The sequence below is a fragment of the Carya illinoinensis genome, chromosome 9 (assembly GCF_018687715.1).
Source record: "Carya illinoinensis cultivar Pawnee chromosome 9, C.illinoinensisPawnee_v1, whole genome shotgun sequence".
NCBI lineage: Eukaryota > Viridiplantae > Streptophyta > Magnoliopsida > Fagales > Juglandaceae > Carya > Carya illinoinensis.
This window is the reverse complement of record NC_056760.1, coordinates 42518192-42587271: the sequence shown is the minus strand read 5'-3', so window position 1 is coordinate 42587271 and position 69080 is coordinate 42518192. Positions and strand designations below refer to the sequence as shown.

The window sequence follows — 69080 nt, the reverse complement described above, 5'->3', positions numbered from 1 at the left end:
CCTTCACGAGGAAGGAAAAACACATGTTTGGTTTCAAGACTTATAAGAATCTGGGAGAGTAACAACTTGGGATGCATTTGTTAAAGCTTTAACATTCAGATTTGGTCCAACCATTTATGATGATCCAACAAAACAACTGACTAAATTGAGATAGAATAGTAGTGTTGAAGATTACAAAGCTAATTTTGAAGCCTTGTCCAACAGGCTACGTGGGTTATCTGAATATTATAAGCTTAGTTGCTTTCTCAGTGGCCTTAGGGATGATATAAGGTTGACAGTTAAGATGTTTAATCCTACTGATCTAATCATAGCTTATAGACTTGCAAAAATTCAAAAAGAAAAGGTTTCTCTCCATAAAAAGCCCCCATATTGAACCCCACCCTACAATACATCAACCCAGCCCCATGAACCAGCCTACCTCAAATTTTTCCAACCTTCTCAAACCACAGATAACCACCAAAATCATCCCAAAGCCATAGTCCTAGTCCATAAAGTTAGCCAACATGAGATGAGAGAGCGCAGGGCTAAAGGCCTGTGATATTCTTGTGACTCCAAGTGGGCCCTAGGTCACAAGTGTTTAGCTCTAAAGTTGTATTTGATTGAGAAAATAGAGAAGAATCATGAAGTAATTGACATTAACATTAGTAAGGAAGAAGGCCAGCTTGGCAAACATCAAATCTCAGTTTTTGGTGAAAATCTAGAAATCAATTTTCATGCTATTATAGGGCCCTTTAACCATAAAACTATGTGAGTTGTGGGCAGGATTGGCAACCAACCAGTCACTATTCTCATCAATTCAGAAAGTACTCACAACTTTCTAGAGCTTTCTATGCTATCCAAAATTTCCTTATATGTGTTGACTGATGACAAAGTTAGGATGAAGGTTGCAAATGGGGACCAAGTTCAAAGTGAGGGCAGAATTAATGATGCACCAATGGTTGTCCATGACATGAAATTCACTGCTGACATGTACTTGCTAGTCCTAGCAGGTTGTGATGTCGTGCTTGGTGTGCAGTGGTTACAAGGGCTAACGTCGATGCTATGGAATTTCCATAACCTCACCATGCAGTTTACCTATCAGGACACAGTGATCATTTTAAAGAGCCTGAGAGGCAACACTTTAATGGAAGAAGGGGCATTTAATAGAGCCATTGCTCTGGAAAAAAAAAAAGGGTCCTCCTGTAGCTCATTGAACAGATTCCTCAAACTCAAACACTTACCATTACCCTTAAACCCATACAACATCTCCTTGACCTGTTCCCTGACATATTTGCCCTCCCTTCTGGCCTTCTCCCAACTAGATCTCACGACCATAGTATCACCTTACAACCTAGTACTTAACTTATTTTTATGAGACCCTATCACTACCCCTACTTCCAAAACGATGAAATAGAAAAAATCATAAATGAGTTTCTGGAATCAGGTGTTATTCGACCTAGTCAAAGCCCTTATTCCTCACCTATGCTGTTGGTGAGGAAGGCTGATGGCATGTGGTGTTTATGTGTTGACTAATATGCCGGCCAGTTTTTGCACATCATTAATACTTAGGGGGGAAGGCATATCCAAGACAGTGCTCACTTTTTCAGAATTGGCCTCAATTCCTCTATCTGAAACTACAAACCCCAAGAATTTTCCTGAGCTTATTTCGAAAGCGCACTTGGCAGGGTTTAGTTTCATTTTGTACCCTCGCAGCACCGCAAAGGCTTCTCGAAGGTTTTCCAGGTGTTGAGCCGGGGTTTTGCTTTTCACTAACAAGTCATCTACGTATACTTCCATATTCCTTTCAATTTGGGCCTTAAACATTTGGTTGACCAGATGCTAATAGGTAGCCCCTGCATTTTTCAAACCGAATGGCATGGCGGTGTAGCAGTATAATCCCCTTTTGGTGATGAACAACGTCTTTTCCTCATTGTCGGGGTACATGCAGATCTGGTTGTATCCTGAATAAGTGTCCATAAAGCTGAGTAGGTGGTGGCCGGCCGTCGAGTCTACAATGAGGTTGATGCGGGGGAGTGGGAAGCCATCCTTGGGGCATGTCTTGTTCTGATCCATGAAGTCCACACATATTTTCAACTAACCATTGTGCTTTTTGATTAGCACTACATTAGATAGCCAGTCTGGGTAGCGCACCTCTCGTATAAATTTTGTTGTCAGCAAGCGGTCTACTTCAAGTGCAATGGCAACATTCTTCTCTATGTTGAATCTCCTACGCTTCTGCCTTACTCCTTTGGCTTTGGGGTCCACGCTCAGATGGTGTTGCATGATGGTTGGATCGATTCCCAACATATCTTCATAAGTCCAAGCAAAGATGTCCTGATGTTCGATGAGCAATCGCTGCAACGCCTCTCTTATCTCGGCGTCAATCCTTATTTTGACCTTGACGGTCTCATTAACTCGATCCGGGTCAAGCATAATTAGTTCCAAGGGCTCATTTGCCTCTGCCTTCCTTAACGTGGACTTGTCTCTCGTGTCGTCCTTGGTAGGGGAGCAATAGGGGGCCGGCGGTGGGGTTTGGAACACCTCCTTGCTTGAAGGGGTAGCCTCAACCCCCCCTCTAGCACCTCCTTGCCTGGGGCCCGCTTCGTTTTGCCAGGTGGTCATCCCAATTTTCTATCGGGCTCTTCCCTTCACGAATTCTTGGTTGTCACCTCCATTTGCTATTCAATCACACCTCCAAGCCCTTCGAGAGTGGGCTCTTGCTAGCATGTGAAGGACATGTTCAACTGTAAAATCATTTCAAATCCAACAGACGGTGCTAAATGTTAATGACGTCTTTTGTATACCTTTGGGTCAGACTACTCGAGAGCTCGGGCCTTCACGTACCTGCACACATAAAGCCACTCCTAACTCTAGTAGCCCGATGGGTCACCGGATGGAGCCCCTAATGCTTAAGTCAGTTTCGTTTAGAGGAGAGCTCTCAGAGTATGGTAGTATTGTTCAGCTTACCACTCTATGGTGCTCGAGAGGGGGACTTATACATGTCCCCAAGGCAACTCCATCCCTTCTCTACTCCAGTGGCCTCTGCTAGAGCCCCATAAATGCGACTTGGCCTAAGGGGAGAAAGGTCAGATTGTACTATCCTATTGAGGTGGCGTGCTGCTCCTTTCTTGACGGTAGAGGTGTTGAGTGCCTCTTGGGTCTTGGCCCACCTGGCCTGTCGGCTTGACTCGAGTCCTCCTGAGTTTGGGATGCCTGTAGTTATGTGGCTCGGAGCTAGATGGGCTTAGGTTTGGCCTTGGGTCGGATGGCATCCCTACCCGGGTTGGGCCGAACTCCTAGGTTAAATTTTTCTCTAAGACCTGTCATTCCATCTTTTATACACAAGCTGCTGAATTTACTACATGGAAGTCCCCTGGGGGTCACTTGATCTTTGAAAAGACCCTCTATAGGGTTAACAGGGATTTTTACTGGCTTGGCTAGAAATCTTATGTGAGAAATTTCTTAAAAGGGTGTGATATTTACCAAATTGTCAAGGTGGATAACACACTTCCCATTGGGCTTCTCCAACCTCTCCCAGTTCCCTTAACACCATGGGCTGACATCACCATGAACTTTATTGAAGGCTTATCCACTCTGATGGTTTTAATGCCCTATGGGTAGTAGTCGACAGGTTCACAAAATATTCTCATTTTATACCTATTTCCCACCCATATACTGCTAAGCCTATGGCCCAACTCTTTCTCAAACACATTTTTAAACTTCATTGGATGCCCAACTCAATCACCTCAGACCGGGACCCAACTTTCACTAGCGAATTCTGGCAAGAACTCCTATCCTTACAAGGGGTTAAATTGGCATTCAGCGCAGCTTACCATCCTCAAACAGATGGACAAACTGAAGTTGTCAACAAATGGGTGGAAAACTACTTGAGATCCTATGTCTGTGATAGACCTAAGGAGTGGTCTAAGTGGGTGGCCTTAACAGAATTGTGCTACAACTTGAGCCAGCATGCCTCGAGTAAATTAACACATTTCCGGGCCCGGCTACACACCTCCTAAGCTAACAAGTTACACAGCAGGCATAGCAAGATCAGAGGAGGTTGAGATTACCTTGCACGATAGAGACCAACTTTGGGCCCTATTGAAACAAAACTTGGTCATATCTTAAGAAAGAATGAAGAGATATGCAAACAATGGCATAAAGGAACAACAGTTTCAAGTCAGCAATTGGGTTTAACTAAAGCTCCAACCTGACAGGAAATCTTCACTTCACCACCATCAAAGTTTGAAACTTTCACCTCATTTTCATGACCCTTTTCAGGTGGTTCAGAAAGTCGAAAAGGTGGCTTACTGTATTCACCTACTTCATTCGGCTCAACTTCATGATATCTTCCACGTCTCCCAACTGAAAAAGAAGTTAGGGCCCCAAGTCAGTATCATCCCCAACCACCCACCGACAAAAATGGCATCTTGAAATTGGAACCAAAGGAAATACTTACCTGCAGATTGAAGAAAGTTCAGAACTTTGCAGTCGTCGAGCTCTTGGTTTGTTGGACTGGTCAGACTCAAGATGAAGCTTCCTGGGAGCCCTACACCCAACTATGCATTGATTACCCATACCTTGTGGGCAAGGTATTTTGATGAGGGGGAGAGTTGTTACACTCCGACATTGCAAGGGACAGAACAAAGCTGTGAAGTGTTGAGATGGAGATGTTGGCATCCTTAGGGATCTTCCTGAAGGCATCCTTGTTGGGTTTAAGACTTGGACAAGCATGGGCTTAAGTAATGGACATGGGCCGTAAGTAAGAGCTGGAACTATTAGAAGATGAAGTGAATGCGTATGGGCTTCGAATGGGCCATGGGCCTGATCCAAGATTTACTTTATGCTGCTTTATTTCTTTTTAGTCTGTAACTGAATGAACTGAGGGTTAATTCTAGCTTTACATAATACTAGTATATCTAGCGTAGTAGCCGTTGATAGAAATTCGCTTGAATAATCTATGTTTTGCATTTTTGGCATTATTTCCAACTAAAGAGCTCGCTGAAAATTATGTCTTTCCTTGTCGTGGCTAGTAGTATTATGAGAGTATTCACATCCGATTTCCTATAGTTTTCTCTAAATTTTAGCTTGAAACCACACTTCCTATAATTTTCTCCTAAATTTTACTCATCTTTAAAAAATTTCATACGTCTCATTCCCAATTTTATTAAAATAATCTTTTTCTATTATTTCTTTATTATTATTTTTAGTATTTTATTTCTACATCTTTTACTATATAAAATATATATATAAAAAAATTGATTTAGGGTATGAATAGTGACTCCTTATACTCTCCAAATATGGGAAGTATAGGGAGTCATTATTTACATCTTAAACCTATACTTTAAAATAGAGAATCGGATGAAGTGCTTATTTTGTCAAAAAGTTAAGTTGATTCTCTAAAATTTAGAGATTAAGAAAGTATAAGGAATCGGATGAGAATACTCTTACGAGGCTTATAAATGGTCTTAAATTTGGGCATTTCTTATATGATTTTAGAAGAGATTCATTGGTGGTTATTGAAGCCATCAGTTTGCAGGGTTCTAATGTATAAACTCCAGGCTCTTTGTGACGCCCCCAAATCCCCACGCCCGAACACGGGGAAATTGAGACGTCCGGATGGTGACAACCCGGGTCACCATCCCATCGACGGGTGCCAAGTGTGTGCAAAGGCAACAAATGTGCAAAAAGGAAACGCAGCGGATAACGAAAGTCATAACTAAGTACCAGAATTTTTCTTAACGTAATACAAGCTGTTTAAAACATACATAGATAAAATATTACAAAACACAAATACAGATTTAAACAAATATAAAGATAGCATCAGCAACCCGGCAGAGCCGCATCCTCGGGCTCAGCCTCCTCCTCTTCGTCCTCTAACTCTGCACCAAAAGCTACGGAACCACGAATGGTACCGCAGGTAAGTAAAACCCAAACACTACCAGATAAAAACACATAAAACTCAAACAAGATGCATGAACCATGCCCAATGCACAAAACCCATAAAACACCAGTTTTCCACACACGCCAAAAACCCGTTTGGCCCAAAAACACATCCTTTCCGAAAAATACGCCAAAAGTCACATTTGGCCGCCAAAAGTCCATTTGGCCCAATATCTCGCCAGAAGTCCATCCGGCCCACGCCAAAAGTCCCATTTGGCCTCATAAACCATTATCCAATTTTAACCGTATGCACCATGACCTCCCCTAGGGGTCATCCGCACACCCTGGCTCCAGTGTCACACCGCAGAGTACCACCACGCATGTGACACCTAACAAGCGATGCCCAGTTCCGCGCCCCGCGCGTGCGTAGCCAAGCATCCTCTAGCCCTCGCCAGCGAAGGGCCACGGAGTCGGTGAGTAGGGCGATGCCCGGTTCCACGCCCGGCGCGTTCGTAGCCAAGCATCCCCTAGCCCCACTCCCGTCATCGCTCTCGACAACTCAGGGGACATCACTCAGTTTATTCCGCTCCCGAGTGACCAGAGGAGCTCCACCGAGATAATAACCCATCCCGGCTTGGGCTCGTGATACACACGCACCCGCAATACACTTACGCCAATACACAGGCTTTTCACACAATTCCACAAACACACGTGCATGCACCATGCAATGCCATAACAATGCATAATAAAATAATCCAACAACATAAAACAATTAAACAGGCAACTCCGTCCTCCATCCATCCGACCCCCGAAACTCCTCGGACTCAGTCCGGAATCAACAACCAACAACAGTAAATAATTGAATGAGCAATATATATTAAAATCTGAAAGTAGGGTTTGAAAAATACTTACAGCGCTATACGGCAAATTTAGAAAACAAGCGGCGTTGCAAACGGCGCCGGAAAAGCAACGTCACAGTGAAAATTCACTGTGGCCGTGGGTTTGAAAAACCCACTTTTGAACGGGGACAAACTAGAACACGAGATTGATAGGGTATGGTCTAGGGATGGTTGTGAAGCTATTGGAAGTGATGAACGGCCGTGGGTGGCGGCGGAATGGCCGGATTACCCAAAACGGAAACTAAGCTCGTAGGAGCTGTTCCGGTGGTCGTTGGAGGCCGGAAATGGGTGGGTTAGGACGGCAAGGAGTCGGTGATGAAGTGGTGAAGAAGTGGTGGCCGGAGGTGGAGCGACGGCGGCGGATCGGAGCCAAAACCGTGCGGCTTTGTTGGGCTTTTTTCGGCCAAATGGTCGGCCGGTTGGGGGTGAGCTTGGGTGGGGTGGTGCACCGGAGGGAGAGGAAGAGAATGGGACCGGTGGGGGGTCGATTGGTGGCCGGACGGTGGCGGTCTGGTAGAGAGAAGGAGACGCCGGCGTAAGGGAGAGGGAGGAGAGAGAGAGAGAGAGAGCACGGGGGGGTCCGAACGAGCGGGAAGAAGAAAGAAAAAAAAGAAAAAGAAGAAAAAGACAAAAAAAAGGAAAAAGAAAAGAAGGAAAAAATAAAAAAAGAAAAAGAGAAAAAAGGAAAAAAAAATGATGTGAAAAGAAATGAGGTTCAATCCTCACTCCGGGAAAACGACACAAACCGCCGAAAAAGATTAAAACCACAAAACAACTAAAAGAAATAAAACACAACCTCAAATAAATTAAATTAAATTAAAAACCAATTTAAAACACAATAATATAAAATAAATAAACCAATATATTAATTAAATTAAAAACAACCCTTCAGTGAAAATACACGCAAAAGCGGGTCATCACATCCTCCCCCCCTTAAAAACAAATTTCGTCCTCGAAATTTGCAAGATCAAACACCAGCGCCTAAGATACAGGATACAACTCCCAACAAATTCACTGGTTATTATCTTCACACCATAAATTACTAATATCAACGACGTCTTTGCTTTACCTTCCAAACTTTCATTCCATTCCAACTTTGGTAACCTAATAGTCACTTCCAAAATTAACCATCAATAAACCAAATTGCACGACCAAAAGATTAATCTCCCATCAAAACTTCGAATCACTACTATTTCCTCAAAATCAACTCAAAGTTTGAACTTCTAGGAATCTCCAAAAATCATGCTTTCACGTGCACTCTGATAACTCACCAAAAAACATAAAGGCTATGTCCTCAAAAATTAATATCATGAAATACAATCTCAATCCACACCTAACCACAAGAAAACCTTTACCACATTTCCATAGAGAATCATATACTTCCAAAAACCACAAATCTCCACTCCTTCCTCGGGTGGCCATCGCTGCCCCAAACGAAAATCAAGATTCCATAGAAATATATCCATTGATTGATGGCAGAAACCAGTACTAAACAACCTCCAGGCCCCAATTTGAAAACACATAATATCATCCCAAAATACATGTCTCTTGTAAAGATAAGAAACATCTCCAAAAGGCCCAAGTCCTTCCCGGCCAACCAACGAGAGCGCCTATAACTTCTATCTGATATCCCATACTTCAGACTCATAACTTATATTTTGAATAACATCTAATCTTGCAATAACTAATTCACTATAAAATACCATTGACTTCACCTAAACATAATCGAAACACTATTGGTAACTCACCCACCTACTTGTACTCTCAAAAACTCTAGTTTTAACACAACTAATTCCTTCAATAGCACTTCACAAATAAATCTCAAGACAGGTCATACTGTTTAAATCTTCAATCCATCAAAACTATTAAACAACACTCGTGGATCCTACTGCTTTATTACCTCATACACCATACATGGTGACCTAACGATCTCTTTCAAGTTAAATAACCATATCCTCAATTCTCCCAACTGGATACTTGATCTCCAAAGAAAATATAGCCTCACCAATTTAAATTCCTATGACTTCAAGTCGCAATTAATTCTAAAGATAAACACAACAGTCGTTTCAAACTATCATTCCATTGAGTAACACGTTTCGACTGAACACTCCAATCGATTTACCATTATCACACGTCGATCTCATACGTCCTTAGCCGAAACCAATAGTCATTCCAACACACAAATAGCCCATTACTACTATTTCCATCATCTCGATTTATATCCGCCTAACAACATGAATCATTCCTATATTTGCTTAACTTACACCCTTAACATCAGCAATTAGCTATCGCTTAAAGCTTTATACTGAAAATGACCTTAAACCTACTAATAATCCATTCCTAAAAGTCTCCAGAACATGAGGTCTCAACTTCAGTCAAATTCAATACCAACAATTAAACTATTGTTTCCAAAACCTCGATGGATCTATTTCTTCCGAACCGATAAAAATCATATCCTAAAATCTATTACTATAACCTCGAGTTAACAATAATCATTTTCTAAACTAGCTCGATATCTTCAATCCTCATAGAAATACACGAACTAGATCATTACCACCAATCCTCAAAGAAATCTACCCTAGAAAAATTTTTCATATTAACAACTCAACTCTAATCAACCCCATTTTAATGATTACAAGCTAATCACTCACTAGAGTAGATCAAGCTACAGCACTAAGTCTGTAAAACTAAGAACTCAATTCTTATAATAAATCAGTCATTCAATTCTGCAATTCTAAAACCTTAAATCAAATAAGAATCATCTTCCGGAACTTCTAAGATCAAGGAAACTTACATCCTATAAAAGAAAAAAATCGACTCCCAAATCTTTCAAATTCTAAAACATTAATAGATAATAAATCATTTTCTGAAATTCTCAAGATTGGTGGTTTTAATCCAAATCATCCACCTTAAAAGCTTGTAAAATCTAAAGCCTCAATTGCCACCAAATTACTCATCCAAATCACGAAATCTAAAACTCGAAATTTAATTATTTCCTCCCAAAGCTTGTCGAACCTAACACCTTAATTACCATAAACTTATATTCCTAAAATCTATAAGGCCCCAAACTTTAAAACTTGTCGAAACTTCATAAAATCTAACATCGAAATTTGTTGAACTTACAACCTACTACATTAAAGACCATTTCATAAACTCCACGGAACCAAAGAACTCAATTATTCTACTTCCCTAAAAGATCACCCAGATCATGCCACTCTCTCTGAGCCTCGATAATACAAATAAACCACACAAGGCGTTCATCACTAAATATTAGATTAGACCCCTACCTGCCATGACTCCAGCATTTTGAGTCTCCGCAGCCTCGCCTCCCACGGTACCAAGAGTCACTGCGTACATTCGAGCCCGACCTAAAAGCCTCTGGTTAGCTCTACCACTGCGAAGAGCTCCACAGCTTTCTTGAACTTGACTAGAGCATTCACGAGCAAAATACCCCGTCTGACCACATTCAAAACATTTGTTACTATCTAGACGACACTTGCCTCCGTGAGCTCTATTACATATTCTACAAATTGGCACCCGTTCTCCCATACGTACACCTGAGGCCGCTTGCGGTCGAGTTCCGGTCCGCTGAACAAATTTTTGAGGCGAACCCGAGCTACTTCCTTCACCAGAAAAACTCCGCCTCTTATACCCTAGAGGGGAGCCCATACTCAGATTATTCTCTCGCTCTACCAGAGTGGCCACATCCACTAAGTCTTGAAAAGTGGATATCCGGTGGCAAACTACCATTTTGCATAAATCTGGTCGCAAACCTTACATAAAATTCCCTTCAAACACATCCTTAAAGTTCGTTGAACCTACACTCTCCTATACTATAGCCTCGTTACATAATTTCTACAAAACCTTGACCTCAATCATCTTAAGCGACTTAAAGCTAATACCTCTCCTCATTGCTACGTGAGTTCCCACCTTACAAAGATTGCCTAAACCATGACATTCCCTTCGGATCTCAACATCATACAAGCAAACCACATCGCTAAAAATTCAAACCTACTACACTAAATGTTCATGCCTAATAATAGTATCCTCGATTATACCGTCTTCCTGCCACAACACAACCTTTGACCCCTTTTAAGAAAACAAAAAAAAAAAATCATAAAACCAACAAAACAAAAACAGCACTACACAGCAAGAAACAAAAAAACCAGCATGCCAAAACATAACTAAATAAAATAAAACAAGCATACAAGCCCAAACAAATAAAACAAATAAAACAACTATACTTAACATAATTTTCAAAACACAACTTTAAAAACATTCTGGTACTACCTACGGGACATGTGGTTTTACCTAGAGCCAAACCGCTCTGATACCACCTGTGGCGCCCCCAAATCCCCATGCCCGAACACGGGGAAATTGAGACGTCCGGATGGTGACAACCCGGGTCACCATCCCATCGACGGGTGCCAAGTGTGTGCAAAGGCAACAAATGTGCAAAAAGGAAACGCAGCGGATAACGAAAGTCATAACTAAGTACCAGAATTTTTCTTAACGTAATACAAGCTGTTTAAAACATACATAGATAAAATATTACAAAACACAAATACAGATTTAAACAAATATAAAGATAGCATCAGCAACCTGGCGGAGCCGCATCCTCGGGCTCAGCCTCCTCCTCTTCGTCCTCTAACTCTGCACCAAAAGCTACGGAACCACGAATGGTACCGCAGGTAAGTAAAACCCAAACACTACCAGATAAAAACACATAAAACTCAAACAAGATGCATGAACCATGCCCAATGCACAAAGCCCATAAAACACCAGTTTTCCACACACGCCAAAAACCCCAAAAACACATCCTTTCCGAAAAACACGCCAAAAGTCACATTTGGCCGCCAAAAGTCCATTTGGCCCAATATCTCGCCAGAAGTCCATCCGGCTCAATATCTCGCCAGAAGTCCATCTGGCCCACGCCAAAAGTCCCATTTGGCCTCATAAACCATTATCCAATTTTAACCGTATGCACCATGACCTCCCCTAGGGGTCATCCGCACACCCTGGCTCCAGTGTCACACCGCAGAGTACCACCACGCATGTGACACTTAACAAGCAATGCCCAGTTCCGCGTCCCGCGCGTGCGTAGCCAAGCATCCTCTAGCCCTCGCCAGCGAAGGGCCACGGAGTCGGTGAGTAGGGCGATGCCTGGTTCCACGCCCGGCGCGTTCGTAGCCAAGCATCCCCTAGCCCCGCTCCCGTCATCGCTCTCGACAACTCAGGGGACATCACTCAGTTTATTCCGCTCCCGAGTGACCATAGGAGCTCCACCGAGATAATAACTCATCCCGGCTTGGGCTCGTGATACACACGCACCCGCAATACACTTACGCCAATACACAGGCTTTTCACACAATTCCACAAACACACGTGCATGCACCATGCAATGCCATAACAATGCATAATAAAATAATCCAACAAGATAAAACAATTAAACAGGCAACTCCGTCCTTCATTCATCCGACCCCCGAAACTCCTCGGACTCAGTCCGGAATCAACAACCAACAACAGTAAATAATTGAATGAGCAATATATATTAAAATCTGAAAGTAGGGTTTGGAAAATACTTACAGCGCTAGACGGCAAATTTAGAAAACAAGCGGCTTTGCAAACGGCGCCGGAAAAGCAACGTCACAGTGAAAATTCACTGTGGCCGTGGGTTTGAAAAACCCACTTTTGAACGGGGACAAACTAGAACACGAGATTGATAGGGTATGGTCTAGGGATGGTTGTGAAGCTATTGGAAGTGATGAACGGCCGTGGGTGGCGGCGGAATGGCCGGAAATGGCCGGATTACCCAAAACGGAAACTAAGCTCGTAGGAGCTGTTCCGGTGGTCGTTGGAGGCCGGAAATGGGTGGGTTAGGACGGCAAGGAGTCGGTGATGAAGTGGTGAAGAAGTGGTGGCCGGAGGTGGAGCGACGGCGGCGGATCGGAGCCAAAACCGTGCGGCTTTGTTGGGCTTTTTCCGGCCAAATGGCCGGCCGGTTGGGGGTGACCTTGGGTGGGGTGGTGCACCGGAGGGAGAGGAAGAGAATGGGACCGGTGGGGGGTCGATTGGTGGCCGGACGGCGGCGGTCTGGTAGAGAGAAGGAGACGCCGGCGTAAGGGAGAGGGAGGAGAGAGAGAGAGCACGGGGGGGTCCGAACGAGCGGGAAGAAGAAAGAAAAAAAAGAAAAAAAGAAAAAGAAGAAAAAGAAAAAAAAAAGGAAAAAGAAAAGAATGGAAAAAGAAAAAAGGAAAAAGAGAAAAAAGGAAAAAAAAAATAATGTGAAAAGAAATGAGGTCCAATCCTCACTCCGGGAAAACGACACAAACCGCCGAAAAAGATTAAAACCACAAAACAATTAAAAGAAATAAAACACAATCTCAAATAAATTAAATTAAATTAAAAACCAATTTAAAACACAATAATTTAAAATAAATAAACTAATATATTAATTAAATTAAAAACAACCCTTCAGTGAAAATACACGCAAAAGCGGGTCATCACACTTTTATTGTAAAAATCCAACTTCTCCGGCGGTTTATGGATTTTGAAGTGACTTATATTGGACGACAAGGAAATGAAGCAAGTCGTTTGTTTGCAATACATGCTAGAATGATAGATGATATTATACAAGAGTTTTGCTATATACAAGCACGGTCGCGTACTAATCTGTGTACCAATACTGATTTATTCATACTTAAAATTTAAATTAATATTGTTTTCAATAAAATCTATTTTATGACCAATCACATCATATTGGTGTATAGATTAGTGCATAATTATGCTTGTAACTATATTTTTCCATTATACAATAGTGACACCAATGTCCGAATTTTCTTTGTTTCTAAAATCTTGTTAGATGCTATTATGTAATTGGATCTATTTGTATGCGGTCTTTATTATGAATGAAGTATTTGCCGTTATTAAAAAAAGTATGAATTATATATATGAATATTTTTTCTATATAATATATATATTGGTATGTATTTCAAAAGAAATTTGCTACTCATCATCTTATACACGACACATTATATATATATTTTTAAATAAATTTTATTTTTTTAAATTAATTTTATTTTTTTAAATTAATTTTATTTTTTTAAATTAATTGAATATTTTTATTTATCATCTATACATTATATATTTGATAAGGAAAAAATAAAAATAAAATTAAAAAATTATATGTGATGTGTAATATTGAAATTATCAATAAAATCCTTCATTCCAAAATAATATACCAGTAGTCATCGATATCCAAATATTTTATTCTAGAATAAAGCTTGTATGCTGCCTATAGGTGACCGCTACAGTGTACTATTGGGTAAATTTCTTTTTTTACTTCGTGATTAAAGAAGTAATTTTAAATATATTAATATATTTTTTTATTTTTTTTTAAAATATTAAAATATATTAAAAGATATATTTTTAAAAAATAAAAAAATAATAAAAAAAAATATAAAAGCAACTAGCTATATAAACGAGCGGTCTGAGTATCACCGCTCTTCATTCTAATAATTAAATCGAAAATACCAAAAATTCAAATGCAAGGCCAACAAAATAAGAATTAAAGAAGTCTAGAATTTCTGATAAGTCGTCGTGGAAAAATAGAGTCGAGACGAACTTTCGCTCTCAAGAAATCGTCTGCATTGGTGGAGATATCTCTCCATTACGTTTGAAGAGATCAAGAGAGGGAGAGAGAACCGAATATCCGCCGTTTCCACCAACAATGGATGAGGTATTGAACAAGGTCGGCTCGTACTGGTTCAGCAAGAGGGCTAATAAGGAGATCAACTCCGTCGGTGATGACTTCAACGTGCGCTTGCCCCCCTCTCTCTCTCTCTCTCTGCTTTATCTCCTTTTATTTGCTAAATTTCGTTAGCATATTCGCCTGATGGAAAAGCTGTTTCTTTGTATCCTGAAGCTATCATTTGAATTAGGGTTTCTACGATTTCTGTTTAGGAGAATAGTTGTTAAATTTTGGATCATTTAATTGATATATTTACTTGGGCTCAGGAATTTTGGATCACTTAATTGATATATTTAATTGATATAATCCCAAATATTGGGAAGTAATTAAATTAGCGTAATTCGGAAACCAATGAGGTTTGTCTCATTCAAACGAACATATTTTCGGTTGTGTTTTAAAATGTCTATATAAAGAAAGAATAAATAAATATACTTTGGGATTATGCCGAATAGCTTGGAAGAAAAGAAAACGGGTTTAGTCGAGAACTTAAATCAGAGTGATATTTAAATTTACGCCCTTTTTTGTTGTGGTAAGTGCTGTTTTACATAGATTTACAATTATGCACATGTAGTTTGCGTGGATAGAAATTAGGGATTGGTTCATTTAATCCCATATCTTCAGAATTTGAGATGGTTAGAAACAAGAAGTTCTATTCTTCCATGTGAAACGTTTAGTTTTCTACTACTTAAAAAACTTTCACGTGGACGAATAGAACTTCTGCTTTTTTAATTATGAAGAAATTGCTGGACTTGATCATTGCTTGTTTAATTCACTGGATAAAATTGATAAATGGATCAGTTTGTGGCTATTTTAATAGCATAAGAAGTATTTAAGATAATGGAAGGTGAGTAAAGTATTCCAAACATGAGAAGGGGTAGTTAAGCTTCGATGAACCAAGTGGGAGCCTCTTTAAAATTTTATCAAGAAGCACGTGCACTTAAATCGAAGTTTCAGTTAAAGATCTTTTTCATTACCCTCCCTGTTCTTAAAATAAATTGGAGGAAATGATACTTTAATGCGATTGGGTTGAATTCAACTTAGGGCCTTACCCACACAAGGACTGATTTTATTTGCTTTTGTTTCATTATTTTAATGTATTCAGGTGTAATGCTAATATGCTTTTTGTTTTATTTTCCACTCTCTTTCTAGACTTCTAATTTACACATGTGGGAACAAAATTTACTTCCCGAAAGAAAAAAATATTGGGGCAGATGAAAATTAAAGGATATGAGTAAAGTGCAACTTTTTAAATCTCAGGTTAGTGACTCGAAGTTAAGAAATCACCTGGGGATAAAAACATACTCAACGGAAAATGTGCTTGCATGTATTAGTAATGCACGTAAAGATCCCTTATTTATCAAAAAAGAAAAATAATCCGGGTAAAGATATAACCATTCACATTTAGCGTCCAACCTTTTTACTACTGTCATTACTTGATTATTTTTTCATGTACTTCTTTCTGACATTTTTTCACACTGCAATCAGTCACTGTCAACCAGTATTGAAGGTGGAACCAAATGGCTGGTTAATAAAATCAAAGGTTTGTGTTTTCTATATATTGTTGTACACTTTCAATGATAGTGCTTTGCATATGAGAGAAGTTTTTAAATTGCTATTCCTTAAATACGCTTACTGAATTGCTTTAAAATTCATTAGTAGAAGAGTAGATATCCATGGCCACTTTGTATGATAATGAACTTTGGTGTTTAATTTGTCATTTACAACATTATCTATCGTCCCGTCCCAACTGCTTTTTGCAAGTGTTCGACTCCTAACTGACTCAAATTAGATCTGCTTACTTGGGAATTGTATCAATTTTAGAATGGAAAAGATGAGACAAGTGTGATTTGACATTGATGGAATTCAGTAGGCACGACTAGGAAATAAGATGATACATTCTTCACTTTTAGTAACAGAATCCGTCATTCTTAATGCATACTCCTTGTTTCTCATTAGTGTAGAGTCCCAACAATATTTTCAATGTTTGTCTATGCAGGAAAAATGCAAAAGCCATTGCCAGAGCTGCTAAAGGAGTATGATATGGCAGTAGGAATCTTCCCTCGTGATGCCACCAACTATGAGTTCAATGAAGAGACAAGAAAGCTTACAGTTTACATACCAGCAATTTGTGAGGTGGGCTACAGGGACTCATCTGTCTTGCGCTTCTCCACCACTATCACTGGCTATCTGGAGAAAGGAAAGCTAGTAGATATAGAGGGGATGAAGACAAAGGTGATGATATGGGTAAAAGTGACCTGTATCTCATCTGATGGATCGAAACTACATTTTACAGCTGGGATGAAGAAAACCAGGAGCAGAGAGGCATATGAGTTTCTTAGAGATGGTATAATTGTAGATAAGTTCTAAGGCAGGATGATTATGGGTTATTATGTTGATAACTTGTACTTTTTAGTGCCTGGACCTGCTTGCTTGCCTCCTCCATGATTGGGTACTGTAATGAGAAAGACCTGTTAAATGATCGAATCATATTCCCTATGGTGTTGAATAGTCGTTATCCGGTGGACTTATTTGTGTTTTGTAATGTTTGATGGTCGCAGTGAGTATGTGTCTCTTGAGCGTTTTGTATTTATGGGCTCATTCAGTGAGACAAGTTCGAAAGTGAATGGAGTCAGGTAATGAAGGGTGTAGTAGTTAATTTAAGCGGAGGATGTAGAGGGATGGATGATCGATTTATTCGCCCATAGGCTACAGGCTGACATCAATGTGAAATTTCTGTGACTGCCCATACTTCTGTGAGTACATCTAATGTTTCTGTTCTGCCAAAATATCTTGAAATCCATTTTCTTTTGGGCAATATATTTGAGACTCCGGTGTGTCTTCATAATATTTGTAGATGAATGCTACGTAGACTAGAAGGGTTGGGACTGAGGAGAGCTCTTGACAAGCCCCCAAAAGACCCTTAAATGGAAGAACAGAAATTAAGCACCTGAATGAAAAAAAATGAAAGAACAGTAATCTCGTGGGAAGTTGTGGTTCGCCAGCATTTGACAGTAGAGTCAATGTAAAAAAACAAAAAAATTGCACCAGCCGGGAATCGAACCCGGGTCTGTACCGTGGCAGGGTACTATTCTACCACTAGACCACTGGTGCTCAATGAACTGTTAGGCGCCTAAAAGCATATTCTAACTAGGAATCTTATAGTTCTGGACTTCAAAGATGCTAAAAACTAGGAATCAAAATGTTAATATATTTCAGCTTTTCTCCATGATAATTGTTTCTTCTAACTATGGTCTCTAGCTACAATATTACCCCCCACAGATTCAATGAAAAATTCTTTGCTGGTAGGACAAGGTTCTCCCAGCTCTGAAATCTGGAATGACCAAGCACAAAACTTCAATGTCATGAAAACTGTGCAAGAACAAAGCAGTATCAGGCAGTGGCATCATTTCAGCAATAGTTAAGAAGTAGCCAATCTTTTTATTGTTAAGTAGCCAAATACATGTGGGTATACAACCAGTATTCCCACCGTGACTGGCATTGTATGAAAATTACTCGACATGAGCACAACATTCTGCATCATCATGTATATAATATTATACATATGAACCCAACCCTTTTGGGTTAAATACCACCACCACTAAAATGGACGGTGGCTGGGTTTCAGAATATGATGATTATGTTCAACTCAAATGCTACTTGCTGCAGTTACAAATTAGAGCTGTTTCTTAATTCCAATTGGTGATCGCCTAAAAGAGCTGTCTGTAGATTCCATAGGTTTTGGCCCCTCAGTAGTTAACGGACGAGTTGCTGCCCCCGAGTCGTTGGAAAAATGTTTTTGATGCTTCATAAGTAGACCAGCAGATTGCAGCAGCAGGTGCATGGAACAGCATTCTGGGAATCCATCCTCTCATGAGCCCTCGATATCCTTCCTTTGACACAATGCTTTGAATTACATCCCCAATCGAACTACTAGAAAATCTGTCACATCCACAGACGCCCTGCGCAAACAGAAGGGTAACCTTGACATGCAATAATGGCAAGCTATACATGTAAAATCTTAGAAAGAAATGCTACTAAACCATCGGCCTCGATTTTTCATCTCCACAACACACACTAGAACCGGAAACGCTTGAGAAGTGGTAACAGAGAACACTTGAGCCACTAGGGTTTCAAGGAATGATTATAGAAGGCTGAAAAATCTCTTGGAAGTAAATAAATGGATTGATTATCTGCAGCTATTTCCACATGAAAAAATTGTTTATAAAATCTGATTTTTAATAATAGAACATGATCTTGTGACAGTATATGAATATAGAGGTGGCAATATGTTACACTATCCGTTAACCCAACACGAACACGACCTGATAATAGCGGATTAGGGTTTAGTCTTACTAAGTTCGGATCAAAACGGGTTGACCTGTTAAGATATAATTGCTTATTTAGCAAGTTGATAATAGATCAACCTGTTTTGACCTGTTATAACACGTTAAGAAAGTTAAAGTTATAATTATATCCTTATACCTAAAAGTAAAATTGTTAGAATTTTAATTTCGATATTTTTATTATTTGGATTGTAATTTTGGACTTGTAGTTAGTTTTATAATTTTTACAGATATTGTGATTTTAACATTTATATAAAATTATGTTAAATTTAATCAGGTCAAATGAGTTAATTTCAAATCTATTCAATCTATTTATATAAACAGTTTCGTTAATTTTAAGTCTATTCAATCTATTTATATAAATAGTTTGAAACAGGTCGTATTATGTCATGTTAACATATTTTGTAATATTCACTAATACGTCAAAAATAGTTGACATGACATTACCCATTTTATTAAGATTTTGACACAATAAACTCAACAGATCGAGTTAGAGTTAACCTATATAATATAATATACATATTTTGACACGACACGACACGAACCATTAACACGATTTTGACAGCCCACTAATCATTGCAATATACTGTAAGCAACATTAATGTTACTCCAGGTCCTAAGTGTAGTTCAAGTTTGATATGTTTGTACTGAAGTTGACATGTCATTCTTGTTGACGATTGAACTCAAACAGAATGAAACCTTGAACCTTAAAGAAATCAGTTAAGGGCATGAATCACGATGGATGGATGTCAAGTGAAAGTCGTTACCTGGCACTGCAGCTGAGTTTTCACAACATCAAGCGGAGTTGTCAAAGCCGCCGCCAGAGCTCCAGCAGCAGCTCCGGCGGTGGCATGAACCACCAACCTCTCATCCTCTGCATTCTCCGGAGAAATCTCCATCAAACCTCTCTTCGCAGCCTCGTAAGTCGAGAAATGAACAGCCGTAAACGGCGCATTCATCACTACCGTGGTTCGATACGACGCGTAGAAGGCTCCGATCCCTTCCTCCATTAAAACCCTCTTCACACAGTCCGCCACACCTTTGTAAGGACTACTTTTCAACTGCAACCTCTGCTTCACCATATCCATCGGTGTTATCACGGCATCGCTCGCTACCGTCGCGAATACCCCCGACACGGCGTGAGCAGCCGAGTTATTCGGATTCCCACCCGAAAAAGCCTCTTTGCAGAACTCATACACTGAAAAGTACACTGCGTGGGCCGGTCCTGCACCAAGCCCCATTGCTCCGATACCGCGGTAGAGCCCAGCAGTGCCCTCGATCCTCAAAATCGAGCCGAGTGCTTGCCGGACTCCCACCGGTTGAACCGCGCAAGACCCTGCACCAAGGGCCTGCATCCGGGTTTTCAGAGTATCAACCGGAAACATCGCCATGTGCTCAACCGAGCCGGCTATGGAACCGGCAATCATGAACTGCCAGAACTCGAGGCCGTCGTGGGTCGGCGGCGATACCGATATTGCAGTATGGAACTCGGGGGATTGCGGCACACCCCGGAATTGCGGGGAGGCATCTGTGGCCATGGAAATGGATCAGTGTGGAGAGAGTGGTAATGATGTTGGTGCTTATAAAAGAGAACGAATAATTGCGATCCAGGAATCGCTTTCAGGTTGAATAGAGATGGGTTGTCGCCATGCACGAATTATTTGCGGGAGAATTTTAGAGATAGGGAGTGCATGCATAGATGGAGCTTTCACTGCGTTTGATTTGTTTTTCTTTGCTATTTTCAGCAAAGAAACTGCAAAAATCTAAACAAAATAAAAACTGAGAGAGAGAGAGAATCGCAAGGAGTTTGGCCGTCGGCGTGTGGTACGACTCTCATCGATATAATTTTTTTAAATTTTTATATAAAATATAATAAATAATTTTAAATTTTAATTTATTTTTTAAAATTTTAAAATAATAATAATATTAAAAATAATATTTTAAAATTTTATTAAAAATAAAAAATTCTCATCTCATTATCCAAATCTATCTATTACAAAACTTTTATCTAATTATTATAATTTTATCAAATTTTATTTAATTTTTATCTCAATTACTCTCATTTTATCTTTTCTATAAAAACAAACAAGACATACTCTTCTTAAATTCAACTCATATCAACTTGGCCTAAAAAACAGTGAGAAAAGCAAATCACAAAAATATCCATTATCCATTTGTACTTGATCGTGGTCAGTTGATGGTACATTTCTAGCATTTACATCTCGGGATTGAACTGAATTATATAATCTACAAAGTGGACCTATAGATCTCAAGTTCTAAACTCCCCATTGATATCATATCATGCACGACTAACTTGTCTGTATGACTCGAGAAATCATATTTGAGAGTCGATCGTGCTCTCCGTACGTTGGCTTACATATAGAAGAAATCGTCTTATATTTGAACTCATGTGGTCGTGGATTTGAATCTCATAGACGGTGTCACTGTTAAAAATATGTTTCACACCACTAACAGTATAGATGACTTGCAACAAGATGAGAGGGCGGCCAGAAGTGCTAAGTGGAATTTCAATGTCTAAATTAAAGAGGAATAGTCTCGATATAAGTATATAGATAAATCTAGTCAATATATTATCTTAAGTGTAATCTATTAGCGCATGATAAGAGGGATAACAACTAATTTTCAAAATTTATCTTAAAGACTCCTTGTAAAGTGGAGTGACCACCTCTCTAACTAGTAAGAGGTGTTATCTATTTTTATTATCTAGAATACATATCAATAAGTCCACTCCTTGAGCTCGTAGTTCAGCCCCTAACATCTCGGACTTGCATCCTTTAATATATTTTAAAGAAATGATATTTACAATCGTGGTTGTGCAAGCAACGCGCAGTTTTTTTGAAAAAAGTGAATTAATACGGGACCAACATGAAAAAAAAAACAAACTAACTTTTTAATTATAGACCTCACTCTTTTTTAAAATGATTGCGTAATGTTTACACATTTCATGACTATACATAGTATTACTCTATGAGCTTATTTGCCCTAAATATGCCTTCTAGATCTATTCACAGTCAAAGATTTGTTTACCATGTTATAACAATATTGGAAATTAATGTGGTAAAGAATAAATGGCGATTTAAATAATCGGAGGATTGTGTCTTAGTGTCTATGGCCTGGTGTCCAATGAAACGAAGGCCGTGTGGTATCCACAAGCCCCATACCGCGCATGCGGTCTTAGAAGATAATGTTGTCACAGTCTGAGCTGATCGTTAGTTCAATACGAAGCAATAATATCTGAAATGAGTTGAGAAGGGCCGCATCCTCGACATCATGTGGTCATGAACGACGCATGGCATCCACAAGCTATCCCCAAAAGCAAGCGCAAGTTTCCAAATCGTAGAAAGGGAGGCTTTGCTTATCAGCAAGTAGTTGACAATGAACTGCACTACTGTCCTTACACATAAATCAATAAAAAAATGAAGGGTTCTCCACCACCCTTTGGGTTTTGATCATATCCGACAAATTAATCAAACTTATGAGGCCATGTGTAGATTCCTTGCGTAATTGGTTTCGCTTAGCCTACTGATATTTCTTCTTCTTCTTCACTTTACCATTTGATGGTGCACCTAGTCCGGCCAAGGTCACCCATGGCAGGCAGCCAGCCTCTTTGCCTGCTTTTTGCACCCAAATCATTAGTCGCTGCTGCACTACATGTTATGCATCTGGAAAATATATCATGACCAGGAGAAGTACTACTTGATCAAGGAGGAAGATTGTGAAAATTCCTACATATTCACTTTTCAAAGTAGCTTACTGCATGCTGATGCATGGCTTCCTACTTCGAACAACATCTCATGAATATCGTACAGAAGCAAGAGAAAGAAGATGCTTAATGTCATGACTTTTAGTATGAGAGAGAACCCGTAAGACAAACATAGAATTAAGAAAGAAAAGAAAGAATATTAAGAGCAAAAGTCATTCAAAACCGGTGTTGAAACAGCCACAAACCATGGAATCTCATACGGATGGTAATAACACCATCTTGATTAATCGTGTCCTTTTTGGGATTGCTTTGTCTTTTCTTCTCCTTCTTCTTCTTCTTCTTTTCTTTTCTTGTTCTTCTTCTTTTGTTTTTTTTAATTCCATCTGTTCTAAGTCTGCATAAATGCACAATAATTGTCTGCACTCGGGACAAATATTGATACGTTCTGCACACTTGATGTTACCTTTTACACTAGCTAGCTTAAAAAATCACTTGTTTTGACTTTTTTTTTTATAGCTACCATATGTCTCACGAGAGCCATATATTTATATGAAAAATTATATTATCTAAAGGGTACTTACAAGTTATAATTTAATTTAAAAAATAAATTTTAAATTTTAAATTTTATTTGAATACCGTCTTTTAAATAATATAGCTCAGCAAATAAAGCCCACATCTCTGCAGAATTAAGAAGACAATGCCGAAGAGAGGAATTTCATTTTTGGGAAATGTGGGCTGGATTAAACTGGACAGATGAGGCCCATTTATTTATTTTTTGGGTGGGCTGATAGATTTAAAGCCCAAGATTTAGGAATCCCGTGCAAAAGAGCACCACCAAACTTTCTAGAAAAGGCTGCGGGGAAAAAGTCGGTCTCACATCAGACAAAAAATTAAAGTTATTGTCCAACCTTAGCTGGCAGATGGTGATCCCAATTCAAACTTTTCGTCGCAGGCTGATGAAGAAGGCCTACTCGCCCTAAAACATCGGGCATCTGGTAACCAAATATCAGTGGATTGGGAAATGAAGTGAAAGTTTCCTGGATCTGAAGTTGGATGATTTTGTTTTTCTAAATAAGATTTTATTAAATTAAAAGAAATTAAAAATATAAAAGGAGGAGTTGAAAATTTCCATGAAAACCTCTTTATATACAAAATAAAAAAAGGTAAATAGGCCTAAAATTAGAGTTGGCCATCTCTTTATTTACCTAATTTGAGTGGTACTTGCATCTCTACCATTATTTGAATAATGGTAATCTAATCTAACATCTAACTGTGATTGCCAAACGTGCCATATAGGTTAAATGTTATTTAATAATATTTTTTTATCTATATTTTTTTAAATATTGAAATATTTTTTTAAAAAAATATATCAATACACGAATATTTACTTTTTTAACTATTAAGTAAAAAAATAATTAAAAAATTAAAATATATGAACGGTTAAAATGAGGCAATAAATTTATAAAGCACACTAATATTTTTCTTACTTGAAAAAATAATTAAAAAATTAAAATACATAAAAGGTCAAAATGAGGAAATAAATTTATAAAGCATACTAATATTTTTCTTACTTGAATTGTGAAATTTTCCAAAAAAGATACAATAATGTGTGTTTAACAATTGGGTAGCAACATAGAAATAAATCAAACATTTTTTATTTCAAGAAAGGTTCATGAAGAGAGAATGAGAGGGAAGAGAGAATGGGTTATTAGTATTTCTTACAAAGAGGTGAGAGGAAAATCTTATGATTAATATCAAATATAGTTTTAGAGTATGTAGATCACGTGTATTCTTTTTAAAAAATAATAGAATTTATTATTAAAAAAAATTTTTATGTAAATTTTATATTTATTTACTTTTTAAAAAATAAACTGTAAATATCATTTTACTTTAAAGATATATCATGTTTCTAAATAGTAATTAATATGAAATATTTTAAATAGAAGAATGCTACTTTTCATAAATAATTAGAATGTTAAAATCTCTTTTAATAATAAAAATTTACGATAAAAGTTAAAATGCATAGTTCTCCGGTTCGGTTCTCAACGCCAAGACGCGAGTGCTTAAACATTTGAGACTCGAGCGAGTCAGAAAGGGTTTAAGAAGGAAGGATTCTTGTCCAGTGGAGATTGCAACGTGGACCGGATATTTTGCAATATTCTGAGCAAAAGATAAGAACCACGAGGTCTCCACACGCCCCAATACGTGTTCCAACTACAGCTGTCCACGATAGAGTTAATCCAACGGTCCAAAAAAAGCCCAATCCATCTTGAATTCTTCGAACAGTTCTTCACCACCACTATATACATGATCCCTCTCTTCCTTGCTCATTGCTTCTTCAATTCCATTCTTCTTAACAATTAATTTCTGTCTTCTGTAGTTGCAAGCATCCCGCAATTAACAATGTTTCTGAAACCCTTTTCAGTTTCAGCCTCTTCTCTCTGTTCCATGAGAGGGGATGCTCATGGACATAGAAGCCCATTTGTCTTCACAACTAGAACTGCTCCAGCATCTGCATCTTTCTTGAACTATTCTTTCTCTTCGTCCACTGCTTCTGTAACCTTTATGCAAGGAGGAAGAAACAAATTCGTTGTTTCTTCATTAAACGAGATAGTTGATGCACCTCTCACTGGAGTGGTGTTTCAGCCATTTCAAGAGCTCAAGAAGGAGGATCACCTCGTCCCGGTGTCACCTCAAGTTTCCATCGCTCGGCAGCGCTATTCAGAGGAGTGTGAAGCGGCCATCAACGAGCAGATCAAGTGCGTATATATAATATATATATGTGTGTATATATTTTATACATATAATATATATATATATATATATATATATATTTATATTTTGTTTGTTATCTTCTGTTTGCATATCTCTGCATCGTCTTTCGTACGATATAATGAAAAACGGTGCTTAATTTCTCCTAAATTTCTAATTTTAAAATATCACGGCAGGTCTGCAATATTTTTTTAAAAGTAATATAAAGTTTGCATATTAATTTATATAATAATATTGATATTTTTATATTTAAAATTTAAATTACTATTATTTTTAATAAAAAATTATTTTTTGATCATTGATGTATATATTAATATATAATTATATTTATAATTATATTTTTTTTAAATAATATTATATAGAAATTTTAAATAGATAATTTTCATATAATTTCTTTATAAAAATAAGTCTCTTTAATAAAAATTAATATTTTTTTACTTTTTTTTTAAAGTAAGATTTAGGTTGGATTAGTTACATAAAATTAAAAATATTATTTTATCTTAATTTATTGTTATAATTTTTTTAACTTTTAATATAAAATTAATAATAATTTATTATTTTTAAATTTTAATATAAAATTAATATTAAAAAATTATATTATAATAAAATTTTATATATTATTATTTAAAACATTCCATCTTATTTCTGATATCAAACAAAGAATTATTTTCTGCAATCAAACAGAGTATTATTTTTTTACAAGTTTAAAAAGAGTTGAATGGAATTTATCTATTTGATTTGTGATTTATATAAATTATTTTTTATTTTCTTTATTATTAGAAGCTAATATTCTTATCTTATTTTGAGATTAGATTAAAAGTTATGCTTGGTTACTGAAATTTTTTAGATAAAAATTTTGAGTATTAAGATTAAATATTAAAATATTATATTTTAATATTATTATTATATTAAAATTTTAAAAAAAATTAAATTTTTTATTATATTTTATATGGAGATTTGAGAAAATTGTAACGATGAAATAAAAATTTTATATTTAAAAAATTTTTTTATGGCCAAACAGAATCTTAAACTCTAATTTTAATTTATGTAGGTTCTGATACAGTTGTCGGGATTGGAGTCGAATTTAGACTTTCAACTTAGAATTTTTTTTCTTTTTAGCTTTATATTTAGTCTATTTAAGAAAGAATTTTTTCTGAATTTTCAAATATAATTTTTTGGAAAAAATTTTCAAATATAATTTTTTGAAAAAATTAAAAATTAAAAATAAATTATTCACTGTTAATTTTACTTATATATTAATATCTAACTTATTTTTATAATAGACACGGGGCTAATTACATATTATCATATTATAATATTACATGTTATGTTACTATAATATTACGTATTAATTTTAGTATCTAATTATGAGCGGGTTTCTCGTTTTTTCTCACGTTGTTCTGGTTCCCTTGTGTTGCAGTGTGGAATACAACGTGTCATATGTGTACCATGCCTTGTTTGCGTACTTCGACAGGGACAACATAGCTCTCAAGGGCCTCGCCAAGTAAAAAACAGCACCATTCCAACTTGTAATTTATCGATGTATTCATACGAGTTAATGCATGGCTGGCTAATTAATTTGTTGCGACGATCAGGTTTTTCGAGGAATCAAGTGAAGAAGAAAGAGAGCATGCTGAAAAGTTGATCAAATACCAGGTTGGTCCCAAATGTCTTGAAAAGATGGTTTCTTTTTAATGTGGTGTTTTTGTCTTTGGTCGGAAGATCTAACAGTACAGTACTGCTTGGTATCGTAATTAATTAGAACATACGCGGTGGAAAAGTACTACTACACTCTATAGTGACGCCCCCATCAGAATTCGATCATGCAGAGAAAGGAGATGCTTTGTATGGTGAGATTTTTCACCTGTCCTCGATCATCATGCATATAGATGTGTAAGAGATATGGTTTGACAGTCCAATATCTCTGGTTTACATACAGAGATCGAGATTTATATATGCCTTTTCTTTTGATCCGATGAAGTTGATCAATTGCCAAAAGGAAATGAACACGAGTGGGAAACCAACCTCTTCTGCCATTTCTGAGAGACTTTGCCCTTTTAGCTATATATGTTTTCATTAATTGTTTGTTTTATACTGCATGGAGGCGACAATCTTTGTTTATATTTCGAGCAAATGATGTAATTTACACATTCCAACAACTTGGTGCCTCTTTTTATTTCAGCTATGGAATTGGCATTGGCTTTGGAGAAGTTAGTGAACGAAAAGCTTCTGAACTTGCACCATGTAATACGTATTCACCTTTCTGGGTCAAGTTAGCATTGTTTACCCTTGTAACTTGTTCCTCCTATGAGATAACCTTTTTATTTTTTTTTTACGAATGACAGGTAGCAGATAGCAACAATGATCCCCAAATGACAGAATTCATTGAGAGAGAGTTTTTATCAGAGCAGGTGAACCTTGAGTTCATTTCTTCATAGTCTGTGATGTAATCCCCTGGAGTTGAAATAAGCAAATTCTTTTTATGTCTAAATGGTGCCTTAAAGAATATCTTGTTCTTAATTTCCTATAAAGCAAGAAAACACAAACAAACAATAAAGAAGGATGGAAAGACGTCTTATATTTATGCTTGAACACGTATTTCCTGGTTATTTTATAGGTTGAAGCCATTAAGAAGATAGCAGAGTATGTTGCTCAACTGAGGATGGTCGGTAAAGGACATGGTATGATTCAGATTTCAAAGACTCCCCCCCTCCCCCCCCCCCCCCCCCCCCCCCCCCCAACCTTTTTTTTTTCATTTTTCAAAGAACACCTTCTGTGTCTTCTTTCTCAGTCCCCTACTTTTCAGTTTTTTGAACTGTAATTATTGTTTGGTGGCTTGCAGGAGTGTGGCACTTTGATCAGATGCTCCTCCATAAGGGTGAAGAGGCATTTTGAAGAATCATGGTGTTGTTTTAGCTCTTGGTTGTAGTCTACTCCGTACTGCTGAGTTCTCGGGTGGTTTTATATATAGAAACTGTTTAGGTGAAGATGGTTAAGAGTGAAAAATCCGAGAGAATAAGACTTGTTACGGCAAAATACATCAAACTTCTTTGTGACATATGAGGATTGATCTCAGCTGTAACAATGGCAGAATGTGTTATATTAATGAGTTATATTTTTAGTTTTGTCAACTCCTCCACAAATTTCTATTCATTGCATGAATACATATTTCGGGGCTCTCTCCTCTTCAGCTTCAATCACAAAGGCGACATTTTTTTCCCCATCGCTTTCTGATAGTTTTGGCTGGTGTCAACCGTCCTACAAGGCATTGTGGTTGTCGTTATGTTTGGCTCTGGAAGTCGAGGCTCTGGTAATGCATATGCCTCCCCTGCTCTGTAAAACCTTGCAAAACCCCATTGCTGCAGTGCAGAGATTCTGGGGTTCTACTGCCATCATGTCCGCCTTGGCAGTATAGCTTAACCTACTCACGAGAAACCGACCCAAAGCATCGCAATAGACGCAACAGCAACCTGCACCCACCGTCCACACACTTCGGTATAAACAGCAATCCAAAAATCCCAATGTCTTAATTTGCCTAGAACTCAAAATCTCTACTGCCAAGATCAAATCTTGGCTCTTCCCAATCACTCTTTTGGACAAATCAAAAAACATCCCTAGACAATGATATCCGATATAGAATCCTAAAAGAACTTTCAGGTTCGAAATCAAAGTTCTTTCATAGGCTAGGAGATAACTCCGATCAGCTCTTTAGCAAGCACAACCCCATCTTACTCTATGACAACCCAATGTGAGCATCACATTGCACAGTGAGCGCCCACCAACTCCTTATTCTGAAGCATTACATTATGAAAGATCTCTCATAACTGATCAGTTTAAAATATTTGTTTTTCCTCTAATATGTGCAGCTTGATTAGGAAAAAGAACACCCCGCCACTATACGTGCAGTAGGGATGAGCTTCTCAGATCTTTAATAACTGTTTAATTTTCAGGCAATCCCATCTAACATGCATTACAACCATTGAGACGAGTGCTTAAAATAATCACCATAAGAGAGAGAGTGAAAGGCCCCACAAAAATCGCAACAAAGTGGGCCAAACTGCTTTTCCAATAAGAGCAGACTAAAAGACCCAAGCGCCAATGACACGGACAACAAATTTGGGAAAAAATCTTTCACAACTCCAAAAGTTTATCTTAACAAATGAGAGGGAAAAAAAGTATTATAAAAACAAAAGAAAATGAAAGATGAAATACATCGAATGGCAGTCTAGCGTTTCTAAATGAGCAATCCTAAAAATCAATGCCAGTTGTGTGCTTCTCAGTCATGAATGATGGAGTGAATTAGTATGGAGGCCTCGTCCGGCGGGGGAGCCACGTCATCTGGTCATTAAGATATGATCAAAAAGTCAATCTATGCACAGAAATTAGAATACATTCAACTAGGTTAAATCATGTTAAAAAAATTACATATATCTAAAGAAATTTCCCAAATAAACTTGAGGGTAAATAGTTGCTGTCCCTGATGGCAAGGCTGATGTTGGCAGCATTTGTCTACTCCATTTGGAAAGATTGGAACCTGAGATTCTTTGCTGAAAAGCCCACAAGAAAGGCTGATGTTCCAATGAAAATACTAAACTATGTGAGGATAAGAATCGGCTCTATGAAGGCTTTCTTAAAAATCCACTGAATAATGGATTGATTGATTTACTTAGGGACTAATTGGATGATGGGATTTTCATTAAGCCCACATAATGATCTACTATTTCCACTAACCTCCAATCCCACAATAACTAAAATACCACCCGAGGCCCCTTTCGAAACCAATTCAATCCATCCCACACATTGACAGCTCCATAAACTGTTCACAATTGATTGATTAACCAACTTCAACTTGGTTTCTTGGAAAAAAATAACATCAGCTCTCCACTTACGAGTCATATTCTTAACCTGAAGACGTTTTCTATAGTTGTTCAGCCCCCCTCACATTCCAAGAGATGATTGTTGGTTTCATGGATGACTATAAACAACCCTCTCCTTGCCTTTATCTCCGAAGGCACTTCCTCCCTTTGTATTATAATTAATAGAGCACGATAACCTTTTCAATTCCCTCTCCTTCTTTAGAGCAGATCTAGCCAAGGAAGGTTGACCAGCCTCTATAGCCATGAAAAGTGCTCTAAATTGATCCTCATATCTGACACGAGATTCCCACACAATCCTTAATTTCATCCACCTTCCTCATTTGGATGAGGAATTGGGCCAATCAATTTCTGGAAGGATAGAACACAACGGATCACGGTCCATTTCATCATCAGACTCCCTCTGCTCACCTGACTCACTTGCCTCTACCTCCTCCTCCCCTCCAAGAACCATCAACATCTCAGAATTAAACCTCTGGGTGCAAGGGGCCATGTTGGACACGGAAAAAGCATATGACCATGTTAGTTGGGATTTTCTCTTGTATTTGCTTGGGAGATATGGTTTTGGGGAGAAATGGTGTACGTGGATCAAACACTGCATGTCGACGTCAAGATTTTCCATTTTGGTAAATGGCAATCTGGTTGAGTTCTTTAATAGTTCACATGGTTTGAGACAAGGAGATCCGCTATCTCCTTTTCTTTTTGTCCTTGTCATGGATGCGTTGAGTAGAATGTTGGAAGTGGCGGTTGAAGGAAGGCACTTGTCGGGTGGGAAATGAGGAAAGGAATAGCATTAAATTATCTCGTCGTCTTTTTGCCGATGACACATTGATTTTCAGCGAGCCCAACCAAGAACATATTCGATCTTTGAGAGCATTGTTCTTATGTTTTGAAGCTGTCTCGGGCCTAAGGATTAACTTAAACAAGTATGAAATTGTTCATGTGGGTGCTGGGCAATATTTCAGATTTGGCTAATATTTTGGAGTGTAAGATTGCTGCACTGTTGCTTAAGTATCTTGGTCTTCCATTGGGTGCTTCTCACGAATCTGTTTTGACATGGGATTGGGATTAAGAAGATCGAGAAAAGGTTGGCTAGATGGAAAAATATATATTTGTCTAAAGGGGGAAAAATTACTTTGATAAAGAGTATATTGTCTAATCTTTCCACGTATTTTCTTTCACTTTTTCATTTGCCAGCTGGGGTTGCTAGGAGAATTGAGAATATCTATCGTAATTTCTTATGGGAAGGAAAAGGAGAGGAAAAGAAGTTTCATTTGGTTAGTTGGAACAAGGTTTGTCAACCAGTTTTTTGTGGAGGATTGGGGGTTAGAAATTTGAGGCTGTTTAATAAGCACTACTTGGGAAATGACTTTGGAGATGTCACAAAGAGAGAGATGCTTTATGGAAGATTGTTGTTGATGTTACATATGGGAGTGGGTGGGGGGATTGGTGTTCTAAAGAAGTTAGAGGAGCATATGAGGTGAGTTTATGGAAGTTTATTAGGAAAGGTTGGGGGGAGTTTTCTAAACATATTAAATTTAAGGTGGGGGGAGGGAAGAGGACTCTCTTTTGGCATGAAATTTGGTGTGGGGAATCAACTCTTAAATTAGATTTTCCATCTCTCTACAGGCTGGCAAGGAATCAAAATGTTTCTGTGGCAGATTATCTTCAATGTACAGATAATAATATTTTATGGAAAGTTGACTTTATTACAAATCCAAATGACTAGGAAGTTAATGTTGTTTCAGATTTTTTGGGAATGATGTATAATTTAAAAGTGATGCAGGGAAGAGAGGATAGGCCATTGTGGGACTATGCTGGAAATTTCAGGTTTTCAATCAATTCTTATTATAAGGTGCTTAATTGTCATTTTGGCTGTGTATTTTCATGGAAAAGCATTTGGAGGGCAAAGGTACCTACTAAGGTGGCGTTCTTCAGTTGGGTGGTTGCTCTAGGGAAAGTATTGACTACAGATAATCTTAGAAAACGCGGTTTGTGTATAGCCGATTGGTGTGTCATGTGCAAGAAGGATGGAAAATCTGTAAATCATATTTTTTTACATTGTGAGCTGGCAAACTCTGTGGTATGAGGTTATTGGTCGGACATGTTTATTTTGGGTGATGCCTAAGGAAGTAGTGGAGCTTCTTACATGTTGGCGTTGTTATGAGGTGAGAAAAGATGTTGGCGGCCAGGTGGAGAATGATTCCTTTGTGTTTAATGTGGGATCTATGGCTAGAAAGAAATGGAAGATGTTTTGAAGACAAGGAGAGCTCTTTTGAAGATTTTCGAAACTTTTTCTTTTCTACTTTGAGTTTGTGGGCAAGATCTTCGTAAGGAATGATGAGAATGTACTGAACTTATTTCTGTTTTAGTTTTCCTGTTTTCTAGAGTGTAGTAAGTATTTCCTTTGTTTACTTTCTGTGTACTTGGGCTATGCCTATTCATGATAATAAAATTCTTATTAATTATTAAAAAATATATATATATTTTACTCAGTAGGGATAAAGGAGCTATTTTAGTGGATGTCTGTCTCTTGGATGAAGGGGAGCCACTGCCTATTTTATTGATGCGTATCAGGTCAATGTGTGTTGACTGTTGTATCTTGACTGGTTACTGGGGCTGGGAACATTCTTACTAATATGCAGGTTTTGTTAAGAATTGCTAGATTATTGCTTCTGCTGCTATTGATGCGTACATGGGCCTTGTTAATGCTATAGGTTTGTTAAGAAGACACGGGTTATGGGTGCTCTTGGCTTTGTTCTGTGGATCTGTTCTAATGGTCTAGCATGATTTTGTGTTGCTCAGTTGCTTTATATAGGGGTGGTTGTCCCCCGGGGTTGCCAAGATATATTCTTGGAATTTGTAATCTCCGTCCGTTTGCCATAAGATTATCTTCATCATAATAAAGATAATAAAACCCTCGGAAACACTGAGTCAGAGAACTCAAAACGAGTCCCAAGTCTCGGACGAAATATGAAGTTCATATCTGACAGCATCCCATAAAAATGTTGAAAATTGGAATATCAAGTCACATTAAAAAAGAAAATTGTAAATGGTTCTTTATTTGGTTGATTTTACCAAAAACATTGCCGTAAATGCATAATGGCTAAAAGGATTTACCTTGAAGTGGAGCAGGCAAGTGGGAGACTAGGTTTTCGATGATACCTCCACCACCACTCTTCTCTTTTGACTTCCCTTTCCGGAGCCCTACACCATTACTATCACTACCTGCATCTTCCTCTGCTTTAGAGCCCCCATTGTCACCTTCGAAAGCTTCCACCTTTTGTTCCCTATCTTTCCCTGCTTTCGGACTATGAGAAGAGACCAAGTTGGAGATAAGATGGCTTATAAACCCACCTCCCTTATCTTCATGATCAACACCCTCCTCACTCACGATGCCTCTCTTCTCTTCATCAACTTTTTCACCTGCCTTTTCTTCTTGACCTTCCCCTCCAGACACCAAGTTAGAGAGAAGATGGTTTATAAATCCACTTGGCCTTTCTTCTCCTCCTTTAGCTTCATTTTCTTTCTTATCATCTTCTTCTTTACGATCATCTACCTCTTTGGAGCCTCCTTTTGGAGTGAGGTTCATGGAATGCTCCAGGCTTTCAGCTCCTAGTAGACCATCTTCCATTTTCCCGGCCCTTCTGTTATCTTGTTTCTCTTTACTTTCCTTCCCTGTGTTCAGTCTCTCTGGTTCGGGAATTTTTCCCATTGGGCTCCAGGACTTGATATTTTTCGCACTCAGACTTGATATTTATCGCATTCAGAATAGGCAAGGGGACAAATGTCCTCGTCCAAAGAGTCGCATACATAGGGAGAAGCTGAGATCTCGTTACACGTATTTTGCAGTTGCTGTCTCGTGAAAGCCTTTTCGCCCCTATTAGCAGATCACACGTAACACCCCGGTGAAAATATTATAATATTAACGGAAAGCATCCTGTTCCTCGTACTAGTACGTCGCTGGAAATTCTCGGAAATTGTCTCGTAGATCGAGCTTGGTGTTTCGAAAATCTTGTTTTACATCCGGTTAAATGATTAGCCATTTTAGAAATGTGTTTATTTTTCATGGAACGAGAGAGGACAAATACTAATATTCATTTTAAAAGGAAAAAGAGTAAGAAAATTGGTCAGTAGGTTCACCTGCCAAATAACCCAAGTTACCAAACTAATGATAAAATTGCTCTAAAAAATAAAATAAAATGATACTAATAATAATAAATTGCTCTAAAAAAGCGAATTTTTCATCTAATTTTGCCATCCTCCCATACAAACAAAAGTATATTCTTGCATTAGTACCAGAATCCGACTGATCCAAGGTGTAATGACTCCTACTTTGACGAGAGAAAAACATGTAGTTCAATGCAAAAAGATGGTCCAGAACATGACAAATTTGCTTGCCACATGAACTGGACCGGAGAAGGTCTTTCTCCGCCTCAGCTCTCTTCTGTGCCTCCCTTCGCGCTTTCTTGCCGGCTTCCCTTGCAGCAGAATCAGCCTGGACTTTCTCCATTACGATACTGAAACCAGAGACTGTCCAATCCCACTTGTTTTGAACTTGGATGCTAAGGTTGTAGAAAATCCTAAACATTCTCTGCTAAAAAAGAAACTCCAGTGGGTGATAGAGATTACAGGGGAATATGCACCTATAAACTAAGGTTTTACAGTATGCAAATACTATATTTGTTTGAACTTCCCAAGGGAATTTTTTTGAACTATTTACCAATTCAGATTCGGCAAAAAAGATAATCCTATAAGATGTCGTATCAGTCAGGTTAATTAACCAAGCAGATTCTATCAATTAATGCACTCAAATGTTCCAAGATTATCAAGCAAGATCGTTAGTTTTAGCCCCTTGCTATTTTAGTATTTTTCAGCTCAAACAAGCAGAAAAATTAATTGAAAACCTGTAGTAGAAGCAAGTATTTACCTTGACATCTTTATTCCAATGCTTGATGTATGAATCAAGAGGACAGCACTCCCCACCACATGTTATCTGATCCATTGCTTCTTCTACACATAAAAACTTCCATGGGCCATGGCCTTAACCCAGATATAATTTTAACCAATTGGTATCTGCCTCACAGTACACACACAAACATGACATTAGTTTGATGAACAGTTCCAGACATGTAGCAATACCATTCAAATGGACACAAACAGAGAGAGAATTAACAGAGTATTGATCCTCAGAAATAAATGGCATTCATCTTTTTTGGAGTTTTTTTCCCGAAGCATCCTCCAATAGTTGACTAATTATCACGACTTACATTCACCCCTAATGAAGAAAGCATTAGCTCCTGTTGAGCCTCCCCTTCCTTTTAACAGAAGATAAGTCGATACAGGACATAATGATGTGTTCCGTCCCCTATCCATCGACATTAATCTTGTACCTGTTGGACTCAAAAGAGACCAAAACAACGAAAAAAAAGGAGAAACAGTGAAACACCAGCTGTATGGACATACATGAGATCTTTTGGTATGCATTTGTTTGGATGTGGTCATATTCTAACAGAGGATAAATAAATAAAAGATAACATTTTTCAGAACATATCAATGAAAATAAGTAGGGGGAGTTCTTACCGATCCGCCGGTTGCCTATGATTCAAGAAAGAGTGTGTCTGTGTTTGTGTGTGCGTGAAGAAAACTTGTGGGGTTTGTAATTTTGAGTAAAACCGATTCGTGATGGATAGGAGGTCGACGAGAGTGATGGGGATTAGAGGTCTCTTGTACCAGATATCCAAGTGGTGGAACTTGGAGTATATTGATATGGATTATTATGGATGCCCTTCTGGGAAGACACAGGTCAGTAGGGAAAGTTCAAAGTAGATGGTTATGGTGGATTCTGGGCTCTTTGGGCTCAATCTTTCATCTATTATAAGCCCACTCTGACAAAAACCCCATCGAGCTGAAAGGCCCTTCCTTATATGTAGGTTTACATCCGCTTTCGGACCAAGATCATCACGTTCTTGCTTATATGTTGAGGAACGGTGAGGTTAAGGCCGGCAACTTTTTAGATATAGTTATAGGGATTTATTATTAAAATATTAATTTTTTTAATATAAATTTAATATTTATTCATTTTTTTTAAATTAAATAAGTGAGATTTATACATTTTATTATTATAAATATCATTTCCCTTTTCTAAACAAAATAAAGGATTTTAAGAGTAATTAATAAGCAGTGTAAAGGATACATTACAATCATAGCTATTATTAAGTAGTTTTTGATGACTTTGGTTAATGTCTTGTTAGAAATTTATTCGATATATTGATTAAAAAATGAATAGATAAGACAGATGACCGTTTCATCTCATATTATTATTATAATTTTTTAAATTTTTACATAAAATATAATAAATAATTTAATTTTTTTTAATTTTAAAATAATAATAAATAATATTCTAACAATATTTTATTTAATTTTTAATTTTTATTTAAAATTATCTCCTCTCAACTGAATACCCAAAGTGCACATGAGAGAATGATGTAAAAGTAAATTTATTTATTATACTTAAAACAATCTTGTCTATATATTTTTTAAGCAGAATGTTTTTAGTAAAATTTTAGTGGACCTAACCGAAACTCGAGAGTATTTAATGATAATTTTTAAAATTTTATGTAATTAAAAATTAGATAAATATAATTATTAAAAATATATCATTAGAAGCCATGAGAATTAGCTTGAGACAAGCACAATTTAGCAGGGAAAAAGAAGAAGGCAGAAGACAAAAGTTTGTGGAGGACGCTGGAGCTCAGGCTCAGACAGCTTTAAAAGCGAGACTCTTGGATATGTGGAGGCCACTCCTTCCTTGGGACGCACCTCGTCTTCTGTTCTGTGGAAGATAGAAAAAGGGTCACTGAAGAAAAGAAGAGAATATCTTGGAAATTCAATCACAGAAAGAATAAATAAAAAGTTGAGCAACGCATCGGACTTGCCACTGTAACGTTCGTTGGAGCAGCGGCACAAGCGAATTCCAATCGTTTGGTATTATTCTCGCAGAGTTCCCCAATCAAATTCTTTCACAGTACGCAGTTCGACAGAAGTAGAGGAGACCCATAGCAAATGGCTGCTTGTAGACGATTTCTCACTACCCTTGTTCTGATGAACATCTTGGTTTCGTTCACTACCCCAACCTATTCTCTTTCGTCCGACAAAGTCACCGTCTCGCTTTACTATGAAACTCTGTGTCCTTACTGTGCGAATTTCATAGTGAGTTATCTGGTGAAGATCTTCCAGAACGGCCTCATCTCCGTCGTCAATCTCAGGATGATCCCGTGGGGCAATGCCTGGATCCAATCGGACGGCAACTTCGTTTGCCAGGTCACTTCTCCTTCTCCATCATCGTCATATTCCTCCTCTGTGTGTGTGTATACATATATTCATTTGGGATTGTTTATTTAGTTTTCAAGTATTACATTTCAATTAATCTTAATAGTGGGAAGAAAGCACAAGCAGCAGCTAATTGTCCTGTTCTTGTACTCATTTTTATTTTCCTTTCCGAATCGATAATTGATTAGAAACTCAAACGAGTGAATCACCAAACAATTATCATATGTTCTATTAACTTGCGTAATAAATCCGTTGATTTGTAGTTAATTGATATGTCTTTGATCACTTTGTGTTAACAAAATGGTGGATAACAAATTGTAGGTTCTAATCTTTACAGAGAGATCCTCAGAAGTTGTGGATATAATTACTATAAATTTTCATAAAAGAGAAAAATCGATATAATAACTGCTACACGTTACATGCATTATGCAGAAACATAAAATAAAACGCACTATAAAATTATTTTCTTTCAACTCTATTTATAGTAATAATAATTAATGATTTAGATTAACCTTTGATTTGGCCCTACAAAATTCTCATCTCAAATTCAAAATTTTTATTTTATTATTATAATTTTTTCAAATTTTCATATAAAATATAATAAATAATTCAAATTTTTCTTAATTTTTTTTAAATTTTAAAACAATATATTAAAATTTAAAATTCTCAAGTGGCCAATCCTAAGTTTTCTGTTCTGGAGGTTCACTGTGTAAACTTTAATACGTCTAGACTGACAGGGCACCGGACAATTCATGGTGGCCTTTAAATTATTATGGGCCCCCTGCACGAGCCATTAGGTATTAAAAATAAACAGAAGCAACTGATTTAGTAAAAGCAAACAAACAAACAACAAAGATGTTCATTATGTATGTGCTGTAATTAGATATATTTCATACAGCAAAAAAATTATATTTATTTCAATTAATATCCATTTTTACCAATTTTGCAGCATGGGCCAGATGAATGCTTGCTGAACACCATTGAAGCCTGCACCATTACCATCTATCCTGATGTGGTAAGGCCCTCCAATGCCTTTAGTATCGGGGGTTTTTTTTTTTTGTTTCTTCAATATTCAACCTTTGATTGTGATCTTCAGTGACCCTACTGACTGACTAGTGATACTAATTTTCATGTTTGTAAATCAAAGAAATGGATCCAAACTTAATAAATAGGGGTGGAAATGGAATCTGTTATACCTTTTCATGATACCTAAAACTGTGAGAGATTGTATGTTTGATTGCTTTGTAACGAATTTTCTGGTGGTGCGAAATGATTAATATCCCCTTTTTTTTTAAATAAACGCAAGCTTTTGGCATGGTTGATAAGTTAGCACAAGAGCTTATGATTATAGTTGAAAATGAAACATGTTTGCTGACCTGTATATGTTTTGGTATCAATTTGAGTCTGATGCAGGTCAGGCATTTTCGATTTATACACTGCGTTGAACGTCTCACCTTGGAGGGCAAACAGAATGAGTGGACCAATTGCTTTGATATGACAGGTTTGGGAACGGTACCAATAGATTGCTACAATAGTGGCTATGGAAACAGGGTTAGTTTCACTTGCTAATAGCATGTTTGGTCCACTCTTCATTGTTTCATTGTTTTTCATTAGCTAAATCCATATTTATTTTGATCACCAGATTGAACAAAAACATGCTACGGAAACTTCTCAGCTTAATCCACCTCATAGATTTGTTCCATGGGTTGTCGTGAATAATCAACCACTCCAAGAGGTTGGTCAATATTTGGTCTTTGGCCTTCGAGAAATGTTGTTCTTTACTCTTAATTTTGTTATCTTCAATCATATCACATTTTATTTTCAATGTCTTTTACTTTTAGTTGTAGAGACCCATAAAATCATTTAAAATTTATCATATTAATCATTATGATGAAGAATGAAAAGCAACATTGCTCTAGACACTTTTTTTAGCTCTTTTCTGAATGGTATCTTTCTTGAGGCAGGACTATGGAAATTTTATGACCTATATTTGCAAGGCTTACAAAGGCAATCCTAGACCTGAGGCCTGCAGATCACTTTCGTTTCAAATGGATTCGACCGAGAAAGCAAATTCCCTCCATCCAGTTTGCTATGCAGATGAAGCAAGAAACTTTACATCATCAGCAACAGGAAAGGAGATGATCCCAAAACCGGCAAACGATTCTTGGACACAACGGGGATGAACAGAGTGATTCATGATTCATTAAAATCTACGTCAATTCAAAACTTTTTATTATCATGGCTGGTCCACCTAATGCCTTAATGATTATTTATTGGCTGAGTTCATACTGTTCTAATACTCTCTTCTTGATTGAAGTTATATATGGCCCAACAAGTTTTTACATCTCTGTACTGGTTTGGCCTATTTCTATGAATGACAAATAGGCAACATGTGATGATGAGTGATGATTTAGCTTTTTGGAAGTCTGATTTATCCCTTCAAAATTCACATTTCACGGTTCTGTTTCAAATTGGGATTTGGTATGATTCCCTGAGCCGTATAGAATGAGATAAAATATTTTTTTTCCTTCTTTACAATGATGAAAAAAACTTGTGGGTTGTCACTTGTCTTCTTTAGAAAAAGGGAGCAAAAGGATTTCGACGGGATGTGACCAAGTACGAGTGGGCTGGAAGGATCTCGGTGTAAAGAAAATCCTTTATTTAAAATATGATTATGTAAAGGAAAATGATTATACATCTGTCATTTTCCAGAATCCTGTTCAAACCTGCCAGTATACATGTAATGTCAACATATTTACAGTCTTTCAAAGAAGATGCAGTGTCTCTCTCGTTTGGAGGGTATTGACAATCCAAAACTACCCAAATGGCTTTCTCAGCGAACTTGGATTCATTTGGAACCAAAAAAAAAAAAAAAACACCACGAAGAGGGTCATTTGCTTTGCTTTTTCCCTTCTTTTTTCATGGAAATTTAGAGATTCAACAATGGGGAAAAAGATTTGAGTACAGTTTTATTTGTAAGTCGGTATTTAAAACATGTCGTTCACATTATTTATATTGTAATATTTTATTTAAAATTTTAATTTTTTTATAATTAAATTAAATCAAATAAGTATTTTGCTACGTATTATCTATGTCAGCTTATAAATAAAGTTTTCCTAGGCTGATATATTATATTTCTGTAAGTATTTTATTACGTTCTAGAAATTGAAAAAATAGACGATTTCTGTACAATCTGCTTATTGACACAACAAATTGATATAGAAATCTATTCCATAAGTTGTTCGATATCAACAACAATGCTAAAGAAAAAGATTTGCAATTGCCAATCAGACTGTTCAAGCATTAGTTGAGATTCCTCTTCTAAAACAGCAATTTTTCTTGTCTAAGCATCATGTGAGGGGAAAATCCCAAGCCCAACGATCAGGCACAGCCCACTAGTTGGTTGCCAGAGGATAAAAAGACATAAGATGAGAGAGGAGGCATGAGCTATTAGGTGGTAAGATGGGCTATTAGCAAGATTGTTAGGAAGGCATGGGGGCAGCAGGTCAAAAGATATGGGCGTTTTAGAGGAAAGGACGGTACGCAGATACAGCTCTTAACTTAAAAGGGGTAGGCTCCTCTTCTTCACGGGATTTCCTTTCTTTTCTAGTTTTCTCTTCTTCTTTTAACTCCACATTCAATCTCTAGACAAAGAGCTCTAGCACGGGTGTTCATCTCTAATAAACGTATCCAAAACTATCATTGTATAGTGAGGAATAAGAGACTGTATATAAGAATATTATAGTAAATTCCTCCTCTTCAAAAGTACGTGAACGTAAGTATTATGCCAAATTACGTAAATATGTGTGTCCATCTTTTTTATTTTCTCTGCACTTATTTCCTTTTACCGCCATGAACGTACACACCGACACTGTACAATAGTACTAGACCGCTACTCGAGGCACTAGACCACTCCATTCAAGGCTCGTATCACCTTAGTAGGTTAGGAATGACTTTTTCTTCTCTTCCGGCTTGTTATGTAATTTTTAAACCATCGACACATTATTTCAAGACTTCAGCATTAATGAAATGTTGTAGTCATCACAAGTCTTAAGTCTTAATGTTAGTCCAAGACATGACTTGTTTAACAAGCATTTTTATTGCACACATCAATTAACAAAAGCATAGCATTCATAGATAACTTTGATCCGACGTATAATTATATGTTTTTAAGTCTTGTCTGCTACTACATTCAAGCCGCCTGGAATTCTCCTCATTGTGGTCGAAACATTGCAGAGAAAGCTCTGTTGCATCTTAAAATGGTAATTCTCTCGTGAAAGTGTTGATCTCAGCAGTTATGTACGGAGGAAGCTTCTTTGGACCACATTGAAAGAGTTCATCCATGAACCAAGTAGTTCATGGCTTAAATCATTTAAAATATAAATAATTCCTTGTTCTTTACGAACCAGTGTGTATATACCCGTATTATTATCTCTCAATAAGAAACCTCAATCTCAGGAATTGAACTCCTGCACTGAAGAATTAGTAGGAAAGGGACACGAAATTTCACATGACACTTTGAAAAGCAGAGCTTGCTCAAACTATAAATACATGCACAACCTCCTAGACAAGCCTCCAGTACCGTATCCGCTCTCAAACAAAATGACTGCTCCCAATTTTCTCTTCACATGTGTAATAGTTTTCTTCTGGTCCTTACTCCTATCTTCTTTTCACGCCATTCCTGCTTACCCAACTGATGATTCTCTCAAGGTCTCTGCTACTTATTCTCAGAAGGTTAATCTATCTCTCTACTATGATACGTTGTGTCCATTTTGCGCAACTTTCATAGTGAAAAACCTCACGGGAGTCTTCTACGAGGACCTCATCAACATCATCAATCTCAGGCTAGTTCCCTGGGGCAACTCTTACATCAATAAATCTAGCAATAGCATTGTTTGTCAGGTTACATATTCTCATCCCCATTTTGGTTTTTATTAGACTTCATATGAGAATAGCTGTTTTAGAACTTGTTTACTCCGGGATTTCTCTCAGAGACGTTCTTTTTCCTTCAGATGTATATTCCTAGCAGACTTGACTGTGCATAGTTTATTCTGCTCAGAAGTATGAGGTTTCCATTATTGGTTGCTGAAAAAGCTGTTGGAAAATAGGAAAAAATAGAGTTTTGATTGCTTAAACAATAAGTTGCCCAAAGTGAAATTCAACTAAGAAGTGTGTTATGATCAGTTGAATGGTTTTCTCTGCAACCAAACAGGGATTGTACTGGTCGATGAAGCTCCAATTGAAGTCCTAAAATTTTCCATGGTCAAAGTAGATTAGAAATTAAAAGAAAAAAAGTACACTAAGAGGGGGCGGAGGATCCCAATAAATATTTCAAAACAAACATTACATTGCAGTAAATAAAAGCAAATAAAAAAAATGGGACCATTAGGTTCAGTCCCATGACATTACAGTGAAGTTCATACTTCACTCATTAGCAATATATGGGCCCTCCCTCTTTGTCCTCATGACCTTTGGAATGTATTCTTTGCTGCTCAGCTACTCCATTCCCAATGTTTTGGCACCCATATAATTTATCCAGCCTAGCAGATGATGCCCTACGGCCCCTACTGCCACCGGCAGAGTTACTGTGGCATGTCACCTCCATCAATGAAAATGTTTGACATTACATTCAATACAACCCTGTTTAATCTTTAGATATGATTGTTTCTCATTTTGGATTTGAATTTTGACAATATTTTGTAGCATGGCCCGGATGAATGCATACTCAATACTTTGGAAGCCTGTGCCATTGACGTCTTGCAAAATGTGGTATGGCTGCTTTCTATTCCATATTACTCTGAAGTTCATAACTAAATCAGATACCAATCTTCCATCCATTCAGAAGTCATCAGCATTGTCTCTCAAAGAACTTTGCTCTTTACAAAGTTACTTTCGAAGCCTGAGACATGACTTCTTGCATAATGTGGTTCTGAAGCTCTCTTTCAATTGCTAATTCTCCATTGCAGAACAAGCATTACGCTTTGATATACTGCTTTGAATTTCTAGCCATTGAAGGAAGGGAAAAAGACTGGAAAAGTTGTTTCAACTCTCTGGGGTTGCCCAAGAAACCCGTTTTGGATTGCTATATTAGTGGAAATGGAACAAGGGTTGGTTTCATTTATTTTTTATTTTTTTCATTACCCTTTGGTCTTATTGTCCTAGCTTTTACTTCCTAACTGATTTGTTGATCTCAGAAGCCATTCAGTATTCTACTTTTAAATTTCTTAATATACAATAAGGAATGAGACATGCTGCTTTCTCCTATACTCTAAATGGTGAGGTCTAAAAGGAAATTGATATGCAGCTTGTGCAGAAGTATGCTGATGAAACTGCCCGTCTAAATCCCCCCCATACATTTGTGCCATGGGTGGTGGTGAATAATCATCCACTCCAAGAGGTTAGTCCCTAATTAATCTATTAAACATCCCCCCTCCTCTCTCTCTCTCTCTCTCTCTCTCTCTCATTCATCAATATATGGCTGCTATCCATAATGCAGGAGTATCAAAATTTTGCAGCATACGTCTGCAAGGCATACAAAGGCAGCGGTGCACCCGAGGTCTGCAAATCGCTTGTAACTCAGATCAACTAGATTACAAGGCATATGTAATCGATGAAATTTGCAATACATGTGAAACTATAAGACTAGACCCTAACCAAACCAATATCCTAGGCAAAAAACATGCATGATTTCGTACGTTGCACGTGAATGTAAGCTTCAGAATGAATCTACGTTGTGTTCACTAAAAAACAATCATGTTTGATAATCATTGATCCCTCTCTCCATTTGAGTAACATTTATAAGATTTCTTGGCACTACCATGCAAAAGGGATAGCACGAAGAGAGAAGATTAAAAGTTATATTGAGATTTGAAAAAATTGATTATTTATTATATTTTATATGAAAATTTAAAATAATTATAATGATGAGATGAAATACGATAGATTAAGAAGATTTCTCAATCCAAATGACATTTAAAAGTGCTCGATCAAACTATAGATATCAATGTGCTAACATTGACACTTTCTCAAAAGTTCTACTTATAATATAATAGCTCAAAATATGTTAAATTAGTAATTTATAATATCTTTCATTTAACAACTGCCGATGATTTAAAGGTCAATGAGATTAATTTAAATTCCTACAAAAAGGGAAAAAATCCATCAATTTAATAACTTCTTTGATACTGCAATATGAGCACATGACAGGTGACAACTGATAGCAAAGACTTGCGAAAACTGCCAAAAGCCTTCTTACCTAACTTCTCAGTTTAGCATGGTTTTAAAAAAGGCAAGAGGGGTAAACATACACACGAGATAATGAAAAGGTTAGGTGAACTTCAATTCATAAAATACATGTTGCAGATATACACAGATTAAATTTCATCAATGGATGGAATAAAACAAAAATCAGAGGGAGTCTCTTCTTTTGCATTTGCTAAATTTCAAACTTTTCCATTTTGGTTGTTTCGAGTATGCTTTTCTGGGCACCGGTTCCATCATCAAATGCTTTCAGGAAAAGGATGCTAACGAGGGGAAAAGATACTGCAATACATGACCTCTTGAAATTGCAGTAATAGGGAATGAGAACAGCAGGCTTAAATAGTAGGTGATAATATAGATCCAATAATTTCAAAGGCAGAGCCTTCGGACCCACCCCGGTCCAATAAATAGTATTGAATAATAAATAAAAACAAATGAATAATGAAACTAGAGTACCTCTTGCTGGCTGCAAGCACCAACCCAACTCGTAGAAATAATTATAGAAAATCGTGCTACACAATAACTTAGCGCAAACACAAACTAAAGATTACAGCTTGGAATATGCAAAAATGCGAAGTTTCTAGAAACGCCAGGCCAAGAAAAAAAGGACTAAGAGAATTAGCACACTATATTACACATGCCATCTGAATGGATAAATGTTATTATCTACGATGAACCTATCATTTTCCAAATGCCATTACATGCATCAAGGCAATCTATCTTCGTTAGGTCAAATTCAAACCTCTCGACCACCTTTTTATCCCTATCCACAATATCTGCAATTAACAAGGGTTAAGGAGAACAGAGTTGCGATAATATTTGGCCACCTTGAATCTGAAAATAGCCATGCAAAAGAAAATATATCAAATATGCTAAACAACAGCAGAAGGATACGTCCTGAGAATCTGGACTCGTCATCCAGGTTTGGTATGATATTTGTGACAGAAGCATACAATGAGAGCATCCTCCTGCAAGATAAAAAGACGTTGGCTTTTGGATTTATGGAAGATTAACTGTTATTCTCCTCTACTTCACACAGACACCCGCACACAATGTCCTACACTGCAGCAAACACTGATGCAAAAGATTCAAGACTATTTTCATGAGAGAGAGAGAGGGGGGGGTCAGTAAACACTGCGGCAAAAGATTCAGGACAATTTCATGAACAATGTCCTACAACCCTCAAATATTCATCTTATAAGAACAAAAATGGATCTCCATACATGTTTAATCATACATCTAAACTTGACAAACTCAGGCATGATTAAACATGTATGGAGACGATAATAGCCCCCCACAAACATAATAAACCGTAAAAGGTTATACAATTTGTCAAGCTTGTAGCAGTTTGGCTAATATCCAGACTTCTTATATGAGACTAATTTATATATAAAGATCTGGTGTAAATAAATTATTAAAGATAGAAAAGTTGTAGCCGCAATGGCCTATAAATAGTACACTCATAGAAGAACACAATTGGTTTTTCAACGCATGAACCTAAAGCAATAAATAAATTAATAAGCACTCAAGCACTGATCACTTTAGTTTGTTTTTTTAGCTAGATTATCATAATTTACCTTCTGTGCTATAAAATGAGAAAACATATACTTACTGTGCCCTCAGCTCATCCTGCTCAAGTTTCTTCAAAATTTGCCTTCGTTCTTGAACAGAAACCCGTTGGAGTTCCAAATCATTAATCTCGTTTGTGATAATTGTGTTCTATGTAAAAGAGAGACTCAATAATCAACGCCATTGGATAAAACCAAGGATCGAAAAGAGTTCATGATTAAAATTGACAATATACTTATCTAAGTTCATCCATAAGAAAATGTTCTTTCTCAATTTCATCGTGCAATTCTTTCTGAAGAAGGTCGATTTCAGAATCTGCAGCAACCTCAGTTTTAGCCTCCTCTGTTCTCTTCTTGCATACATCTATCTTTTTCTGATAATCTGCATCATATAAGAACATGTCAAGTGCACACTATAGCCTCAAAATATACAAGACAAGCATAAATCAATTGAGATCCTTTCTGTTGCTTATAGCATGCGATTGAAAACCTAAACGCTCAGATATGACGTTGACTAAACTCTAAATGTTAGTCAGTGATATTAAAAAGAAGTACATTTTCAACTTATCCATCTTAAGCTCATAACTAAAGAAAAACATACAAACATCTTTGCCTCAGCTATATCTTTCTAAGGCTTCAATATCAAAATTAAAATAATTCAAGCCCAATTTGAACCGTTCATTAATGTTTCCAATTCGCACAACCATGGTATAAATTCTGGCTTTGGTGTCAAATTTGCATGAGGGAATTTTTCCACCATTCTCAAATCTTGAGTAGGATACTCAAAAAACGATCCCCATTCTGAATGATCGTTAGCATGAAAAGTTTTACAAGAAGAAGACATAAAATGGGACAGAGGATGTGGCCATAAGTTCAAGACCCACAGGGAGTGTGCCTAAACAACCAATCACAAAACATTGTGGAAAAGGGCATAGTAGCAGATCTTCACTAAGATTTTGTTCCTTGAAGAAACATTAATTCATATGTGTTTACTATGAAAGTGACCTATAAAAAAAAATGCGTTTACTATGAAAGTGAGCTTCAAAGAATAATTTTGTTCCATCTCAAGGGATGAAAGAAAACATGTCCACAAATTTAGAGAAAAAGCCGGAGAGCTTTTCTCCTAGATCTTAAGATGGTGCAGTTTGTGAGTTTCTCTTTTAAAGTTTTAACATAAACCACAAGTGTGCTTCAAATATGTGTATATATAATCACAAATAATTACCTTTCCATTATTATTACCCTGATTCTTGTTCTAAGATCACAATCACGAGAATCTTAACTAGGACTACATAGGACCTGTAGTGCAATAGGTAGGTCCAACCTTGCCAAAGATAGGGATTTAAAATCTCCGTACTCCCTTAAACCCATCCTCCTTTAACTACTTATATTGTATTTATACTGCTCTAATTTTCACCCACGACTCACTACCACTGAAAGGGCACACAATATAAACATCATCATAAGAAGGAAGCAGCACATGGGCTTACTTTTTCGTATGCTTCCTGTGTAGATGGGCTTCGCCTATTGCATTCGATGAATAAAATAAATCTTTACTTATAAAAAAATTAAAAAGAAGCAGCACATTGTCACAGTCCCATCACTCTTACAGCCACGATCCCTTTTCTAAAACTGAAAGACAAAATGGGTTCAGCTGCTGGTTCAAATATTCAAAAAGTTTTATTTTTCAACAGTTCGCACGAATTAAACTACCAAGACAGGATACTTCTAATTTGAACCAGATGCATTCATCCGATCTAGGACTCAAGCTCAAGCACAGGGTCACGCAAACCACAGATGACCATAAACGTCTGTTTCAGGAAACTATAAAAATCGACATTTGTGGTTTAAATGTTAGCATAATTATATATATGATACATAAATAAAATCAAATTAAAGGTCTTTAGAAGCGAAAAAAATTGTTTCGGAAAAATCTAAATCATTAACTACAAAGACAAAAAAAATCTAAAACACTGAAATCAAAACTAGCGGGGAAGCAAATTAGTTTATGAGAGAGAAAAAAGAAGATGTTAACTTTAATGTCTGAAATGAGTGAAGAGACGAACCTTGAAGTAAGGATTGGGCCTCGAGGAAATCGGCGTCGCAGGAAGAGCGGAGGGCCTTGGAGTGTTCCAGACACTGAGAGATGTTGCTGAGGTCTCTCTTGTCCTTCAAGACGCGCACGAGGTCGTCGCTGTAGGAGATCAGCTGCTCTACGTCGATGTTTCTAGATGAATCGACCATTTTCTCGAGAGGTCGTTCCCGCACCGGATGGGTTTCTATGGTAGTCTAGGGTTTCAGCATTTGTTTTTCAACAAATAAGATTCAGAAATTAGGGCCCAGAATCTTCGTGATAGCGGGAAAATCGAAGAAGAAATGAGAGGGAAGAAAATTTTGATTAAAAAAACCGTTTCGAGTTATATAAAACTTATATATAAATCTTCTAACTTCTTGGCAGAACGTCGATATGTCCGAGTGGTTAAGGAGACAGACTCGAAATCTGTTGGGCTATGCCTGCGCAGGTTCGAATCCTGCTGTCGACGTCTACAATTTTCTTTTTAAGTCTTTTTGCCGTAAAATAAGTGTAACCAGTATGCGCTGTTAGAACACTCGCAATGAGTTTTAGTTTTGTAAAATTTATTTTTATGTAAAATTTTAAAGAAAACAGCTTAAAAGTGCATCCAACAGATTATGTATTCTATTTTTATTTTTAATTTATCTACAGTATTGCCTCTACATGTAAAAGGAGTTGTACACAAATGTAAACATTATTTTATTTATTTTGTCTCTTCTTGTATTTTGCCTCTCGCAATAATTTCTCTTTCTTTGTACTTTTTGTCTCACAAAATATTAAAAAGTATAATATTTCAAGATTATGAAATAAAAATAGATAAACTGATATATGATATATTGTAAAAATCAGTATATAAAATAAAAAAAATTAGTTTTGATTATATATATTGAAGGATAAGATGAATAATCCATTGAAAGTGCTCTTAGCCCCGATACTTCCCCGCATTTCACCACCCTCATGCACTTCATCAGGATGCCAAAAAGCAAAACTTCACAATTAGACTACAACCCCACTGCTTAGTCGTCTTCAATTTTCTTTTTAAGTCTTTTTATCATAAAATAAGTGTAACAGTATGTGCTGTTAGGCCCGCACTTCACCACCTTCATGCACTTCATCAGCAATAGAGGACGGTGCGATATCCCGTTTTTATATATTTTTTTATTGAATGAGTATTTTAATTTAATTAAAATATTGATTCTTTTATTTTAAATTTATCGAATTTTAATTAGATTTATTTAGTTGTAAAATTTATTTTAAGGTGCTTTCTTATTATTTATTATTTTGTGTTTAAATTGCTCTTTAATTTAATTTAGTTTATTTTTAGATTTTAAATTTTGTTATTAGTTTTTACTAATTATTTATTTTATTTGAGCTAGATATTATGTTTAAATTATTTTATTCAATTTAATTTTTTAAAATTATTTTCATTGGATCAGTTCTGGAGCCTAAATGCAAAGAATGTATCTCATTTCTTTTCCCTATATTTTCTTTTTATCTTTTTCCTTTTCTTCTTCCTCTTTCTTTTCCCTCTTTCTTTTCTTTTTCCTCATTTTTTCTCTTCTGATTCTCTCTCCCCGCGCGCTCTCTCTCTCTCTTCCCCTCCCGCCCGTTTCCTTCGTCTAGCCTTAGAACCGCCATTGTGGCGCTTTGCACTGCACCGTCCCCATCGTTCAACTCCCTTCCAGCCTGTGAACCTCCCCACCAAATTTCAACCCCAGTCGAGCGGCGTGCTAAGCCGCACGTGCCCCACCAAGCCACAGCCCAAAATCATCCCCGCATCACCGTCACGCAACCACTAGCCACCATCTGTTCATCATCACCGACCTCTTACCAACCTAACCCACCCATTTCCAGTTTTGATCCGTTGTTGAAGCAACCACCACGAGCTCAACTCCGTTTTGGCATTTTTTCACTTTTACCACCTTTTCCGTTGCCGCCACCCACGGCCAACCACCACTTCTATTAGTTTCACAAATACCTCTAAGTCATTTTCTATTAATCTCAAGTCTTGGTTCGTCCCCATTCAAATGTGGATATTTTATAACCCACGACTACAATGTATTTTATACTGTTACATTATTTTTTTTGTCACATTTTGCAGTCCATTGATCTCCTGAAAAATATTATATAGCATTGTAAGTATTTTCTAAATTTCGTTTTAGATTTAAATATATTTTAGCTTTAACAATAAATTGTAATTGGTTGGTTATGCCGGAATAAGTCCAATGAGTTCGGAGGTCGAATGGATTGGTGGACGGAGTTGGTTTGTATGTTGGTTGATGTTGAGATTTGTTGGATATTTTGATGTGTGCATTGCATGGAGTATGCATGTTCATGTTTGAAAAGGAAAATTGGATTTTTTGCATAATGGCATACATATACATATGTTGAATATTGAATACTGGGTTTTCATGTGTAAATGAATTTTTGGGTGCATGTGTATCACAACCCCAAGCCGAGATTGAGTATTATTTCGGTGGAACTCCTCTGGTCACTCGGGAGCACAATATACTGAGTAACGTCTCATGGGTTGTCGTTGGGCAACAACGGGAGCATACATGATGGTAACTCTCTCGTATCGACTCTGTGGCCCCTCTTCTGACGGGGGTTAGAGGATGTTAGGCTACGTATGTGCTGGGCGTGGAACTGGGCATCACTCATTACGAAGTCACACACATGACCATTACCCATTGTGTGACGAAGGGAGTCAAGATGTGCAGATGACCCATAAGGGAGGTCATGATGCATTCGGTTAATGAAAATGAAAATTGATTTGAGACTTGGATTTTGTGCCATTTTCTGATAAAATGACGATGAAAATTTTTAAATGAAATATTTTGGGCCAAGTATGACTTTTGGCATGAGTTGGAAAACGAATTATTTTTGGGTCAAATGTGACTTTTGGCGTGAGTTGAAAAATGAATTATTTTTGGGCCAAATATGATTTTGGCGTGAGTTGGAAATGAAATATTTTTTAAGAAAGATTATTTTTGGATCTCATGCATATGGCATCCTGTTCATGCATATTGTTGAGTTTTAATATATTTTTATCTTATGGGTGTTTGGATTAATACTTACATGTAGTATTGTAAATTTTGATGCAGAAGGCGATGAGGTTAAGCCCGAGAAGGCAGCTTCGCCAGAGGAGTGATCGGAGATCACTCGTGAATTGTGATATATTTCCTCCTTTTGTTTATTGTTTTGATTTGTATCATATTTATGTTAGTTAATTGTAATATTTTGATATGCTTGTTTTAAGTGAGTTTGTATTTAAACAAAATTCTAGTATTTAGTTGAAAGATTTTTATTACCCGTTGCGTTACTTTTGTGTATACATGTTGCATATACACACACTTGGCACTCGGCGATAAGATGCGTGATCCGTGTTGTCATCATCCTGACGCCTTGATTTCTATGTGTTTATACATGAGAGTTGGGGCATCACAGACGCCGTGTTTTTAAGCCTATTTTTATCATAAATTAAGTGTAATAGTATGTGCTGTTAGCCTCGATACTTCCCTGCATTTCACCACCCTCATGCACTTCATTAGCAATAGAGAACATCGAAAAGCAAAACTCCACAATTGGACTGCAACCCCCACTGCTCAGTCATTTCAATTTTCTTTTTAAGCCTTTTTATCATAAAATAAGTGTAACAGTACGTGGTGTTAGCCCCGCACTTCACCACCCTCATGCACATCATCGGCAACAAAGGACATTGGAAAGCAAGACTCTATAGTTGGACTGCAACCCCCACCGCTCAGTCATCGTTCTCCCATCGATAAGGCCATGCTGAACCTTCTCTCACAATGCTCTCTGTTCTCTCTCTCTCTCTCTTCAACCTCAGCCCATCTCCCTACGCTGTTGCACGTTCACATCTCTATCAGTATGGAGCTCAAATTATAATAATTTGATTTTGAATATCACATTGTGTTTGAAAATTGTTGTATTGATCTCTTATGTTTTGGTCATAAGCTTCAAGATTTATTTAAAAAACGGTCGGACCAAACAAGACATGTTCTCTTCATATAGATCCTCTCATCATAACAATACTCAGGCAAACATGAAACATATTATTTTCATTTTATCTTTCTGGCATGCATGAGAATCTGATATTTAATTAGAAATTCATGCATCAAACAAGAACGTACTAAACATATCAAATTATCCATTGAAAAATTCTAATTAATCATATGCATTAAACCTTAATACACATATAAATCCCAATCTTACTCATTTTTCTTAGCAACATGGTTGCTTCTTCTAAATTGATCTCATTTTATTCCAATCATGTTTTCTTGCATGTTTAGTATTATTTACTATTATTATTTTTGTTGAAAATAAGTAAAAATAGGTTTCTATATGGAATGAATATTATGAACAGAAAGAGAGTATATTTATAGAGAAAAATAAAATAAAATAAGAAAATAAATAAATACAAGATCTTCTAATAAAGGTAGTATTTTAATAAAATACTACTTTTATAACAAATAAATGTTATAACACCTTTTTATTTTACGTGTTCATCTATGTCCAATCTAAATTTTTAAGTTTAGAAAAAAATAATAATAATAATAAATAGCAAATAATGTTTTGTTTTTAAATTTTTATTTTTATTGCGTAAAAGATATTTATTTTGTTAAAACTATATCTATATATATTTATATATACGAGCCTATAACTCGCGCAATGCACAGATTGTTGTGTATATTTATATTTTAATATAAATTACTGTAACTTTTAAGTTTTATTTCTTTTCTTACATATAAATATTTAAATCAATTCAAGTCTAGACCTAAATGCACTATTTCAACTTTTATATTGTTTCCTCAAATAAACTACCCTATAAACTGTTTCAAATTTCTCCACTATAAAATCCAGTCTCTTTCTAAATCTCTCTTTCTTATACACAACATACACAACAATCTGCCCATAGCGCAATGTGCTGGTTCTTATAATTGTTAGAAAGAAGTCTCTAAAAACATTAATCCAACAGTAATCGAAAACTCTATTATTAAAAAAAAAAAAGTATTTGAAAATTATGATTTACACATTAGTTATAAATTCTAAATAGATAAATTTTGTTTAGGTTTTTTAGAAAAAAATAAATTTTATTAATAAAAAATAGGTATTTTACATTTTCTTTAAATGAGATTTTTTTTAATAAAATTTTATGCATATTGTAAAGAGATTTTTATGTAGGTAAGTCCAAACATGGAAAGCTTGGCTCGACTGGGCGGCCCCTTGGCTCATTAGAGGCCTTTGGTCCATCAGAGGTCGGCCTATGACTATGATCGTGTAGAAAGACTCCCAAGATGCAAGGAAAGAAGAGGCACATCACATTCACATTCCATTACGGAGCCTAATCTCATGTAGCATTGTGCAGGCAAGTGGGCAAGAAACGTGGGAAGCCCATGATCTTCTAATAGGTAGGGGAAGGATGAGCCAAACGGCATGCACCCGCAAGGAAGAAAGGACAAGAAGCCACGCCGTATTAATTTTACTATCTTAAAAGCTATGTTGCATTAAAAGAATCTGATTAAAAGAATTGATGAGTACACATAACCTCTTGACATGAGGTATGTGTAGTTAACCTCCACAAACTTAATATAAAAAGTAATTCCTACATACGAAGAACTCTCTATTCACTTACATAAACTATGAAGACGATAATGTTTTGGCATCGGAGACTTCCCAACCTCTATTAAGGCCTCTATATTTTTGTATTTTCTTTGTATTTATAGGCCCAAAATTGAATATTGGAGTCATTAGAGTCTGATCCAAAAGTATGCAAAATAACACATTTTTTGTTTATCTATTTAGAATTTGTAGAAATTATTTCTCATCCTGTAACGTGCTAGTAGGGGTGGTAATATGTGATACAATCCGTTAACTCAACAAAAATATGATACGATAATAGTGGGTTTGAGTTTAGTTTTAATGGGTTTGAATCAAAACGGGTTGACCCATTAAGGCACGATTGTTTAACGGGTTGATAACGAGTCAACCCGTTTTGACACGTTATAATCCGTTAATAAAGTTAAAATTATAATTATACCCTTATACTTATAAGTAACATTTTTAGAATTTTAATTTAGATATTTTTATTATTTAAATTGTAATTTTAGAGTTATAGTTAGTTTTATAATTTTTATAGATATTGTAATTTTAATATTTATATAAAATTATATTAAATTTAATTATGTCAAATCAGTTAATTTTTCTATTTAATTTATTTATATAAACGAATTGACACGATACGATTCGTTATGTTAATGAGTCGTATTAATATTTAATATTTTAATACGATAAATTTAACGAATTGAATTAAAATTTATTCATATAATATAATATAAATATCATGACACCGCACGAATACAATTCATTAATATGATTTGACATTTGCATCCTATACGTGACCTCAATCCATGTACCGTATCCGAGAAGCCAAACGGCCCTTAATTCTTGGGGACCATCATCACGTACACCCGATCAAAGCCCTTCCTTTTTCACTCCCCCACACATTCTCACTCGCTTGCACTCAGTCCCCAAGAGAGATAAACCGACCTTCAAAGTGACAACCGAATCTGAGCTCGGAGCCGTGAAACCCTAAATAACCGGCGTACGTAGCACAAGAAGACAGAGAGAGAGGACAAAGCGAAGTTCATCAGGACCGCTTCATTTACTTCTCCAAAGTCCACTCGGTATCTTCTTCTTCTAATTGTTTTGTTCTTGTTTTGCTCTAAAGATTAAATTCGGAGTACCTGTTGTTATAATGGAAATGAAATTGTTTCTCAGCAGTTCACTGCACTTTATGCTTCCTAGAAAGAGAGCGGCGGGAGCGGAGGCTGTTCAGACCACCACCGAATCCTCGCCTAAGAAGCATTGCACGGCCGTCACCACGGGGAACTCTAGGAGCAACGACGATAACAACAACTCGATCGCCAACACCGAAGACCATATCATGGCTTTGGGAAATGGGAATTCGATTGATATTGACGAGGATCTCCACAGCCGTCAGCTTGCGGTCTATGGCCGTGAGACGATGCGCCGGCTTTTTGCCTCCAACGTTCTCATTTCCGGCATGCAAGGTCTCGGTGCCGAGATCGGTACGTAAATAGATATATTTGTTTTTTCTAAGATTGAAAGTCGTGGATACTTCCTTTCTTTTGTTTTGTTTTCTTGAAGTTTCACTTGTGATGGAATCGCGCATCCATGAAAAAAAAAAACGAGTATTGTTATTATAAATTTTTTTTATCCACAATGCTTAATGCGTTTTTTCAGCAAAGAACCTTGTTCTTGCGGGTGTGAAGTCCGTCACTCTGCATGACGAAGGTGCTGTGGAGCTGTGGGATCTATCTGGGAATTTCATTTTCTCAGAGGATGACGTGGGGAAAAATCGGGCCCTCGCTTCTATCCAGAAATTGCAAGAGTTAAATAACTCTGTGGTCATATCTACTTTAACAACAGAATTGACTAAGGAACAACTTTCCGATTTTCAGGTAATTTTTTTGAGTCATTTAACGATTATTGGTGCATTTCATTAGATAAAAATGCTTAATTTTCATTGCCGGTGCTTAATGTCCAGAACCTCTCTGTTTTGTTTTTGTTTTTGTTTAAAGGGTGTTTGGTAGTATTAGTCGAGGATAAAGAAAACTAAAAATAAGATTATTGAGAAGAAAAAGCAAAAATATCATGAACATCTGAATGCAGTGGGAGAAATAACACCACATGGTAAGCAAAAGCACAGAAGATGAGAAACTTGCTAATGGATCCAATTTGTTATGGTCTTGTCTTATTCCTTTTAATATTGTTACATCTTTGTGTTGCTACCAAAAAAAGAAAAAAAGAAAAGAAAAAATAAAGTCGTTCTTTACAAGGAATTGTATGTGCATGTGGATGGATGGATGGTACAATGTGAGAATCTAAAATTTGGAGGAATTAAGCATTTTTATGTGTTCCATGTTTCATTGTTCGTATTAAGTATAGTAGTAAAACGTGCCACCTGTACAGTCCAATAACAAATTAGAACTACTACCATACTTGATAGTTTGTCTTTTTAACTTTCACAATCTGTATTAATTTTAACACAGCCGATAAAAGTGTGTTGAAAAGAAGGTTGATGAAGTCAGAGAGGATGGAAGAAAGAGAGCTGGTGACTTAAACAGCCACTACTCTTCTTTTTTCAAATTAAATTCTCTAAGGGGTGGTAAGATTTGTGGTTGGTTTAATTATTTCCAATTTTTTCTTAGAATGCATCTAGGCATTTCTTTTGTATACTCCTTGTGTACATGGACATTGCCTATTTCATTCGTATTAATAAAACTTTCTTACTTGTAAAAAAAATTATTCCAATATTTTATTGTTCTTTCTACAAGTATTTTAATGAGATCTTCCAGAGCCTATCTTGCTAGATAAGAAAATCGACTTTTTTTGAATTTGGCTTGGGCACATTTGGGTGGATGTCTATCCAAGTTGGGAAATTTTTTCTTTGATAAAATGGAATAATATTGTTGAATGCTAATATAAGCTTCTCTAAAATCTTCATAGATCTCTCTTTCCTCATTCCATATGTGTGGGACTGTGATTGCAAACTTTTGGAAATTTTTATTGGTGGCAACTGAAGTTTGAGTGGTACTAAAGGGGACCACTCAAAGGCTTAAGGAATTACGTTTATATTGTCAGGACTCAGTTCTTTTGATAGTTTTATGAACTGTGATTATTCTATGTATCATTAATATTCTATTGCCAAACATTAAGCGATTTTATTTCTTCTATTAAATTATTACACCCTATTTCTGCTCTTTTCTTTCCTGCACAAACTCATAGTTTTGTGTATGGTAATGGCGGGTAGTTGGACTATTGAACTTGATGCTTTTGTGGTTTTCCTTTCAATGAACTTGATAAGGAATATTATCATTCAAAGCCCTTCACATCTAGTTAAAGTAGACAAATTTTGTATAGAAACAGTTGGTTTAATCACATTAAAGTCTGCAAATGTAATTTCAATATTGGAGAAGATGTGTGTAGTTTGATACTGATTGTGCTTTTGAGTTCTGAGTGATTTCTATTAATATTTGTTTTCTTTGCTTTCTTTATTATATATGAATTAAGCAATTTGACATTTGAATTCCTACAGGTGGTAGTTTTTACCGATATTAGCTTGGAGAGAGCAATTGAATTTGACGATTACTGCCATAACCATCAACCTCCAATCTCCTTTATAAAATCTGAAGTACGAGGTCTTTTTGGTAGTACGTTCTGTGACTTTGGCCCTGAGTTTACAGTTTTTGATGTTGATGGAAAAGATCCACATACAGGCATAATTGCATCTATTAGCAATGACAACCCTGCTCTTGTGACCTGTGTTGATGATGAGAGACTTGAGTTTCAGGATGGAGATCTTGTTGTGTTCTCTGAAGTCAATGGAATGAAAGAATTAAATGATGGAAAGCCGAGGAAGATAAAGAATGTAAGACCCTACTCATTCGCTATTGAGGAGGATACCGCAAAGTATTCTGCATACGTGAAAGGTGGTATTGTGACACAGGTGAAGCAACCTAAGGTATTGAAATTCAAGCCTTTGCGAGAAGCACTAAAGGACCCTGGCGATTTCCTTCTAAGTGACTTCTCCAAGTTTGATCGTCCACCACTCCTACACCTGGCATTTCAGGCGCTTGATAAATTTCAGTCAGAGTTTGGACACTTCCCAGTTGCTGGATCAGAGGATGATGCTCAGAAATTCATTTCTTCTGTCACTAGCATGAATGATGCCTTATCGGATGGGAGGCTTGAGGCAATTGACCAAATCCTTCTTCGTCATTTTGCATCTGGTGCTAGGGCTGTCCTGAATCCCATGGCTGCCATGTTTGGTGGTATTGTTGGACAGGAAGTTGTGAAGGCTTGCTCTGGGAAGTTTCATCCTCTTTTTCAGGTTAGTTACATTAGTTTGGGTTGAATCTCTATGGATCTGCGAACCTGATCTAGTGATGATCAGGTCTTCACTTCATCCAGAGTGTGGATTGGGTCTGCTAACCTGATTGAGTGAACTCTTAGTTTTATCTGCCGTCTTGAGTTTAGCATCAATTCGAACATTGATATTTTATCCTATTTTTAAGTTTTGATGATGTATATTTTCAACTCAAATATTTTGTATGTTTTTTCCACAGTTTTTCTACTTTGAATCAGTCGAGTCTCTTCCTGCAGAACCCTTGCTTCCTAGTGATTTGAAACCATTAAACAGTCGTTATGATGCACAAATTTCAGTGTTTGGATCCAAGATCCAAAAGAAGTTGGAGGATGCAAAAATATTTGTTGTAGGATCTGGCGCACTAGGGTGTGAATTTTTGAAGAATTTAGCTTTGATGGGAGTTTCTTGTGGTAAACAAGGGAAGTTAACAATTACCGATGATGATGTAATTGAGAAAAGTAACCTTAGCAGGCAGTTTCTCTTCCGGGACTGGAACATTGGACAGGCTAAGTCAAAAGTAGCTGCTTCAGCTGCTGCTTTGATAAACCCTAGTCTCAACATTGAAGCGCTGCAGAATCGTGCGGGTCCTGAGACGGAGAATGTGTTCAATGATGAATTCTGGGAGAATCTTAGTGTTGTTGTCAATGCTTTGGACAATGTGAATGCTAGGCTTTACATTGATCAAAGATGCTTATATTTCCAGAAGCCACTTCTAGAATCAGGAACCCTGGGTGCCAAGTGCAACACTCAGATGGTCATTCCTCACCTTACGGAAAATTATGGTGCTTCACGGGACCCACCTGAAAAGCAAGCACCCATGTGCACAGTTCACTCATTCCCTCACAATATCGACCACTGCTTGACATGGGCTCGATCTGAGTTTGAGGGTTTGCTTGAGAAGACACCGGCTGAAGTAAATACTTATCTAACCAACCCAAATGAATACGCATCTGCAATGAAGAAGGCTGGTGATGCTCAGGCTAGGGATAACTTGGAACGTGTACTTGAATGCCTTGACAAGGAGAGATGTGAAACCTTCCAAGATTGCATAAATTGGGCTCGTCTGAAGTGCGGTTTCTATTTATATTGGTCCATTTATTGGTTTACATTATAGCATTGTGTTTTTTAGTTCAGCTTCTGATGGCATGTATTTATGGAACCAGGTTTGAGGACTACTTTGCTAACCGCGTTAAGCAGTTAACATACACTTTTCCCGAGGATGCCACAACCAGTAACGGGGCTCCATTCTGGTCTGCTCCCAAGCGTTTCCCTCGCCCACTGCAGTTCTCAGTTGATGATCCCAGCCACCTTTATTTTATTATGTCAGGGTCTGTGCTACGTGCAGAGACATTTGGCATCCCAATTCCTGATTGGGTCAAGTCTCCTAGAAAACTGGCTGATGCTGCTAACCAAGTGATAGTCCCTGATTTCCAACCCAAGAGAGGTGTTAAGATTGTTACAGACGAGAAAGCTAGTAGCTTTTCCACTTCATCCATTGATGATGCTGCAGTCATTGATGAGTTGATCATGAAGTTAGAAGAACGCAGGAAGCTGCTATCGCCAGGTTTCAGGATGAACTCAATTCAGTTTGAGAAGGTTAGTCACCTTGCACTTGACCTCCCCTGTGCCCCTCTCTGCTTCCCTTTTGTAAAACCTTTTTGACATATTGTTAACATGTTTCAATTCTTAGGCTCTAATTAATTTATTAATATGAAGATATATTCTGGAAGCGCTTCTTTTTATTTATTTTTTTTATTTTCTTATGGTGGGCCGTGTTTTTCTGAGCTTATTTTTTGTGATACCTCATATGATAAAGATGAGGGTAGGTGGTGAATGAGATTCGACATTTCTTGGAAAGGAGAAGTTCTTGCTCTTTATAAGATTCTAATGTGGCTTCAGTTGTATCATTGACTAGTCCTTTTAGAGTATAGGCCAGGTGGTTTGGGCCTTTCATTGGGGCATTACAAATGGTATTAGAGCCTATTCTAATTAGAAATATGGGACTTGAGCCGTGCCACTTATAACAGACAAGCTCGACGAGGAAGTTGGGAATTTAAGAGGGGTAGATTGTGATACCCTATATGATAAGGGTAGGTGTTGAATGAGATCCCATATTGCTTGGGAATGAGAAGTTCTTGCACTTTATAAAGTTCCAATGAGGTTCCAATTGTATCATTGACTAGTCATTTTAGAATATAGGCCATGTGGTTTGGGCCTTCTATTAGAGCGTTACATTTTTATTCTTAACTTAATCAAGATCTTTTGAGTGTTCTTTGAAAGCTATTTCCAAGTCTCCAAAAGGACGACATGGACTGTGTTTTATATTTGACAATGTTGCTGATAAATAGGTTGCTGCCCCTGGCCTTGTTCATCCTACCTTATCTTGCCACTGAAAATATATTACGCCTTTATTATTTATTTATACTCCACTCCCTACTCATAGCATTTTGACAAATTTATTACTGTTTATGTTTCTGTCGGAGGTTTAAATGTGGAGTTCTGTAAGTTGTTGTCTAGTTAATTTTGTAGGTTAGAATCATGCATCTAGTTTTTTCATGCACTCACAAAATTTCTGTGATACCCAGGATGATGACACAAACTATCATATGGACCTGATAGCTGGGCTTGCAAATATGAGGGCAAGGAACTATGGCATCCCTGAAGTTGACAAGCTTAAGGCCAAGTTTATTGCTGGGAGGATCATCCCTGCCATTGCCACCTCCACTGCTATGGCAACAGGTCTTGTTTGCTTGGAGCTGTACAAGGTTCTGGATGGAGGGCACAAATTACAGGACTACAGAAACACCTTTGCCAACCTAGCACTCCCTCTATTCTCAATAGCCGAGCCTGTTCCTCCTAAGGTGATCAAGCACAAAGACATGAGTTGGACCGTGTGGGACCGATGGATTTTGAAGGACAATCCAACTTTGAAGGAGCTTCTTCAGTGGCTGAAAAACAGGGGCTTGAATGCTTACAGCATCTCTCATGGGAGTTGCTTACTTTATAACAGCATCTTCCCAAAGCATAGAGAGCGCATGGATAAGAAGTTGGTGGATCTGGTTAGGAATGTGGCCAAGGCAGAGCTGCCTCCATATCGGCAGCACTTTGATGTGGTAGTGGCTTGTGAGGATGATGATGACAAAGATGTTGATATCCCACAGGTTTCCATTTACTTCAGGTAGGCATTTTGATGTAGTTAGTCGGACAACTGAGATTGCGGTCTTAGGACGAGACCCCCCCCCCCCCAAAAAAAAAAAAAAACTTCAGTTTACCTGAGCCAATGAATAGAATGTCTGTTACAGAAACTACTTTTTTTCTTTCTTCTTCCTCTTATCTCTCTCTCTCTCTCTCTTCCCTTTTTTTTTTTTTAAAAAAAAAAAAAAAACATTTTATAGGTTTTTGAGTTAGGAACTCCTTATCTGCATTATTATCAGTGATTGTGCCATACCAATATCGGTGCTTTGCTTCTTTGAGAGGTTGAACCATGTTTCTTATGATTCCCATCTAATATACTAAAAAGCTTAAATTCTGATGAAGCACTGACCTCATGGATTTCATCACTACGATGCCTGCTAATGTCTTGATCGGTATCACATTTTCATGAGCGCCAATCCTCTTGTTGCAGCTGCTTCCTCTTATTGTCGAGTTCCAAGATGTATCGAACCTCCCAACAAATTTCTTCTTTCCAAATCCTAATTAGATAATAGGGTTGAGCAGAAATTCGAAAATCCGACTCCGACTCCGGCTCCGCTCCGACTCCGACAAGTCGGAGTCGAAGGTAGAGGTGTCCCGACTCCGATCCGATCCGACTCCGACTTCCAATCCGACTCCGACTCCGACTTCCAATCCGATTCCGACTCCGAATTCTACTCCGACTTCGATATTGTGCATATTTTATAAAAATATTTGTTATCAATATATTAACATCTAATAAATAATAATCTATAAACATTATAATGAATAATACAAGTTAATATAGTTATTATAAGTTAATTTACATTACTAATTTACTATAAGTTAGTAAGTTACTATAAGTTAATATAGTTATTAGTTACACTATAAGTTACTAATTACTATATCTTATATAGTTAATTTACATTACTAATTTACTATAAGTTACTATAAGTTAATATAGTTACTATATAAGTTACCATACCTTATATAGTTAATTTACATTACTAATTTACTATAAGTTACTATACCTTATATAGTTAATTTACATTATTAATTTACTATAAGTTATTATATAAGTTACTAGAAGTTACTATATAAGTTACTATACCTTATATAGTTAATTTACATTACTAATTTACTATAAGTTACTATATAAGTTACTATAGCTTATTTTATATTTTACATTATTAGTTTACTATAAGTCAATATATAATATATAGTTATATATATACTATATATATTAAGGGCTTATATAGTATATAGTTACTATAAGTAATTAACTATACTTATATAATATATATAGTTATATAATATAATATATATAGTTATATATTAACTTAGTAATTAACTATACTTATATAATATATTGGAGGAGTACTTATATAATATAATATATATAGTTATATACTAACTTAGTAATTAACTATACTTATATAATATATTGGAGGAGTACTTATATAATATAATATATATAGTTATATATTAACTTACTAATTAACTATATTTATATAATATATATAGTTATACTTATATACTATAATATATATAGTTATATATTAACTTACTAATTAACTATAGTTATATAATATATATAGTTATACGTATATACTATATAGTTATATTATATATAATAGTATAGTTAATATATATAATATTAAAACAAAATTAATATTTGATTTAGAGTTAAAAAAAAAGGGGGCTGAAAATACCAAAACAGAGTCCAAACGGCGTCGTTGGACTCTGTTTTGGTTGCCAAAACAGAGTTAATTTTAGTAAAACGGCGCCGTTTACCTCAGTACTGATTACTGAAGACCGGTTATATTCCCCTCCCGGATACCGAAGCAGTTAAGTTAGGGTTTTTAACTTTTTACGCTATACTTCAAACTTCAGGCTTTAGCCCCCACGATAGTCATTCCAGCGCAGCGGCAAGCCGGCAGCCCCAGCCTTCGACACCCTCAGCCACCAAGAAACGGCGCAGCCCCGGCTCCGACGGCTTCTCCGGATCTCCTCTCTCTCTCTCTCTCTCTCTCTCTCTAGTTTTTGTTTGTTGAAAATGGGTTTGAAATCCGGTATCTCCTCTCTCTCTCTCTCTCTCTCTCTCTCTCTAGTTTTTGTTTGTTGAAAATGGGTTTGAAATCCGGTATCTCCTCTCTCTCTCTCTCTCTCTCTCACTCTCTCTCTCTCTCTCTCTCTCTAGTTTTTGTTTGTTGGTTGTTGATTTTTGATTGCTCTCTCTCTTTTATCTGCTATCGTGGATTCGTGAGGAATATTATTGAAAAATATTGTGGATTCGTGAGGCCGACTCCGCTCCGACATGTCGAAGTCGGAGCGGAGTGGGGTGTAAGCGGAGTCGGAGTCGGAGGTCGGATTCGGCCTCCGACAAAGTCAGAGTCGGGAGGAGGCCAAATCCGACTCCGGTTGAATCGGTGCTTAGCCCTATTAGATAGGAAGAAGTATCATGACTAGGGAAGAGCATCGGCCGGTCCGGACCGGACTGAATAAAAAATTAAAAAAAAAATATTTATATAAATAATTGTATAAATTAATTATATATATATCACAATATTATATAAGTATTATATTCTTTAATGTATAACTATGATATATAGTATTAGTATATATTAATATATTAACATATTACAAGAGTTATAGTATAAATTATATTATATGTATAAATTTATAATAGTATTAGTATAGTTAATTTAATATGTTAGTATTAAATCACTATAATTACATAGAGTATTATTTAATATGGTATTACCAATTTATCACTAACGTATAGTATATTAGTAATACTATTAGTATAGTTATTAGTTACAGTATTGGTACTAAGTCTATAACTATAGGAAAAATCTAGTTGCAAGCATAATTGTATACTGATATGTACACCAATCTAATGTGATTGGTCAAAAAATAAATTTTATTGAAAACAATGCTAATTTAAATTTTGAATATGAATGAATCAGTATTGATACGTAGATTAGTACGCGACTTTGCTTATATGTAACAAAACTCATAACTATATATATTTAGATCAATGTATTATTATATTCTTTAATGCATAACTATAATATATAGTATTAGTATATATTAATAATTGCATAATTTATTATGTAATTCTCATTTAACAAGTCATTTAATTTTAATTTAATATTTTAAATAATTTTTTTATTAATTGATTCTTTTAAAAAGGGTTGGACCGACCGACCGGACCGAGAGCCCCATGACTGAATTCTCCACACCGCGTGAAAGTAAAATAACTGAAATTTTTTTACAAGTCAATGGGAATAATACATCTACCACACTGTAAAATACATTAGATTGAAAAAGTCTAAAATTTGAAGTTTTTGCTAATCATCTTCTATCACATCAACAGCATAGAACGTGTTCTCTTTATCGATTTACAAGTAAAAGAGCTCTTACCCGATAAAAAGCAATAACAAAAATACTCGACCACATATATTCTCAGACAATGACTTTGGATAATTGTATTAAGCATAGCATAAACGGATAGCAATTGCGATTGTAAATTTCGTAATGTAATATATGATCTCTCAGTCTGATCAATATTCTTTATGATGTATTGTTTATAAAAATCTATACAACAATAAATCAAAGTAAATCTCAGCATATTATGCATATCACTTTGAACAAATAAAGGACTCCCTAGTTTTTAGCCCTCTAGAGTTGATCTGTCCATACTGAAACTCTAACCGTTGTAATTCCTTTCCATTCCAAGACCATCTCATTTCCAATTTGTCCTACAATTCTGGCTCCGTACGAACTTTCCCCTTCTTTCACCATTTCTTTTGCTTCTGCTAATATCTCTTGGCTGAGTTTCCTACCTTCCAACCCAAGCCGTTCTTGAGGATGGCAGCCATTCATCATCTCCTCCCACTTCTGGAACCAAGAAAGAGTAGAGATATAAGGTGCCATGAAGAGGCACTCAATGGCTGTTCTTGCTTCTTGAAGATGAGGTGGAAAATTCATTCTCAGTGATTCTTGAAATTCCCAACGTATTCCTGTGGACTACGAAATTGTCTATTAATTTCCTTAAACAAATATGTTAGATCTCAATTATCAAGATTATGAAAACAAATCAAATATTTTAGAATAAATAAACAATTTTGTAAGACACAACGATTGGTTACGAAGGGAAACCCTTTAAAGGTAAAACCCTACGGAACAGCCAAACCAAGAAAATTCAATCTTATTATTTATTGTCTCATGTGAGAGAGAGAGTCAGAAACTTGAATGAGCCCTACAATATTTTTGATCCTTCAATGCAGCCTGACAAATCTTCTTAAAATCCTCAAATTCGAGCAAGAATTTCAGATTTTTTGTTGTAGTACAATGCAGCTGACTTTACATTAACTTCGCTCATCTTCTCATTTTGAAAAATCGTAAAAAACTTCCATATATTTATACCTTTTGATCAAACATGCAGACTCAATGGGCTCCAACAATGTTGAATGAAATTATTTCATATATCTGTCATCATGAATGAAGGGATAAATTGTTTAAGTCAATGGTGACAAACGTCATGATACATACACTTCTTGTGAAGAAGGGTTATTATTCAAAGAAAGTGTAGAAAAAGAAAAACGAAAGCACAAAACACCCAAACAAAAATGCGAAAAGAAACAGTTAGATATGATAAAATAGCAACTATGGGCAATGCATGCCATCCTCAGATCTAGGGAACAAGACCATCCTTAAGAGCTTGAATGGTGGGAACATCGGTCTTGAAGGATTTAGCCAACACAGTGTCATTGATCCCAGTGGCAAACAAAGTGTTTGGAAGTGAAACAGTTCTAGCATTTGCACTCCCAAAAGATGCAATCGCTATAGCAGAATTTTCAGAGTTAGCATTGTACTGAAAGTGAACAAGTCCTTTGGGAAACACAAACCTATCACCAGTTTGAAGTATTTGAGTGTAGAGCTTGTTGGTTGTATCAACAAACCCTACCTGCAGAGAACCCTCAACAAGAAAAAGGAGCTCAGCTGAGCGGGGATGGATGTGGGGTGGATTAGTGGAGCCATTTGCAAATTCAAGGATAACATAGGAAACACTTTGTCCTTCCAGAGCTGGGAATTCAACTAAGCTTGCTTTAAAGACCTTAAATGTTGTAGGAGGTTTTGCTCCGATAAGGGAATGCATGCCAATAAATGTGAAAAAGTTTCCATCAACAACGCTAAAGTTTTTGGGGACTAGAAAATATATTAAGATGTTTGGATCACTGGCAGTTGCCATTTTGATGATGGCATATGAAAAAACTAGTAGTGAGAAGAGTTTCATGGTGAGAGTTTTAGAGGCCATGGAAGAGAGCTTTGAGGTTAGGAATATGGTATTTTAATGATGGTTAATGTGGTGGAGAAAGGTGCTTTGGATTTGAAGGAATTGAAAGGGATCCATTTAAATATATAGGTTGTTATTGTAATTAATAGAATTGAATCATTTGCAGTCCTTCTTCATGCATGCATGCCCTTTGGATGACAACTATGGATGGAAACTACAAAGTCACTCTTGTTGTAGCTGCAGTTTTATGGTACGACATCAAAAAATTACAAGCTTTGCTTATCCTTGTAAAAGTATATGCTTGGCTGTTCCGTGAATCTGGATTATTAGGGTGATCATGTCATTAGTCTTAAGATCATTAGGAAGAATGGCTAATGGCTAATTGCTAATGCTACATACACTTCATCTTGAATCTTTTTCATCCCTAATCACACAATTAATATTGTATATGCATTTTAAATAGTTTCATATGTATACAACTTAAATGGATATTCACTTGAGATGTTTCATACAGTTATAAGTATATAGACAACAACATTTCAGATGAACGTCATTTGTCTATCCTGTTTGAAAATACATGGGTATTTTGAATATGAGTGGCAACAGAAATTACACTATGTACGTGCATATAGCTGAGTTCCCTCAAAATTTTTCCACAACAAAAACGGGTCCTGAGCGGCGCCAACTTCAAACTTTTGTCAAATTTTCAATCCAAACTTGAATTTCCCTCTCATTTCTAATTAACCCTAACCCGCTGCAACTCGTCCATCCCTCCCATAAACTTAAGCGTTCTGTCAAGCCAGAGCTTAATTCCTCACGTCAGGCCGGAGTTGCAATTCCTCACGTTCTCTCTTCATTCTCATTTTAATAAGTTTCTGTAAAGCTGGAGCTTAATTCCTCAAGTCAGAAAAACCATGGAAATAGCCCAACCAACGTAAAACCAACGATTTAAAGGAACATTGGAGTTGGAGAGTGCAGCTATTTTACAACTTCATCGAGTCTGAAAGGAGTCCCAAGGATGATCCTCTGGTTCTCTGGATCACCGGTGGTCCCGGTTGTATATGAAATTGGTATGCTACATTTCTTCGCATCCTTCTCGATGCTAGCTCCATCATCAATTTTCTGAACTTTTCATTTTTCTTTTTATATGTTTTTTAAAAATTTTTCAAAATGGTTAAACATTCTGATCTAGGAGGATCCAATCTGCCGATGTGGTTAGTAGTTGACTCTCGAGTCCTGCTATCTACTTTGTCAGATGGGAGATATTGTTAGCAGATGACGAGGAGGATGATCCCAACAATAGGGAAAACGAGCACGTGCAGAAAATTATTTCAAAACCAACGTAAAGCCAGCAACGTAACTCTGTTTTTCTATGCAAAAAACAGAGCAATCCAGTCCAATGTAAATCTATTTTGCTATGCTTACCGTGGCCGCTGTTTTGCAGTTATTTTTCTATAATCTGTCAGGATCCGTAAGCTTTTTTACTGGTTTGGTATTCATCTATGTCGTCTATTTATTTTTACTGGTTTGGTATTCATCTGTGTTGTCGGTCTATTTATAATTACAAGAAATAGATGTTTATTTTGTTAAATTTAACTTAGTTGTGATTTATGCCAATGATCTTTTTTTTTTTTTTTTTTTTCAGACCAAAAAGCCGAGAAAGGCAAGGCCATCTGTGTTGTCTAGTTATTTTGGCTTGGTTAATCGGTTGTATAGTTTTTTTTTTTTTTGATACTTCGCTTTGCTATGATGAATTTTTCATCTTTCCTGTTTGGTGGAAGTCTTTTAACGTTGTATTGTTTAATTTATAATTGGTCTATGCTTGCTATGTTGTGTTGTTTATGCTACTTTAAACTTTTTTTTCGTGTCCTTCTTCAATCAGTTTCATATTTTCTGATGAAAGAGCTTCATTGCAGTGTCCATGCTTACATTGTGTTTAAAAGTGAGGAATCCGCTCAGGCTTCTTTGACCCATAACATAGCTGTGGTATATTCTTATCTCAACTCTTTGTCTGTGTGTGTGTCTGTCTCAAGTTCAATTTTTTTGTGATTTGGATTTCTAAGCTACTAAATGTCACTATTTTCTTGAACTGTTTCTAAGTTTTAATCTCAAAACTTATTGGTTAATTATAAGAAATTAATGATATATTGGTGAATGCGTATTGAGCCTTTAAACGACT

General features: G+C 36.7%; 9 protein-coding genes and 2 non-coding genes across 15 annotated transcripts; 6 read left to right on the top strand and 5 right to left on the bottom strand.

Annotated features, from left to right (window-relative positions):
* Positions 1-14304: 14304 nt before the first annotated feature.
* On the top strand, positions 14305-17026 carry LOC122276187 (uncharacterized protein At5g01610). Its single transcript, XM_043085750.1, has 3 exons — positions 14305-14577; positions 15997-16051; positions 16508-17026. The coding sequence occupies exons 1-3, from the start codon at positions 14491-14493 to the stop codon at positions 16876-16878; spliced, it is 513 nt and encodes a 170-aa protein (XP_042941684.1). The 5' UTR covers positions 14305-14490; the 3' UTR covers positions 16879-17026.
* Positions 17027-17551: 525 nt separating this feature from the next.
* Positions 17552-17622, bottom strand: TRNAG-GCC. Its single transcript has one exon. It is a non-coding gene; the product is annotated as a tRNA-Gly (tRNA).
* A 304-nt stretch (positions 17623-17926) lies between these two features.
* LOC122276186 (mitoferrin-like) lies at positions 17927-20472 on the bottom strand. The gene is made up of 2 exons (XM_043085749.1): positions 19622-20472; positions 17927-18470 (listed from the first exon to the last, which is right to left on the bottom strand). The coding sequence occupies exons 1-2, from the start codon at positions 20390-20392 to the stop codon at positions 18258-18260; spliced, it is 984 nt and encodes a 327-aa protein (XP_042941683.1). The 5' UTR covers positions 20393-20472; the 3' UTR covers positions 17927-18257.
* Positions 20473-24904: 4432 nt separating this feature from the next.
* On the top strand, positions 24905-28481 carry LOC122276393 (ferritin-3, chloroplastic-like). The gene is made up of 8 exons (XM_043086067.1): positions 24905-25337; positions 26771-26854; positions 26946-27006; positions 27113-27200; positions 27533-27594; positions 27696-27761; positions 27968-28031; positions 28193-28481. Exons 1-8 carry the CDS (start codon positions 24982-24984, stop codon positions 28243-28245), a joined length of 834 nt encoding a protein of 277 aa, XP_042942001.1. The 5' UTR covers positions 24905-24981; the 3' UTR covers positions 28246-28481.
* Positions 28273-34227, bottom strand: LOC122276394. Of its 2 annotated transcripts, none has more exons than XM_043086068.1 (2): positions 33345-34227; positions 28273-28820 (listed from the first exon to the last, which is right to left on the bottom strand). In XM_043086068.1, the coding sequence occupies exons 1-2, from the start codon at positions 33937-33939 to the stop codon at positions 28609-28611; spliced, it is 807 nt and encodes a 268-aa protein (XP_042942002.1). In that variant the 5' UTR covers positions 33940-34227; the 3' UTR covers positions 28273-28608. The 2 variants fall into 2 exon arrangements, with proteins under 2 accessions (XP_042942002.1, XP_042942003.1); XM_043086069.1 differs by lacking the exon at positions 28273-28820 and adding an exon at positions 29466-29688 and having other exon boundaries at positions 33345-34014.
* Positions 34228-36909: 2682 nt separating this feature from the next.
* On the top strand, positions 36910-39980 carry LOC122274982 (gamma-interferon-responsive lysosomal thiol protein-like). The gene is made up of 5 exons (XM_043083871.1): positions 36910-37547; positions 38506-38571; positions 38970-39107; positions 39199-39291; positions 39521-39980. The coding sequence occupies exons 1-5, from the start codon at positions 37290-37292 to the stop codon at positions 39737-39739; spliced, it is 774 nt and encodes a 257-aa protein (XP_042939805.1). The 5' UTR covers positions 36910-37289; the 3' UTR covers positions 39740-39980.
* Positions 39981-42049: 2069 nt separating this feature from the next.
* LOC122275397 (gamma-interferon-responsive lysosomal thiol protein-like) lies at positions 42050-44333 on the top strand. 2 transcript variants are annotated; one of them, XM_043084430.1, is made up of 5 exons: positions 42094-42458; positions 43260-43325; positions 43523-43663; positions 43861-43953; positions 44053-44333. In XM_043084430.1, the coding sequence occupies exons 1-5, from the start codon at positions 42108-42110 to the stop codon at positions 44143-44145; spliced, it is 744 nt and encodes a 247-aa protein (XP_042940364.1). In that variant the 5' UTR covers positions 42094-42107; the 3' UTR covers positions 44146-44333. The 2 variants fall into 2 exon arrangements, with proteins under 2 accessions (XP_042940365.1, XP_042940364.1); XM_043084431.1 differs by lacking the exon at positions 43523-43663 and having other exon boundaries at positions 42050-42458.
* A 936-nt stretch (positions 44334-45269) lies between these two features.
* LOC122275346 (kinetochore protein SPC24 homolog) lies at positions 45270-48756 on the bottom strand. The gene is made up of 5 exons (XM_043084359.1): positions 48451-48756; positions 46625-46766; positions 46429-46530; positions 45711-45784; positions 45270-45592 (listed from the first exon to the last, which is right to left on the bottom strand). The coding sequence occupies exons 1-5, from the start codon at positions 48626-48628 to the stop codon at positions 45483-45485; spliced, it is 606 nt and encodes a 201-aa protein (XP_042940293.1). The 5' UTR covers positions 48629-48756; the 3' UTR covers positions 45270-45482.
* Positions 48757-48845: 89 nt separating this feature from the next.
* Positions 48846-48927, top strand: TRNAS-CGA. Its single transcript has one exon. It is a non-coding gene; the product is annotated as a tRNA-Ser (tRNA).
* A 6018-nt stretch (positions 48928-54945) lies between these two features.
* LOC122276124 (ubiquitin-activating enzyme E1 1-like) lies at positions 54946-61901 on the top strand. 3 transcript variants are annotated; one of them, XM_043085616.1, is made up of 7 exons: positions 54946-55162; positions 55284-55567; positions 55743-55960; positions 57598-58392; positions 58628-59496; positions 59592-60024; positions 61014-61901. In XM_043085616.1, the coding sequence occupies exons 2-7, from the start codon at positions 55423-55425 to the stop codon at positions 61608-61610; spliced, it is 3057 nt and encodes a 1018-aa protein (XP_042941550.1). In that variant the 5' UTR covers positions 54946-55162; positions 55284-55422; the 3' UTR covers positions 61611-61901. The 3 variants fall into 3 exon arrangements, with proteins under 3 accessions (XP_042941550.1, XP_042941548.1, XP_042941549.1); XM_043085614.1 differs by having other exon boundaries at positions 55260-55567; XM_043085615.1 differs by having other exon boundaries at positions 55257-55567.
* Positions 61902-66298: 4397 nt separating this feature from the next.
* Positions 66299-66922, bottom strand: LOC122275222 (germin-like protein 9-3). The gene has a single exon (XM_043084204.1). It carries the CDS (start codon positions 66920-66922, stop codon positions 66299-66301), a length of 624 nt encoding a protein of 207 aa, XP_042940138.1.
* Positions 66923-69080: the final 2158 nt, after the last annotated feature.

What these genes read in the sequence shown, in the direction of transcription:
- LOC122276187 (XM_043085750.1), top strand. Translation starts at nt 14,491, where the DNA reads ATGGATGAGGTATTGAACAAGGTCGGCTCGTACTGGTTCAGCAAGAGG. An exon ending in CCGTCGGTGATGACTTCAAC is followed by an intron (nt 14,578 to 15,996) that starts GTGCGCTTGCCC and finishes CACTGCAATCAG; the next exon opens with TCACTGTCAACCAGTATTGA. An exon ending in GCTGGTTAATAAAATCAAAG is followed by an intron (nt 16,052 to 16,507) that starts GTTTGTGTTTTC and finishes TTGTCTATGCAG; the next exon opens with GAAAAATGCAAAAGCCATTG.
- LOC122276186 (XM_043085749.1), bottom strand. Translation starts at nt 20,392, where the DNA reads ATGGCCACAGATGCCTCCCCGCAATTCCGGGGTGTGCCGCAATCCCCC. An exon ending in AAACTCAGCTGCAGTGCCAG is followed by an intron (nt 18,471 to 19,621) that starts GTAACGACTTTC and finishes CTGTTTGCGCAG; the next exon opens with GGCGTCTGTGGATGTGACAG.
- LOC122276393 (XM_043086067.1), top strand. Translation starts at nt 24,982, where the DNA reads ATGTTTCTGAAACCCTTTTCAGTTTCAGCCTCTTCTCTCTGTTCCATG. An exon ending in GAGAGTTTTTATCAGAGCAG is followed by an intron (nt 27,762 to 27,967) that starts GTGAACCTTGAG and finishes GTTATTTTATAG; the next exon opens with GTTGAAGCCATTAAGAAGAT. An exon ending in GATGGTCGGTAAAGGACATG is followed by an intron (nt 28,032 to 28,192) that starts GTATGATTCAGA and finishes GGTGGCTTGCAG; the next exon opens with GAGTGTGGCACTTTGATCAG.
- LOC122276394 (XM_043086068.1), bottom strand. Translation starts at nt 33,939, where the DNA reads ATGGGAAAAATTCCCGAACCAGAGAGACTGAACACAGGGAAGGAAAGT. An exon ending in CTTGCCTGCTCCACTTCAAG is followed by an intron (nt 28,821 to 33,344) that starts GTAAATCCTTTT and finishes CGGTGGGTGCAG; the next exon opens with GTTGCTGTTGCGTCTATTGC.
- LOC122274982 (XM_043083871.1), top strand. Translation starts at nt 37,290, where the DNA reads ATGGCTGCTTGTAGACGATTTCTCACTACCCTTGTTCTGATGAACATC. An exon ending in ATAGTGGCTATGGAAACAGG is followed by an intron (nt 39,108 to 39,198) that starts GTTAGTTTCACT and finishes TTTGATCACCAG; the next exon opens with ATTGAACAAAAACATGCTAC. An exon ending in ATAATCAACCACTCCAAGAG is followed by an intron (nt 39,292 to 39,520) that starts GTTGGTCAATAT and finishes TTCTTGAGGCAG; the next exon opens with GACTATGGAAATTTTATGAC.
- LOC122275397 (XM_043084430.1), top strand. Translation starts at nt 42,108, where the DNA reads ATGCACAACCTCCTAGACAAGCCTCCAGTACCGTATCCGCTCTCAAAC. An exon ending in GCAATAGCATTGTTTGTCAG is followed by an intron (nt 42,459 to 43,259) that starts GTTACATATTCT and finishes AATATTTTGTAG; the next exon opens with CATGGCCCGGATGAATGCAT. An exon ending in ATAATCATCCACTCCAAGAG is followed by an intron (nt 43,954 to 44,052) that starts GTTAGTCCCTAA and finishes TCCATAATGCAG; the next exon opens with GAGTATCAAAATTTTGCAGC.
- LOC122275346 (XM_043084359.1), bottom strand. Translation starts at nt 48,628, where the DNA reads ATGGTCGATTCATCTAGAAACATCGACGTAGAGCAGCTGATCTCCTAC. An exon ending in GGCCCAATCCTTACTTCAAG is followed by an intron (nt 46,767 to 48,450) that starts GTTCGTCTCTTC and finishes TATATGATGCAG; the next exon opens with ATTATCAGAAAAAGATAGAT. An exon ending in TTTCTTATGGATGAACTTAG is followed by an intron (nt 46,531 to 46,624) that starts ATAAGTATATTG and finishes TACATAGAACAC; the next exon opens with AATTATCACAAACGAGATTA.
- LOC122276124 (XM_043085614.1), top strand. Translation starts at nt 55,273, where the DNA reads ATGCTTCCTAGAAAGAGAGCGGCGGGAGCGGAGGCTGTTCAGACCACC. An exon ending in ATAAATTGGGCTCGTCTGAA is followed by an intron (nt 59,497 to 59,591) that starts GTGCGGTTTCTA and finishes TTATGGAACCAG; the next exon opens with GTTTGAGGACTACTTTGCTA. An exon ending in ACTCAATTCAGTTTGAGAAG is followed by an intron (nt 60,025 to 61,013) that starts GTTAGTCACCTT and finishes TGTGATACCCAG; the next exon opens with GATGATGACACAAACTATCA.
- LOC122275222 (XM_043084204.1), bottom strand. Translation starts at nt 66,922, where the DNA reads ATGGCCTCTAAAACTCTCACCATGAAACTCTTCTCACTACTAGTTTTT.